The sequence below is a fragment of the Microplitis demolitor genome, chromosome 8 (genome assembly GCF_026212275.2).
Source record: "Microplitis demolitor isolate Queensland-Clemson2020A chromosome 8, iyMicDemo2.1a, whole genome shotgun sequence".
In the NCBI taxonomy this organism is placed as follows: domain Eukaryota; kingdom Metazoa; phylum Arthropoda; class Insecta; order Hymenoptera; family Braconidae; genus Microplitis; species Microplitis demolitor.
In genome coordinates this window covers 6875370-6947458 of record NC_068552.1, presented here as the reverse complement: position 1 = coordinate 6947458, position 72089 = coordinate 6875370, and the positions used below count along the sequence as shown (strand labels likewise).

At 35.9% G+C, this 72089-nt stretch overlaps 2 protein-coding genes across 2 annotated transcripts; both read right to left on the bottom strand.

The window, feature by feature from the left end:
- Positions 1 to 36318: 36318 nt before the first annotated feature.
- On the bottom strand, positions 36319 to 37107 carry LOC128668461 (uncharacterized). The gene has a single exon (XM_053741530.1). The coding sequence runs from the start codon at positions 37105 to 37107 to the stop codon at positions 36319 to 36321; it is 789 nt and encodes a 262-aa protein (XP_053597505.1).
- Positions 37108 to 40312: 3205 nt separating this feature from the next.
- On the bottom strand, positions 40313 to 40708 carry LOC103574290 (corepressor interacting with RBPJ 1-like). Its single transcript, XM_008553699.1, has one exon. It carries the CDS (start codon positions 40706 to 40708, stop codon positions 40313 to 40315), a length of 396 nt encoding a protein of 131 aa, XP_008551921.1.
- Between the last annotated feature and the right edge of the window lie 31381 nt (positions 40709 to 72089).

Genomic DNA, 72089 nt, shown 5'->3' with positions numbered 1-72089 from the left:
ACCATATATAGATATACACTAGGGTGTGCCATTTTGAGGTGACTTTTTTTATTCAACAAACAAACAGGCTGAAAACTCGAGGGAAAGTGAGAAAAGAAGCCTGTTAAAAGCGGAGCTCTTAATATTAATATTTAGAGAATATGAACTGGGGTATTTGAGTTGTTTTACCACAGCCAGTGGATCCTGTTATAATTAAAATGTCATGGCGATTGATCATTTGTAAAATTTCCGAACGATGATCATAAATAGGAAGATTTTTTTGATATGCTGTGTAATTAAAATCATCTCTTATGTTATCTTCAACTGGTGTAGCCGCAGCTTGTTGGCGGTTTTCATCAAAAAGCTATATAATATATTTTAATATCAATTTTTTAAAATTCTCAACAAAAAATTTTATATAACACATCATCATACTTAACTGAATGAAATTGGATTAGCTGTTATTTTAAATTTTATTGTAAAAAATTACTATAATTATAATTGCCCACCGCAACAATAATACATTAATTTATTTACTAATTATAAAAACAAGAACCTCCCTAGATAACAATCTTTTTTAAATTCTTGAGCAAGTCTGCTTTCAAGACCGATAGACGCTAGTGTTTTTTTCTACGTATATGTCCTGCTGCAGATACTTGTGACCAGATTTAAATTGCAAGCCTTACACAACAAATTTGTGCCAGATTATAGCTCGATTCTGGACGAAGACTATTGTTGAAAATAGTTGTGCATGGTTTGCTCAAGATCTGCTCAAGGCTTAAAATTGACCTTGAGCCTTGAGCAGATCTTGAGCAAGCCATGCGTAAGTACCAACTGTCAGTGTACTGGTGCAAGAAATGCGTCAGATACTTCTCATTGCACCGTGTTCAAGATATCTGTAATACTCTTGCGTACGATACCATGAGCAAGACATACACAAATCTTGACATAGGTTTCTTGATATACAATATTGCGAAAGACACATACGTAGAAAAAGACACTAGCAGCTAGGGGTCTTGCTCAAGATACTTACTCTAGAGCAGTGATCGGCAAAAAAAAAATTTTCTATTTCCATTACCCAATTTTTTGAAAAATTAAAAATTAACAAATAAATATTAATAATTCTTTTTACCAATTAGTAATTAGCCAGAAAATATTACTAATTTTCCGTAAAAATAAGTAATTAGCCAGAAATTATTACTAATTTTCCATTAAATTAAAAAAATAGCAAAAAAAATATGTCTATCGGTTGACCCTGAGGGCCAACCCTAAAACTTCCCGCTGTTTTCGAGCTCAAGGAGCTGAAGGAGCTCGAAAACATTGCTATGGATACATTTTCGGGTGCCGCGATCGGTTACCCTCAGACAAAATAATCTCGACAAAATAACCCCGACAAAATAACCTCGTAATAAAATATCCGAAAAAAAATAACCTAAAAAAATTACTCTGTTATAAAATAACCTGAACAACAATAACCTGAAAAAATTCACATAAATCTATAACGATAAAATTCATACTTGAAGGTTGTTGTTGTTCAGGTTGGTAGCACGATTTGTAGTTCGCGGATAAAATATCCCCGACAAAGTATTCGCGATAAAATATCCGAATACAAATTATCCGATAGACAAAATATGCCCGGACTAAATAATCAAGAGGCAAAAATTCCTGACAAAATATCCTGTTAATAAATATTATTTAGAAAAATATATTTTATGTGACAATATAATGAATGGTTTTCGATAAACGCGTACCGTACCAGTCCAAGCATATGTGTTGACCGATTTCCAAATTAATACCCTCCCAAAATCTGTGAAAAAAAGGTATAGTAAGATTTTAAGCATATGTGTTGATCTATTTTTAATATCAAACATTCAAATTTTTTACGTGAAAATATATTAAGCATTTCTGATAAAAGGGTACCGTACTATTTATAGAAAAAGTATTTATATTATACGATATATTGTCGGGGATATTTTATCTATCGAGTATTTAGTCCGGGGATATTTTGTGCATCAGGTAAAATGTATTCGGATATTTTGTCGCGGATATTTTGTCTTCGGGTAATAAGTGACGGTTCCGTCCAGGTTATTTTATAACAAAGTTATTTTTTTCAGGTTATTTTTCTTCAGGTTTTTTAGTTACGAGGTTATTTTGTTCTAGGTTATTTTGTCGGGGTTATTTTGTCGAGGTTATTTTGTCCGAGGGCAATTTGTTACGGAACCACATTTTCGAGCTCCTCGAGCTCGAAAATACTTTCGTATGCCATTGTTTTCGAAAAAATCGTTTTTTAGCATTTCTTTCTCCCACAATATCTCTTGAACTAATAAACCGATTTTGATCTTCGAGGTAGGAATCGACGCGTTCTATCAGATTCTAGAGCTGATGAAATTTTGAAAACGTTTGATTTAGTCGTTTCAAAGATATTCGTGAGGAATTGGATTGTAACATGCACCATTTTAGTGTATCTGCCCGAAAATAACCGACCAGATGAGTTCATGTATGCTGCTGCGTCAGTTACATACAATAACACTCGATTATTCTGTATTCCTTCTGGCCATAATATGTTCAATGATCTATTAACAAACTGTCGAATCATGTTTCCATTAGGACTAGAGGGAATTTCTTTACAATTAATCAACCTTGGGACTGATGGTCTGTCAACTAATAATGCTCCGATGATAGCATGCGTAACGCAGCGACCACTTGCATCGACTAATTCAGGGTGGCCACAAAGAAATGATTTCAAAATTCCCTGATATTTCCCGGTTTTCCAGTAAAGTTTTTCACATTTTTCCCTGATTTAGAAATTTTATTTGTATTATTTAGATATACAAAGTTTTTATTGTATTTCAATTTTAATAATTAAATTTGATAATTAAATCATGCGAGAAACCATAAAAAATGTCAATAAAATAAATTAATATTGCCTACTTTTGATTATTCGATGTTAAAAATGTATAAGTTAAAATATTTAATAAGAAATTTTATGATTTAAATAAATTCAAAATACACTGGTTACAAAAATTACGGGATATTAAAAAAATTTCAAGTTTTTTAGTAATTTTCAACAGTTTGTAACTCGTAGGTAAATGGTCGTACAATAAAAACAAAGAGCCAAACTGTAGCTTCAAGGGTCTAGTTTTCTGATCTGGGTCTTTAAATTTTTTTATTATGCACGGTTCCGGAGCAATAAAAAATCAATCATAATTATCGAAAAAAATTTATTGAATCTTTCTTGTAAGTAATTCCTATTATTATAATTGGCAATAAACAATCGTTGCAATTGTTAATCATTTACTTTATCGATTATCTGTTCATCCTATCCATATCCTATTTTACTGGTAAGATTCTTGAATAGTTTAACAAGAGTATTATTAAGTAAGTCATAAGTGATAATCTAATCAACTATAAGAAAGTAATTTATAAATACTAAACCGTGAGTTAAGTTGATAAGTTTTTAATATACGTTGCCGAGTTTGAATAAGTGCGGGTCCTTGCTTTGCAAGAATCCTAGCCCATTGCTCTGTCCCAGCAAAATAGAAATTTCGTAGAGGCCAGCTTAAACCAGGGTTCAACCCGCGAATTCTGGTAACTGCTGGTAAAAGTTGCAAGTATAAAAAGCGATTTGTCTCAGTGTGTACGTACGTATGAATGTAAATATCTGTAACTCTTGAACGGATGAACCGATTTTGAACGTCAAGGTGTCATTCGACGCGGCTTGTTAATATCAAAAACCGTGAAAAATTGAGCTTGATCGGTCAAGTGCGTACGAAAATATACCAAAAACAAAATTTTTTTTAAAATGTTTTTTTTTTTTAGGTAAATTTTAATGTGCTCAATAGATCGATTTTTACTAATTGTTAATTTTCCAAAATATTTTGCAATATTTTCTGGCTAATTACTAATTTAAAATCAAAATTAGTAATATTTTCAGTCTAAGTATTAATTTTTGAGTAAAATTAGTAATATTTCCAGTTTAATTATTAATATATGAAAAAAATTAGTAATTTTTTTTTGCTAATTACTTATTTTAGAAAAAATTAGCAATATTTTTTTGCTAATTTCTAATTTTTCGTAAAAATTAGTAATGTTATCGATATCGTTAACCAAAATATCGATACTGCCGATCACTGCTCCAGAAACTTGCTCAGACACGTGTTACTAGGGTCCGCTCAATTTTTATGAAAAAATAAAAAGTAACAAATTAATACCTTCTTACGTTGATCCTTGAATTCATCAATGTATTTTGATGGATACTTCTCGTCGATAGGTTCTACCCAGTTAGCTATAATAGATTTCTCGTGGTTTGTTTGTTCCATATCGTCATTTAGCTTGACTGCTGTGTGAAAAAAAAAGTGTGTGTGTCAGCTCCGACGCACGATTAGAGTTTAGAGGAGAGGTGCTGCAGTTGTAACAAGGGGCAATTGTAACGCTCAATGAAAAACTATTAAAAAAACTAAAAATTATTATTAATCTTTTTTTAACTTACTCAAAATAGTAAATTATTGATTAGATCAAAGTTTCAGTTATTAATCTTGTTCTGATATCAAAATATTGAGAATTGATGAACTTAATTTTGATTCGGCGGAATCAACCCCTTCACCTACCCTTACGCTACGGAAGTCTATATGACTACAGACGGTGACTTATACCCCCTCCAAAAATTATGAAAAAATTACTGAGACATTCTCTTTTTATGTAGAATATTTACACAATATTCCGACTCGGCGGAATCAACCCCTTCACCTACTCTTACGCTACGGAAGTCTATATGACTACAGACGGTGACTTATACCCCCTCCAAAAATTATGAAAAAATTACTGAGACTTTCTCTTTTTATGTAGAATATTTACACTTAATTTTGATTCGGCGGAATCAACCCCTTCACCTACCCTTACGCTGCGGAAGTCTATATGACTACAGACGGTGACTTATACCCCCTCCAAAAATTATCAAAAAATTACTGAGACTTTCTCTTTTTATGTAGAATATTTACACTTAATTTATTTACTTACTTAATATATTTATTATATTTATATATATTTATATATACTTAATATATTTATTTACTTATTTATCTGTAAACAATTTCGTTGCCTACTTATTTGAAGTGCATTTAGCTTCAAGTCGTCAATTCGTGTATTATATAACCGGGCAGCATTGGTACGACGTGAGAGTGTGGCTCTCTCGCTGTCCTTGTTGGTTTTTGGTCTTTCTCTCTCTCTCTCTCGTTACAGCCTGATTGCCGAGTTTGGCTGAGCTAGGCGTTAGACCACAGGGGATGATTCCACGCAGCAGGTGACCGTAAATTGGTCATGTGCGCATAATTAGGTAGGGGTCATCGGAGGTTGGGGCCTAAGACGACTAGATAAAAGAGGCGATTCAAGGGCAGGCAATCAATTTAAGTTCAAGATTTCAAGAGACACTCAAGTCGAAGCGCTGACACCCACAGCCTCGTCACTAGTTACTCGATTTTCTCGTTGTAGTAAAATTTCAACTAAAATTCTAAAATACATTTGTTCTTTTGTTATAAACTGGTTTATAAAACCAAATTTGCGTTAAGTTCAGTATCTAAGTGATTAGTGAGAGTGACCAGCATCAAGTTCCGGTCAGCCAGCAGCCCAAGAACTACCAGGATCAACGGCGGCAAAATCAAGGATGAACCGACGCCCGATTCCACTTGAACGTCGTGTACAACAAAATCCAGATAAGATTTAAAAATAAATTTACATTATATTTATATCTCTCTCTTCAACGAAAATTTAAAGTAGATGATTATTATTAAAATTTTCTCGTCTTCACATTTACTTATTTAATTATTTATTTAAAAGAATTTATTTTATATAAAGGGGAAATTTTGTACATATCTTGGGATTTGGTTAAATAAAATTATTTGTATATAATAATTAAATTAAGTCTCAAGGAAATTATTTTTCATCACCAGTGTCTTTAGAATAAGTTAATTTCAGCCGCGTGTCCGGTCAAAGCGAGTCGACCCATCTCTGAGATTTATTTCCCGCGTTCAGAACCAGCAACGACGTAATTAAAATTTATATTTATTATTAATAATTAATTATTTAGTCGGGAAATTATTTAACTGTGGTTCGTGGCTACTGGACACGAAGTAGCCAGGGCCCACCGTTATAATTAAGGACCACTGTTTCAATCAGAGTTTTTTTAAACGCGGTTTAATATTGCTAGCTTACCGATTTATTAATAATATATATACCAGCAATAGTTTTAAGACCCGAATGAAAAAAATCTCGGCTTGAAGAACTGGCTCTAAAAATTGCTTAATTCATATTTGTTATCAGATATCGTTTAGTTTAGGTTGGACAGACTCATTACGATATTGATAATGGATTTTTTTTTTCTGTAAAAAAGTAAAACTACTATTCATATTTCTAAGTATTTATTTCATCTGTGCTTGTAATTAAAATTATTATATATAATTACTATTAACACATTAGAAAAAATAAATAAAACACTTAAATTAGAATCTCAATTTGCAGATCAACATAACCTAAATAATGATGTGTACTTCCTACATGATTGTAAATAAATATATTTCATATCTTTGAATAATTTTATTGCCTACTTAAATGAAGTGCAGTCAGCTCAAGTTATTTTATGTGTTGGAAATCAATAAATTAATATTCGTTGTGAGAAAATAATTAAATAGTTTGGGTTAGACAGACACATTATAATGGATGATCAATGTTCATTCATTTTTTTTTCTGTAAAAAAGTTAAACAACTAGTATTATTTATAATTATTAATTTCATTCGTGGTTATTATTTAAATTATACTAATTGCTCATAATAAAAAATAATATAGGATTTAGAATTCGAATTTGCAAATCGACATAACCTTAATCATGATGTATATTGTTTATATGACTGTAAATAAATTTTGTTTACAAGATCCATTTATAAATTAATTATTATATTGAAGTTAGCCGACATCTAATAATTTTTGGATTTTCTTCTAGACGGTAAATTTGAAAGAAAAAAAAAAAATTGAAAAAATTGCACCTGTAGTTTTTAAAATTTTCTGAATATTCACGTTTTTAGTTTTCATTTCTTTGTAATTATTTTGTTGAAAAAAAAATCCGAAAATTTTTAGTTGTCTGCTAATTTCAGGATCATAAATTGATAATCATCAAACGCAATGTGAAAAATAATTAATTTTTTATAATAAACCTCTCTATGAAAAAAATGTTCTCATTGGAATTAGATCTATTTTTTTTATAAATATATTTAATCATCTAAATATAATTTCATTGTACACTTCTGTAAAATGCTTAAAAAATAATTTGTGTTGAAAATGAATTATTTAATGTTTTCCAAGTAGCGCAGAAATAGCTTTAAGATGATGTAAAGATTACTTTTAATAAGACAAGAAAAATTTTCTTTTGTCTCAAAGAAAAATTTTTTTTATATAAATAAGACATTTAGACGTTGATCCTAGGAGTCATGGGAAATTTGCGTTCTTTTCTTTTGTTTTAAAAAAGTCATTTTAATTTAAAAATCTTTTAGATGTCAATTATTTGTAATTTTCTTTTCGTCACCACTTGTGTCAAGATTTTAGGTAGATATTAGTTTTTTTCCGCGTGTCATTTTTGAATCTTTTGTCAACATTTTTGTGCCTTAATGACAGATCAAAAAACAGCCTCAATAATCAACTTGTGAAATTTTTATTCAGTGACAAAATAAAAAACAATTCATCAGTTATTGCAATAATATTTTATTCATAACAATTTCATAAAAATAAATTTTCGTAAAAATGTATGAAAACAAAACTATAAACATAATAAAGATATATTTTGTCGTAAATTTATTCTTAATTGTAATGTTAGGATTACTTTGAAATTGTTTTTTTTTCCTTATCTGCATTAACAGTTATTTTTTAAAATATTTCTTATTTTAAGCACATAACAAATATTATATTTTCAAATTAAAGAATGGCAACATTCTATTTTTTTCGTTAAAAAAAAAAATCCATAGAAAATTTAATTTTCTCATTAGTTTTGACGCTCAAGTTAATGATGATAAAACTTTTTAATTATTTTCAATTTTATATGAGACAAAAAGCTATCCTCGACAGTATATTATTAAATATCTTTTTTGTTTTACGTTAAAGCCATACTTAGACAGTGCTCCCCACTTTTAAAAAATTTTTAATGACTTTCAATTGTCATAACCATAAGCGTATCAAAATTTAATTAATTAATTACAAGAAATTCGAAACTTTAATTGAAAAAAGGGCAACATAGAAGAAATTTCGACGAGATATAGAATTTGAAATGTCACGGCTGCTACATTCAAAAATTTTTAATTTTTTTTCTCTCTCTTCCAAAATAAGTACACACTAAAACCTTCTGTACGTAAACCTTTTTATGTATAACGCCAACTTACTGACGCCAGAAGTCGTACCGGACAAATATACCTACCTGAGCGTTGTCAACGCTTTAGAATTAAGTCGTATTGTACTAATGGACCACGCGTATTTTATATCTTCTCTTTCTGGAAATTTCATCATTTTTACTTAATGTACTTTTGAAATTTATGTATCCGTTCCCATTTAACTAATCTAAGCATAGAAGCGGTGATATTCTTTGATTTTTCATCTTAAAATTATAGACCACCCAACTCATGCGCACCTGCATGTGATTCTTGGAAATTAGAGAAAGCTAATAGAAACCTCCAAATTTATGGTTTCCTACACGGGCATGCTCAGCGACAGAGTGGCGCCAGCCTACTTAATAGTCAAAATCTGTTTCCCAGGGATCACACGTGTGCATGGGCCTAGAACTTTCGAGCGAGTCCGCGTCCTCTCATGTGGGAAACTGGTTACCACCACTTTTCATATGCGAGGATCATATAAAAAGACCATGGACTTTAGCTCATCAGTTCTTTTGGGAATCAAACTCTGAACCTTACCGAACTCCGGACACTTGACGGTGTTCGTGGCTAGAGGATTGATATCCCGATTGAGCATTCGGTCACGTGAGCCCAGATCATTGGATCGGTCCTTGATCGTCGTAAGCACTCGTATAATCGGTATATTATTTTCTACTAGCTTCAGAAGCATAATCAACGCGATATTAGCGTATAGCATCCGATCACGTGAGCCCAGATCGTACGATTGGTCCTTGATCGTTGTAAGTCGTGAACTAATATCAACCGTTTAGCACCGGTACAGCATTGATTATCTTCATCTTATTATAATCCATTTAATTTCATTCATTTTATTATTTTTATATTGAAATATACCACGAGAAACGTGGAGAATCAAAGAATATTTTACCGCGATAAATGCGAAGATTTTAAAGAATATTTTACCGCGAAAAGGCGAAGAATTTGAATAATATTTAGAAATATTTTTTCCGCGAAAAATACGCGAAGATTTTATAAATTTATATTACCGCGAAGACGCGAAGAATTTGAATACATTGAAATTATTTTACCGCGAAAAGCGCGAAGACCTTCATTTTAATTTAACCTACAGAGATTTAAAAACGCATAAACATTGAAATTGATATAAATAAATAAATAATTCGATAAATTTAAAATCACATTAATTGACCGCAAGAACGCGTCGTGAATAAGTGTCCTGTGTAACTGCTGACAGTCTTGACACCTCACCAAAACCTGTTTAGGGTAAGTTTTTGAATATTGTAACCATTGTTTGGTATTTTTATTTTTATATACTCTGAAATAATTGTAACCCATATGCATGAAACATTTGCTTTTATATTTACTATTCTTAATATTGCCATTTGTAACCCCTTTTGTATTTTGAGAATATTGAGTCATTTAATAAATAAATACTCGTTAACATAAAACATTTGAAAAACATTATTTATCAGACAATTTTACTTTAACAACGAGATAATAGCTTCACGAGGCTTTTCGGCAACCCACCTTCCTTTATCCCTTATTTTACTACCTGTCTAGCCGCTCAGACCGATAGTTCACAGTAGGGGGTACACAATCTTACGTTTACCGCTCGACGTTTGATTGTGAAATTAGATCAGTCACATAATAAATTGGAAATCGTTTTGGGTTTTATCAATATTGTCTTCAACAATATTGTGTGGGCGCGAATTAAATATAAAATAGAATAAACTGAGCATTTGGTCACGTGAGCCCAGATCATAGGATCGGTCCTTGATCAATGTAAGTACCTTTTTATTCACTATACTTTATACGAATATCGTACCTACGCCCATCACGATCTCCAATCGTGACAGAAAAAAATTAATTACAGTTGATATCAATTGGAAGTTGAACGCAATTTGTTGAATAAATTTTAGTCTAAAAAATTCAAAAATTCGAATTATAAAATTGAAATGAAGATTTTACTGAATTTTATTTAACAAATTTTGATTAACATTCAATTGATATTAACTGTAAGTAATTTTTTGTGAATTCTATACTTCAGTGGAATTACTTCTTCGTTGTCCTTTTTTCATTAAAAGTTTTAATTTTTTTTTTTAATTAATTAATTAAATTTTAATACGATTATGACAGTTGAAAGTTATTACATGTTTTTAAAAAGTGGGGGATACTGTCTGAGAATATCCTTAAAGTCAAACGCTATTAAATAAACCTATTGAGATCATAAAAATTAATTTTAGGTTTTAACAAATACACAAAATTTAAGGACTTCTTGGAGCAAAAAATTTTTACTCATCCCAAGAAAATTTTTGTGTCATGAATTAAAGACAAAAATTTTCTTGAAGCGAGAAAAAAAGTATTTTGAGTCAAGAAAAAATTTTTTAGGGTGAGAAAATATTTCTTGCACCAAGAAATTTTTGCTTTCATTAAGTAATGCGAAATTTTTTATACCCCAGTAAATCCTTTTTTTTTTCTGTGCATATCTGCTTTTAGAAACTACTCTAATATGTACAGAACCCTATGGGGTATGATTTTTGAACCCCGAAAAATTGGCTTAATAACTTTTCTCATGTCATTATAAAATCGCCATGTACCGGATACACTTCGACAATACGCTATATAATGAAATTTGCAGTATCCAATCGCTCCAGCCAAACTAAAAATTAATAAAAAAATCAGTGTAAAAAATTCGTCAAATATATACATTAAATAGTGAAAATGTACGAATCGATAGCATAATTTCCTCTCTTCACCTAATAGTTTCTTTCATTTAAATTCAAACAACCTGGCAGTTCTTGTAATTGACAAAGTCTACCTTCTTTTTCCGATACCAGTTTTACATCCAGCTCGATATAAATATACTTATTCAGCGTTCTTATACAGGTCTGTTTTTTACAATTACAATTTTTATAAAACACATTGTAAGTTATACTATTAAAATTCAAAGCGTCTTGTAATAGTTAGTATCCATTATTAATTATAATGTTGAAATCGACAGTTAAAACAGGTACGGCCGTTTGATAATCTTCGCAATCCGGTGATGGGCACGAGAAATTTAGGAACGCACTTGGTTCATCAAGAAATAATTTTTGGAATAAATTGTTAATATTATCTTCACACGAAATAACGCGAGATATAATCGTTGTTGTATTATCTTCCATATTATTTTTTGTTTGTTTCACTTCATTTTTTTGATAAATGGGATATTATATAGAGAACCGTTTTTGATATATTTCTTTGTTTGCCCCCGAAGATAAAAACTCCGCTACAAATTTAAAAGTTGAGTTTTGGGAAGTATTTACAAAGTTATGAAATTGACTATTGTCTAAAGTTCCGTTGAAAATTAGTTGAATAATGCTATCAAACGGACATGTATTATAGGCAAACCATTGATTCTTCTCAAAGTAAACAGGGCCACTGTCATTACCATTTCTTAATAAATATTTTTCATCATCTTTTTTCGATTTTTTATTACCCTTTATTACAGAATTTTCTTCAGAATTCTTAGGTTTTACCAATTTATTAGCCAATTTTATTTCAGGATAATTTTTAAAATATTTACCTTCATTTACAATTTTTCTCGATTGTTTTTCAATTGCAGCATCTAAATTTATGTTACTCAATGGCGAACAAGTTTTAATGCAATAGCTGTGATCATTATTGATGGAATCATTAAGATTAAATGAAATTGAATTTCCTTTATTCTCATCATTTAAATCTAATTCCGTTTCTGAAATTTTATTAATATTGTCGTCATTAAAATTATTTAAATCAATCACATCGTGTTGATTCTTATTAATATCAGTTGGATGGGAGTCAAAATATGGCCAATCAAAGATATCATGCTTTGGGTCATTTCCTTGTCCCATCCAATTTTCGTTATATGTCTTTTCTGCAGCTTCAGCATCATTGTTGATCAAAGTATCAACTGACTTATCAATATTGTCATCAAAAAATTTAAGTAATTTGCTCTTAAAAATATTGACGCCACCGAGAATAATGTTCAGATGTTATTTAACAAAGATGTCAATTCTTGCAGAAAGAGAAATTACTTTACCTAATATGGTCTTTAAATCTTTAAAATCTTCTTCTATATATGAAGATGTGGCTCGTAAATTTGTGTATTTAATACACACTTTGGACCATAGAGGAAACTTCTTTACTTTATCAATCAACGAGTTTTTAAATTTCGGTAGATAAAAACAATTTAGATTTTTACCTGTGTATTTAATATTCAAAAGATAGGACGCAAGGTTATTTAGCCATGTTGTAATGGTGTTTGTCTCATTATTAAAATTATTGTTTATCTCACCATCGAAATTTATACTTATTTTCGCATCAAAGTTGATTGTTTCAATTTTTTCTTCAATAGTAGTCAAAAAATCTTTGGTTTTTTTATTAGTAATTAATTCTTCCAACTCAAATCGAGCTTCTAGTGGAGTTATCATTTCACCATAAAAATCAATCATTGAATCTTCATAATCGACATTACAGATAATTAAAATCAATACGAGAATTCGTTCAAAGCTCTGAAGATTATGGATTCTATCAGTAAGGCAATACAATATAAGTAAAATGATTTTACATTTTTGTCTATAACAGATTTCCAGCAGTCCCAACGACTCACCGAGTGAACAAAATGAGCCGTATCTAGTCGTATGTATGTTAGCGAATCAGTTGTAGTATTATTTTTAGCGTTATCGAAACATAAGTTGATATATTCCGACAGCGAGCGATTGTTGAAAGCTAAAGAGATGCCATTCAAAAGAGAGCGTGCTCCATCACAGACGACTTCTTTAGGATTATTAGCTTTTAGACGACGCCATTTTTGTAACCACAATTTAATTATATCAGTGTCATGCACCTCCAAAAGCATCTGATAAACTGCCTGAGATGTATGATTGAAATTAATCACTATTTGATATTTAAAAATGGCGCTAGTTTTTTCATTTTTGCTATCGATAAATTTTCGAACAACTCAACCAGTTGCATCAATACAGATCGATGAGTAATGCCTGTGTAGACGACGATATTCATGATAGCAATGTAACTGTGACGGTGTAACGTAAAATAAAGAAAAGGGTATATCGGCTATAAATATAATTGAATTGAAATAAACAGGATTTTGATTGATACGGATAATCGCTTTAATTAAATCTCGTCGATCTTCTGGTTTTACATTTAGATTTTCTTCAATTGGTATAAAGTGTTAGGATTAGGTAAAACAGGACACTGCGTATTACCAGGCATAATAGTTCTCTTGCTGCTTGGTTAAAGAATCTCTTTACACCTTTTTCTTTGACATCTTTTTAAATGACTTTTCGTCGCGGACCTTGAATCGGACGTTTACATTCCTCATGTTTTCCGAATCTGGTATCACGGCATTGAATGCGGATGATAACGGGACCATCTTTACCAGGGTCTTTCTCTATGAATCCAAAAAGAGGATTTTTACATTGCTTACTCTTGCAGTAGCCTATTACTATAGCATAGTAATTACCGTGCTCGTGAATTGCGCCTTTTTTTAATACAAACGCACACTTTAGCCGATATTGATTCCATAATTCAAAAGCAATGGTTTCTGTCCAAACTTTCGGTTGTATGTCAGGACATTTGCTATCTGTTTTTAGCATGGTATTCCACAAAGTTCTTGTTATCTCAAGGTCAAAGCAATCAAGGTCATTGCGTTCGTTAGCGTATAGCCTATTGAAATAATAATAATAATAATAATAATAATAATAATAATAATAATAATAATAATAATAATAATAATAATAATAATAATAATAATAATAATAATAATAATAATAATAATAATAATAATAATAATAATAATAATAATAATAATAATAATAATAATAATAATAATAATAATAATAATAATAATAATAATAATAATAATAATAATAATAATAATAATAATAATAATAATAATAATAATAATAATAATAATAATAATAATAATAATAATAATAATAATAATAATAATAATAATAATAATAATAATAATAATAATAATAATAATAATAATAATAATAATAATAATAATAATAATAATAATAATAATAATAATAATAATAATAATAATAATAATAATAATAATAATAATAATAATAATAATAATAATAATAATAATAATAATAATAATAATAATAATAATAATAATAATAATAATAATAATAATAATAATAATAATAATAATAATAATAATAATAATAATAATAATAATAATAATAATAATAATAATAATAATAATAATAATAATAATAATAATAATAATAATAATAATAATAATAATAATAATAATAATAATAATAATAATAATAATAATAATAATAATAATAATAATAATAATAATAATAATAATAATAATAATAATAATAATAATAATAATAATAATAATAATAATAATAATAATAATAATAATAATAATAATAATAATAATAATAATAATAATAATAATAATAATAATAATAATAATAATAATAATAATAATAATAATAATAATAATAATAATAATAATAATAATAATAATAATAATAATAATAATAATAATAATAATAATAATAATAATAATAATAATAATAATAATAATAATAATAATAATAATAATAATAATAATAATAATAATAATAATAATAATAATAATAATAATAATAATAATAATAATAATAATAATAATAATAATAATAATAATAATAATAATAATAATAATAATAATAATAATAATAATAATAATAATAATAATAATAATAATAATAATAATAATAATAATAATAATAATAATAATAATAATAATAATAATAATAATAATAATAATAATAATAATAATAATAATAATAATAATAATAATAATAATAATAATAATAATAATAATAATAATAATAATAATAATAATAATAATAATAATAATAATAATAATAATAATAATAATAATAATAATAATAATAATAATAATAATAATAATAATAATAATAATAATAATAATAATAATAATAATAATAATAATAATAATAATAATAATAATAATAATAATAATAATAATAATAATAATAATAATAATAATAATAATAATAATAATAATAATAATAATAATAATAATAATAATAATAATAATAATAATAATAATAATAATAATAATAATAATAATAATAATAATAATAATAATAATAATAATAATAATAATAATAATAATAATAATAATAATAATAATAATAATAATAATAATAATAATAATAATAATAATAATAATAATAATAATAATAATAATAATAATAATAATAATAATAATAATAATAATAATAATAATAATAATAATAATAATAATAATAATAATAATAATAATAATAATAATAATAATAATAATAATAATAATAATAATAATAATAATAATAATAATAATAATAATAATAATAATAATAATAATAATAATAATAATAATAATAATAATAATAATAATAATAATAATAATAATAATAATAACAACAATAGTAATAATAATAATAATAATAATAATAATCATCATCATCATCATCATTATTATTATTATTTTCTTAGATGACTTTAATTTACGATCAGACTTTTTTTTTTTGTGATAAAGGAATTACGGCTTTACTGATCTACTTAATCGACAATTATTATTAGAATCAAATTCAATTCACGTATAAATTATTACAAGTGGATCATTGATGTTTGAATACATAATTTTTAATGCGCACTGTGATACCATACTATACTTGAGTGGATTGTGATTATCCAAGATGTTAATTTTATAAATACGGTTTCGCCCCGAATATACTTGCTGGGCTCATCAGTAAAGTTGATGCAAGTATATTCTACTTTAGACCGCTTAAACACAGAGCGCATTAAAAATGATGCATTTCAGCATCAATAATCCACTTGTAATAACTCATACGTGAATTGAATTTGATTCTAATAATAATTGTCGATCAAGTAGATCAGTAAAGCCGTAATTCCTTTATCACAAAAAATTATTATTATTATTATTATTATTATTATTATACAATTAGTACAGTAATTATTTGTAGTAGTAGTAGTGGTAGTTGTTTTTTTTTTTTTTTCTAGAAAGACGAGTGAGGGAAAAATGCTGTTATGCACCGTAGAAGATAATACCCATACGGAAAGCATAAACTGTCCTCCATATGAGTATTGTCCTCCGTGTGCCGGACTCCTCCCCCAAAGAGTTTCACTTACGATGACAGTAAGCAATTACTGTATCTTTAGGGGCCCTACCGGCTAAGACCTCACTCTCTTTCTCTCCCATACCTAGCACTGCGGAACCGCGTGAGCATTACTTCACAGTACTAGGCATCCCCGCTGCTCTCGCAGCTACTCCGCCGTCTCTATTTCTTCCCTCTTCTTCTCCTTCAGGACCTCTTTCACAAACACTGTCATCGTCCTATAATTGTGTGCCGTCGTCAACATCCAAGGTATCACCAGGTCAGCAACATTTGGCACTTCTTTCTCGTTCTGAAAACGTAGCCGTATTTCAGACCAACGCCGACAGAAAAAGAAAGTGTGCTCGGCAAAATCGACAACGTTCGGACAGTATTGGCAATAAGGATCTGTTCGGATCCCCATGCGATACAAGTACTCATTAAACTATTCATGACCGGACAGAAATGGGGTGAGATAGTCATCTACCCCCCCCCCCCCCCCCCGCTTTCTTGTTATCCAATCACGGACTCGTTTAATAAGCCTGAATGTCGAACGTCCCGTTTCCGCAGATTCCCATCGCTCTTGCCAGAGTTTCAGGGTCTCCTCGCGTTCTCGAGCCTTTACACTCTTCAACGGTTTGTCCCCATCCCTACGGGCATCCCAGATGCGCTTCCTCTCGAACCCCAAAAAGTCGATCGGAATCACACCCGCGATAACCATAACGGCTGCTTCCGAAACCGCACGGTAAGCGCAAGCTACCCTCAGCGCGCCTCTTCGTTGCACGGATGCCAGTTGTCGACGATAACTTTCTACTTTTAGTGACTCACACCAGATTTCTGCTCCGTAGAGCATTATCGAGTAAAAGACGCTCATGAGAACTCGTCTACGGCTGCTTCTCGGTCCTCCTACGTTAGGCATCAACCGAGAAAGGCTTGCTACCAACGTCGTCGCTTTTCTAGCCGCACCGACAATCTGATCATGAAACGTAAGTTTCGTATCGATCGTCACTCCAAGGTATTTCAAAGAGCTTCCACTCTCGACGTGTTGATCCACGACGAGAGCCCGGAAAGGACTCGGAAACCACCTCTGGGCTGTGAGTACTATAACCACCGTTTTCGCTTTAGTTAATGCCATACCATGGTCATTTAGCCAGGTGTCCACTTTGGTCGCTACCAGGCTTGCTAATCTTTGTGCACTCTCGTAAGAGCGCGCAAGCATTAGCACCGCCACATCGTCAGCAAACCCCTCCAGTATCACCTCGCTCGGTAGATCTAGACGTAGAAGAGCGTCGTAAAGGATGATCCAGAGTTCTGGTCCTAAGACCGAACCCTGAGCCACTCCCCCAGTCAGCTTCTTCATCATCTCGCCAAAAGTAGTCTCATAGATCAAGAAACGATTACGTGAGTAATCATCTATGATCCGAATGAGATACTCGGACAGACCTAATTTCCGAAGCGCCCTCATTATATCTGGCCATCGTGTCGAATTAAATGCATTCTTGACATCGAATGTCATCAGAATGCATACTGGATGGGACCGATGGTTTCCCGTCCAAGCTCTTTTGGCAAATGAAAGCGCTTTAGAAATAGCACTGATTGTGCAGCGACCATGCCGAAAACCATGTTGGTTTTCTGCTAAGCCACTGGCTTTCGCCACTTCGATTCTCAGCCGATTTCGAATTAACGACTCGAAAATTTTTCCTGCAACGTTCAGCATGCAAAGTGGCCTGCAGGACGAAGGAGTGTAGGGCAGACCCTTTCCTTTGTCTAACAGGACTAACTTTTGCAGCCTCTATCTCGCAGGAAAAACTCCAGCCGAAATACACGAGTTGTAAGTACTCAGTAGCAGTTCTTTATGCTGAGGGACAAGAGCCTTATAGACCTCAACGGGGATACCGTCGGGGCCCGGGGCCCTGCCTCCCTTGAGACCTTGTACGACCCGGCGTAGTTCAGCTGCCGAGAAAAGCGGACACTCGTCATCGGGTATAGTCCAAACAGGACTGTCCCGATCTTCACGCTCTGGAAACAGGACATTAATTATCTCCTGCATCGCATCAGGTTCCATAGGAGATACTGGACTGCGACCCATGAATTTTCGAGTAACAATCTGGTAGTCAAGGCCCCAAAGATCATTATCTACTTCTTCGAAGACCGCCTTTCAGCATCTCCCTTTGCTTTCCTTGATCGCCATGACCAGTCGCTTTTTCGCCGCCTTATACTCTTTGTTTTTCTGCTGCCCAGTATCACGCTTTCGCGTCCTGAGTACTTGCCTCCGAAGACGTAAACACTCAGCCCTGAGAAGCGCAATCTCATCAGTCCACCAGTAAGCTGGCTTCCTGTGTGAGCTTGCGGAACGTCGAGGCATAGCAGCATCGCAGCCTGAGACGAGAGCCTTCATCGTACGGTCAACAATCATCTCCACATCTTCGCGCGTCTCAGCAGGCAGAGGAAGAAAAGCCTCGACGCTGTCAGAGACCGCTTTTTGTAAAGCACCCTCATTCAGCCCCGAAACCTTCCAAACCGCCCGCTTCATTGAACGCTGGTACACTATCGCAGGGTTTCCCCGTAGATCATGCACCGTATACGAGATGTATTGGTGATCGCTGGCCGTAAACTCCTCAAGAACGTCCCAGTCCAAGATCACAGCAGCTATCCGTTGAGTAGCAAATGTAAGATCTACAATAGACCCACGTGTACCAACTCTCCGGAAAGTTGCTGTGTTTCCCTTGTTCATAATAACAAGATCAAAACTTGCCATCATGTCCAAGAGCTCAGACCCACGCGTGTCAGTCCATTCCATCCCCTAATCGGTAGATTTCGCATTGAAATCACCACCTACCACGACTTCTCCCTCAAGATTGCGAATGACTATTTCGAGTTCATTCACTCTCCTTCGAAAGGCCGCAATAGGCTCATTGGGTGTGAAATAGCATGACACGAAGGTAATCGCTGGCGTAACTACCCATACAATACCATCCCTGGATCCACTATCTTTTACGGATACAGACCCCACGTCCGGAATCCAAATTGCCGCTGTGCCCGATGGGTCACAGAACCAATTTGGTCCGGACGCTGAATGGTATTGTTCTGAAACCAGAACAATATCCATTCTGCGGTCTGTTCTCCGTGCCAGAAGTAGATGGAGCGATGTTCTGCATCGTTGTAAGTTCACCTGCAGTACCTTAGCCATTTTTGTGGGAAGTGCACCGCCGCGAACCGATCACGTGATCCACAGATCGCCCGTCCCCTACCGCAACACAGAGGTGGCAGCGAGGTGGATTGGGGCACGTCTTGGCCTGATGGTCTACCTGGCCACAACGCCAGCAAAGAACCGAACGATCCTTTTTCGCCTTACACGACTGGTCGAATAACCATATTAATATGATTATTTTGTCATTATGTACAATTTTGTTTTAATTACTGTGTCTGTATTGTACAATATATTTCTTAGGCAAAAATTACTGCGGAATCAGGAACATTCACTGATTCAAATAAGCATATAATTAGATTTTAGGGTGCTGGACAAATAATAATGTATTTCATTTTTCACGATTGCAGATCGTGATGGGCGTAGGTATGATATTCGTATAAAATATAATGAATAAAAGGGTACTTACATTGATCAAGGACCGATCCTATGACCTGGGCTCACGTGACCAAACGCTCGGTTTATTCTATTTTATATTTAATTCGCGCCCACACAATATTGTTGAAGACCATATTAATAAAACCCAAAACGATTTCCAATTTATTATGTGACTGATCTAATTTCACAATCAAACATCGAGCGGTAAACGTAAGATTGTGTACCCCCTACTGTAAACTATCGGTCTGAGCGGCTAGACAGGTAGAAAAATAAGGGATGAAGGAAGGTGGGTTCCGAAAAGCCTCGTGAAGCTAGTATCTCATTGTTAAAGTAAAATTGTCTGTTAAATAATGTTTTCAAATATTTTATGTTAACGAGTATTTATTTGTTAAGGACTCAATATTCCCAAAATACAAAAGGATTACAAATGGCAATAAAAGTAAATGTTTCATGCATATGGTTTACAAATATTTCAGAGTATATTAAAATAAAGATAACAAACAATGGTTACAATGTTAAAAACTTACCCTAAACAGGTTTTGGTGAGGTGTCAGGACTGTCAGCAGTTACACAGGACACTTATTCACAACGCGTTCTCGCGGTCAATTAATGTGATTCTAATTTATCGAATTATTTATTTATTTAGTATACTTTGTTGTATCAATTTCAATGTTTATGCGTTGTAAATCTCTGTAGGTTAAATTAAAATGAAGGTCTTCGCGCTTCTCGCGGTAAAATAATTTCAATGTATTCGAATTCTTCGCATCTTCGCAGTGATATAAAATATAAATTTGTAAAATCTTCGCGCATTTTCGCGGTAAAAGTATTTCAAAATATTATTCAAATTCTTCGCTTTTTCGCGGCAAAATGTTGTTCGGAATCTTCGCATTTATCGCGGTAAAATATTCTTTGATTTTTCACGTTCCTTCTGGTATAATTCAATATAAAAATAAAAATGAAATTAAATGGATTAAAATAAGATGAAGATGATCAACGCTACCGGTGCTTCCGATCGATATTAGTTCACGACTTACAACGATCAAAGTCCGGTTCGTATGCCCAGCTACCGTTGACCGAATGGTGAAATTAATATCACGTCAATTATTCTCCCGAGACTAGTAGAAATGATATACCGATCATTCGAGTGCTTACGACGATCAAGGTCCGGTTCGTACGCCCAGCTACCGTTAACCGAATGCTCAATCGAGATATCAATCGTCTAGTCACGAACACCGTCAAGTGTCCGGACTTCAGTAAAATTCACAGTTTGATTCCGGAAAGAACTGTAGTGTCTAAAATACAACTCAGCAATTTTATTTTATTTTATATTTTTAGTTGTAAGATTTTAGTTTTTCGTTTAAACTTAAAGTTGTAAAACTAAGGATTAAGACGGCCATAAAGCAATAAAACAGTCGGACAGACTGTTACCAGATCTCGAAGTAATATCGAGTCCTTTAGTTATATCTCTTAAAATAAGTAAATACAGGAATATTGTAAAGAAAGAAATAGAAAAAACAGTACGAGGTATGAAGTATGAGTATGAGGGTGAGAAGGGGCAAACAGGCCCAATAGTATTAAGAATAGTTGTAATCTGGGAGTGTTAGATGAACTACCCTGAGGAGCAGACGTGCTCACCAATGTAACCTCGAGTTAAATAAATCATCTTGTTATTTCTCAATCCTATCTTCTCTCTCAACCTGCGATCTCTTATAAACCTTATAATCTTCCTATTAAACTATATTATACTACAGAACTGATGAGCTAAAGTCCATGGTCTTTTTATATGAAATCCTCACATATAAAAAGTGGTGGTAACCAGTTTCCCATACGAGAGGACTCGGACTCGCCTGAAAGTTCTAGGCCCATGCACACGTGTGATCTCTGGGAAACAGATTTTGACTATTAAGTAGGCTGATGACCTGGCGCCACTCTGTCGCCGAGCATGCCCGTGTAGGAAATCATAAATTTGGAGGTTTCCATTAGCTTTCTCTAATTTCCAAGAATCACATGCAGGTGCGCATGAGTTAGGCGGTCTATAATTTTAAGATAAAAAATCAAAGAAGACTACCGCTTCTATGCTTAGATTAGTTAAATGGGAACGGATACATAAATTTTAAAAGTGCGTTAAATAAAAATGATGAAATTTCCAGAAAGAGAAATATATAATACGCGTGGTCCATTAGTACAATACGACTTAATTGTAAAGCGTTGACAACGCTCAAGTAGGTATATTTGTCCGGTACGACTTCTGGCGTCAGTAAGTCGGCGTCATAAAAAAAAAGGTCTAAGTGCATGAGGTTTTTGGGTTCTCACGTATTAGGTGGACCGTTATGCGATCTACAGTACTGATGGTCACTCTGTTAATTATGATATATAAAAAAAAAAGACTGAAGGTCTATTCGGAACGCATCGTTTTGTGTTGCCGCCTGTGTCTTACTGTTTCTGACTATGTCGTCATAGTTCTTGAGAAAAAATAGTTTTCTTATGTACTTTTTCCTCTCAAGAGAAAAATAATATATATATATATATATATATATATATATATATATATATATATATATATATATATATATATATATATATATATGTATATATAAAAACAAATACTTTTATATTTTTACGACTTGTAAGGATACGAGTTGAACGTATTATCCGTGACACATTTATATGCTTATGATTATTTTGATGGGTTGACACATGCGCGTCAGCGCAACAGTTGGGATCAGTAAATTTATTTATTATGAATAAATTTACTAGTTTTGTGATTAAATCGTTGATTGATTTATCTTTAACGCATATTAACAATTATGAAAGATACAATTAGCCGTTTAACGTCAGGAACGGGCTAAATTACACGGGCCAAGTCGTGTATTTTGTTGTCATGTGCGAATATGTTAAATCGCGGAAACAATGTGCCAGTAATATGATTATTTAATAATGTTTATAGAATAAGAGTCGAAGAAGAGCAGGAGAGACAGATAAATCTAAACCAGCGCCAACCTTTCACTTTCTAATTCATCAATTATTCCCAAAATTTTATAGTTTTTTATTGCTTTAGCCTTGATACATTTCTAAGATTAAAGGCTTGAGCTCGCGTGCCGCCTAGACAAGTGAAAGGGCCTTCCATTAACCAAGTAGCCTTGGCTGATGAGACCCACCTTTCACTTTTAATCCAATTTTCCCGAATCTCGAACTTGTAAACAAACCTTGAAAAAAACTTTTATTGACCGTAAATTAATTCCCTCTAATTGGACTAATTATATAATAATTCCCTTCATCAATCAATAAGGTTAGGTCAAAACCCTACCATTTTTTAATTTATTTGTTTAAACAATTCCCCCTCTGGTTCAAAATTCGAATATATAAGCCCTCTGGATCAGATCATCCTCAGTCTAGTTCGAAGTCTAAGCTCTTGTGCTCACTCCGGCTCAAGCCGTAAAACAATACCTTGAATCTCTATAAACAATAGATAGGAGCTCGTGTCCGCTTGGCGATTCTATTAGCTTTGTTTTAGGAATTGCGAATTAAAGTAAAGTAACTATAAAGTATCTAAATTTTAAAGACGACATAAAGTTTGTGCATCATCGGCTGACACTACCGAAGATTAGGGGTAAGAAATACTCAGAATTTCTTAAATAATTCGTGTAAGAATCTTGGTATTATTTACATTAACTACATTTATAATTTCGTAACATCCTCTTTGTTTCTTTGGAGCCCTCATTATCAACTTAGATAATATTGACTTAGGTCGTAAGAACATGTTTTTCACGAGAAGCGTTCACTTTCCCACTGTTTTCTTTCAATTTTTAATCCCGGACCAACTCGCCACGCCCCCAGTCAATTACATGAGTTCCATTGTAATCGGTCACTTTGTCTTTGAAGTTATCGTTGTATGTTTTATTCTTAAAACTTCTAGTGGGTATATCTCCGGAGGAAAGTTTTATTTGATACGATAATTTCGGGAATCATTTTTGACATGAAATCGATAAAAAACTTCATTGCTATTTTTCTTATCTGAAAAAATCTAAAACTAATGGATTACATATTGTTTATCATTAAAACCTACATAACCACTATCTATAGACTATTTTGACGCTTTCAAAACAGATACTATTGTATTATAAAAATTTTTTTTTTTCAATTATAGTGCAAAAAAAACAGGAAACGTCATTAATATTCTCCCACAATGTTTTGTTGAATTTAATAAAATAATACATTATAAATTTTTTTTCGATTTCAGCTCTATTAGTTCCATGTAAAACAAGCTGAGTTCTGACCATCGGCCTTTGAATCCAGGCTTGCGTATAATATTTAATTATTTTTTACTTGGTAATATACATAATAATTGATTTTGAAATTTTATCAGTTTTTTCAAATGTTTGATGTCAGAAGCTGTGGTATTTTACAAAGATACGATATGATAGGAACAGCAAACTACTAAGTGAATTCAAAAATTTATGTTTATAACTTTATTATATAATGCTGCAAAATATTTCCAAGCATATTTTCTAAAATAAATATAACCATAAAGTATTGTTTTTTGTGTAATTGAATGCTATGTAACGTATTGACACCGAGATTATAGAGAAATATCGAAAAAGTAAATAAATCATCGAATTATGACAAAAGTTTCCATATTTGAGTACATCCGTCCTTGGAGTCATGGTTATAACGTATATTCTAAAAATCTTTAGTGGACAATTTTCCGAACAAAATTTTATTGCATACGAATATTTTTAAAAATAGTTCTGACATAAAATTGATAATCTTTAATTCTGATGACTATTAATTTTTACGCAAAAGCGATAGACAAGAACTGGAGTTTAGTAAGTTTTTTACGATCGAAAACGATATAACCACAATCTTTCACTTACTTCGATATTTCAAACGATGACACCACTATATCGATAGAGAAACACTCTCAATTTAATCTGCATTAAAAATTTTTAATTGTGAAATTAATAATTGTCAATTAATTATATGATTTTCTACGGTTGACGAATGAAAAATTTGGAAAATCCAAAAGTGCACGCCTCGAACGCTCATGTAACAATAAAATGAATGATTAATTTTTTTTTTAATTATAAAATTTTTTAATAAACATCTAGACATTTAAACATGTTACGTCCAGCTCAAAAGCTGAACATTATTATTTCTCTTTTTTTATTTTAAATTTATTTTACTTAAATTTATCCATTGAAAAAAAAAATACGTGGCGACCAGATTTTATTTTTTTTTAATAACCCTAGAGTGATAAGAAATAATGTAGTTGTAAAATGTTTAGAATTAGTAAATTTGTTTGCTCTGACGAACGTAGAAATCCTAGAGCAAACAACTAAATGCATTTTTTTATGACCCCTCGGGTCGCAATAGAATGAAGGCCCAAAGAACATCTGGAAACACTTTCCATAAAAATTAACAAAAATATTTTATCAACAAAAGTGTACTTAAAATATTTTAAAAGAAGAATCGAAAGTTTAACAATGACTCATTGTTAAATAAATAAATTAGACAAAGTATATAATCTTATAAGCCCTTATACTTTTAAGTGCATTTTTGTAGATAAAATTTTTTGTGTCCACGTAAACGTAAAACTGATACCTAAAGAAATGAATTTAATGACACGCGGTCCAGAATATTCAAATAAATAAGTAAATTAATAAAATTCAAATAAATGAAAGTTAAGAGAGTAAATATAAATTTTACATAAATAATTAAATAAATTAATAAAATTTAAAGAAGTAAAACTATGAGGAAAAAAAAATTATAAAGTTTTATATGAACAAATAAATTAATTAATAGAATTTACATAAGAAAAGATTCATGCAACAGATATAAATTATTTTTTAAATAAGTAAATAATTAAACCAATAAAATTAAAATAAATAAAATTTATATAAATAAATAAAAGTAAATATTCATAAGGAAAATTTATAAAATAGATATAAATTTCTATTATTATAAATAAAATACAATATTGTTATATATGTAATATTGTGCATGAGGGTGTATGTGTGTATGCTCCCACACATAGGCCTGCATCGGGGTGGGCTTTTACCACTTCCCTAACGGAAAATCCTAGGCAAAGGGAAAGGACCCAAAGGAATTGTGCTCCGATTTGACACAGTTTTCTCCCAAATAATAGACAAAATAGAACAAAGAAGACACATAAAAAGGGCCGCAAAATAAAAGAGAGGGAGAGTTTTTTTTTGAGTAGCAGTTTTCTCAGTCAGAGTTTTCAGTCTCAGTTCTCAGTCCTGGGTCAGTAAGGATGAGAAAATTCAAGTAGAAGTGTTCTCACACTTCTACACTAGTTCCGTACTAGTTATTTTATTTGCAAGTGTTTTCACACTTTATTTTATTAATTCTATCGCTATCGTTTAGTAAATATTGTTTCAGTTAGTGAATAATTAAATTAGAAATATCAAGCTTACGTCAAAACAAATTATAACCGCGATTAGTAGAGTACAGTAAACTCAGTGTACACCAGAAAAATACTCCAATCTCCACAACTTCAGGTACCGTAAACTTTATGTATGTAAAAAAATAGAAACATTTCCAACACACGGAAATATTATGAAGAACGTATTGTATTCAAAATTCTGTAGTCCTCTCTAGTATTTGAAATCAATTTAATTATAACCATTTTATTGTAAATTGGAGTCGGCGGACTAGCCACCTAATACTTTTAATATCAAGTTTATTGTATTTACATCATCAAAATTTCCAATTGTATAATATATAGTAGTCGAATTCGTATATTCAACATCTTTCATTTAAAAACCGACCTTCCAGATAATTACTCAGTGTGATCCTGGTCTATTGGTCGAAAGACTAGGGCCGAAAATAATAATTATAATAAATTGTCCAATATCAAAGTACAAGCTACTAGTTGGACATAACAAACAATTATCTGATGGTAAAGCGGAGCCTTATTATATCAGCAAAATTTGATGATAATCATATCTTATAATGATATTAGTATAATAAATCTTTATGTCTAGTTATACTTGTGGAGGAAAAAATGGTGAATTAAGTATTGGTAAACATAATCAGTTTTCAGTTTTTAATTAATAATAAATGAACGAGAAGGACTAGAGTAGTAATATTTTAAAGACTTCTATTCTACTAAAATCTGAGGCGATTAAAAAAAATGGACTGATTAACTGAATTTTTCGAGAGATATCTTACTCACACAGATAAATCACAATTGACGTCCAATTAATCTCATTTTAAATAATTTTTTTCTTATTATAGTGCAGCTGAATACAATTTTTCATGATATCTAAATTATTCTTCAGAATTTTCTCCAGTCATGGGTGTTTTTTTTCCATAGAGGTGATTTATAAAACCAGAAGAAATGATGAAAGGTAGAAAAATCCAGTTTTCCCAACGAGTCCATTATAGAGCACAACTCTCCGTATCGCGTCCGAGGCGTGCAAAATATACTGAAAAAAATATGTGTTTGATGCAAATGTTCAAATAACGATAGCCACAAACAGTTATGTATTGCATTAAACAAATTACCAAGTTGTGGAACTGAAACTTGGAAAGTAAACAATTTATAGCCTGGTAGGCTACATCATATTTTCATACATCTGTCCTCAAAATCATGGTCATATAATGCATAATAAAAATTTAGAGTCAACAAATTTTCGGAATAAAATTTCAATTTTATCGAATTATTGTTTATTCTAGTTCAAACATTCAATTAACAGTTACTTTTATGCGTGTTTACAATTTAATACATGTAAATAAATCCAAATACTCGATTAAATCACTTTTTCATCTTATAAATCGAACTAACCATAATCTGTCAGCGATTTTATGTTTTTACACAGGCACTACAATGAGAATCAAGCATCTATTTTTAATAATTGTTGGTAAGACACGGAAATAATTGTTTGAATAATTATTCTCTATGCTATTTAATTTAATGAAGCAATGCACTATTAATATGGAGTTTAAGAAATCACATCAAAAAGATGATTAATTTGCATTACCTGTCTTCGAAGTCAGACTTACTAATAATATTTATTCATTTCTTACATCATAATTTATTAAACTTACATCAAAATTTCACCTTCATTTAAAAGCTTGATGTCAGTCTACAGTATTCAACGAAAGATGGAATATCAAAAATAGTTAACTGTTATATGATTTGAAAAATTGGTATTTACCGATTTTCGTTTTGATCGTATAATTTTACACCATCATATAATTAACGAGAAAATGGCATTTGGTATGTCATACAAATTCTGAAGTAAATGCTACCACAGAATATGATGATTTTGACTATTTTTAAAATATTGAGTATAATATTTGTGTGGGCATCTGTATGGTTATGGGCGTTCCACGCCAAATCAGACACCATTTAGCTTTTGCATCTCGGATTTTTTTCATCTTTTAGTATAGGTTGAAAAAGGCCTTCATGATTTTCTTCAAATTTTTTCCTTCAACCGTTTTCGAGATATCAAATTTTGAAAAATATAAAGATTTTTTTTCAAATGCCTACAACTTCGCGAAAAGTAGTTTAGATAAAATTTTCATAGAGACAAAATATGTTTGTTTTTAGACATCTTTGTCGTAAAAAATAAAAAAATAAATTTTTGAACCACGCTACTATTGAAATTTTGAATTTTAAGTATAGATTGTCGATTTACGAAAAACACGTACTGATCGATTTTCCTCATAATTTTTCACAGCAAACTGTCACCTTTTCTACAACTTTTTCAGCTATGCTCATAATGGGATAACGATGAGATCTATTTCTTTTCGATTTTTTAAATTTTACATTCCAGTTTTTTTAAAGTCAAATGTGTAAAAAAAAATATCATGCTCAGGATTTACTATTAATAATTATCTGACACACAATTATCATCAAAGTTTTTAAATTTTATTTCCACAAAAAAATTATTAAACGTGTAAGGAAATAGATGTGAATTAATAAAAATTTTTCTGTGGAAATAAAATTTGAAAAATAAGTAAATCAAAAGTATTGATAATTTTTGTGGTAATATTACCTGCTTTTGTGTTAATATTTAGAAATAATTATTGTTCCAACTTTTTGTCAGTGGAAAAAATTTTCATAGATAAAACATGACCAGTAATTTGCTATGCTAATAAGGTAGAATATAATAAATATAACTGATAGAAATGTAATAAGTGTAACAGGTAATCGTTGCATTTTGAATTAATTACGGTCGGAATCGTCCGAGTAACATAAAAAAAATATGCATTCTAGACGTACTTTATCGAGATTTCGACGATCAAGTAAATATTTTGACTGTGTTATGTTCACCGCGTAAATTTGAATGATTTATCCGGGATTTCTCCCTTTGGTAGCGATAGAAAAATTTAGACGAGCGATTTGGAGGCTGCGGACAACAGTAAAGAATACGAGGAAGACTTTTCTTCTTATAATTTATTTTTATAGTGGTTCTTTCGAAAAGTAAGAGTCCAAAACGTCTCCGAAGAGATTGGTACTCTTGTGTTGAACTAGATATCTTATGGAAGAGTAGAATGTAAGACTTTTACCTACCTTTCAATGTTTCTTTCTTTTAGACACGGCAGCTTAGATCCCTCTAGAACGTTGCTGCTTACTCAGCTTCCTTCTGTAGGATTTGGTTGGATGAGCATGGCTGGGGTTATAGGATGTAAACTTATGTGCTACTCTCGAATGGAACGTGGGAGGTTGAACTTATGATCTTTGTCTTTTTATTGATGATTTAGCGACAATTCACTCGTACACTGAATTTTTTCACAAATTTTAAGTAATTGGTATTTTTAGAATATTTTTCCTTAACGGATACTTATAAGATTTTTAATTTATATTTGAATGCGTCCTTTTTACACACCCGAAAAGTGGTTTTATGCAAAAAATTACTCAGCCCGAGATGGAAGCGCACACACGTCATTAGCGTCACTATTTTAAACGGAGCGAAAGGTTTTATCAATCTTTGAGGATTTTTAATTGATAAAGAGGTCGATGATTGCTTTTTCAACGCTTAAGCAGATTCCTGCAATAACTGACTGCAAAAAGATGCTATTTTTCAATTGCCATCTTGATTTTTCGACGCCAAAGCGGATTCCTGCAATAAGGTTTATATAGAAAATATTAAAGATCCTCTTATTACCTTTTCAACGGCTAGGGCGGAATCCTGCTATTAGAGTGCACGAAATATCGACGTTTGAATATTCGCGGAACGTAAGTTTTATGAACTGACTTGCCGTGAGCTATGGGTGCTTAGGCTTTTTATTAACTTTGATTTGGCGATTGATGGGGGATTTCTAATTATTATACTTGGTGGAAGGTGACGACAGTTTATTAATTGTTCATTAAGCTTATTGCAGTTATCCTCCCACTATTCTTTTGTCGCATGAAAAGGTGGAAAAATCTGACGCTGCGTTTTCACGCGCTTTTAAACAGAAGAGCTCTGTAATAATTATTTTTCAATAATTATTAGAATAAAAAAAATTAATTGGACATAAAAATTCCCCAGAAAGTAAAAGGGTTGCCAAACTTTCTTGCTTCTGTATACATATGTCCCCTCTTTCCCAAAAAGCTTGCGATAACGCTTACAATTTAAAAATGTCCTCCAATTCTGAAATTATGTAAAAGATTATATAGTCATATTTATGGTATATTTTTTTTTATAGTATAAATTTATACTGTTTTCCCCTAAAATCTATGATTTATCCATCACCAAAATAATAATAATGCTTGAATGTAAAGATTACATGATATGATTACTTAAAATTAGGGTAACAATTATTATTATCGTTATCTCTCTGCATGCATGTGATGAATACATGCATGTATATGTATTCATCAGGTATGAAGAGTTTTTCAGAAAAATAAAGCATTCCGTTGTGGACAATAAGGTTAATCGTATCGATAAGTTGTTTGTAAAATGAGCGAATAAACTAATGGATCTGGTTTAGGCGAGGTTACTTAAACAATTAAAAAATTACACAGATTTTATTACCAAATAAATTATAGATTTATTTACACTGATTTACACCTTAAAATTATGAGAATTATATACAATAGCGAATGCGACTAGATAAATTTATACGCGATAGCGAATGCAACTCAGTTATTTTATTCACGTATAAAAATTGACACGTGGTCAGTAGCGGTTACTTCAATGATAATTAATTAACAATTAATTATCGTCACAAGAACAATTTATTTATTCTCAATAAATAGCAGCCTTGATGTACTGTCTAAGTATTGAGGATAATTTAGCGTAGCGATTTGATTTAGTTTCACACAAGTTAATAAGCGAAGCGGTTCAAGCACGAGGTTGCAAGTAGCAAAGACACGTTATAGAATGAAAAAAGATGGTAGCGTCGTTGAGTCGTCGAGAAGCTTGGTGTCGACGTGGCAGCCTTGCTGCATATAACGAATTTTCCTATTGGCTTAAAAGCGCGCCAAAAGGTAGCAGTTGATAGCGAGCTCTCTCATAGGCTGACGAATATAAAACGAATTTTGTGATTGGTCAGCTTGTAGCGGGTTCTCAGGACGTCTTGACTCGATCCTGAGTTAGAAATTGTATGTGCCGGGCCCAAATAGCGAGTGACCCGGCACTATTCTGACCTTCAGTCAGTAGCGAGCTCGGCTTCTTCCGAACCGAGCGGAAATGCACGAAGCTTGATTTAAATTAATCAAGCTCGTGACTGAACATTCTCCCCAGCGCTGGCGACTGTGTCGACTGGAATGTCTTCTGGATAGTGCACTGGTAGTACACACAGCTTAGCGATTGGTCGTACAAGTTCCGTGGTAGCGGTCTTCAGCGTGACTACTCGAGTCAGGCCATCTCTGCCTGGATGTAATGCGAGTACTCGAGCAAGGGGCCATTTCGATGGTGGGAATCTTTCATCAGTCAACAAGACTAATGAACCCACCTTGATGTTGTTTTGCGGATTATGCCATTTCGAAATAGATTGATGACGTTGCAGGTACTCTGATGACCATCTACTCCAAAATCTCTGGAACATTTGTTGTAATTGTTGCCAGCGTGACAACGCAGCTGAACTATTTTCCAGTAGCGAGGGCCCAGGTACAGCGATAAGCGGTTCACCGATGAGAAAATGTCTAGGAGTTAGAGCGGTTAAATCTGCAGGATCTTCAGATAGAGGAGCGATCGGTCTTGAATTTAACACAGCCTCAATCTGTGTTAAGACTGTAGCGAGTTGGTCGTAAGTCAATAGCGATTCACCAATAGTTCGTATGAGATGGAACTTAATTGACTTTACGGCTGCTTCCCACTTGCCACCAAAGTGAGGAGCGCTTGGTGGGTTGAACTTCCAGTCTTTGCCATCTGTAGCGAGTAAATACTAAAGTTCCTTTAGTTGCCTCGATCCTGCTGCGAATTCTTTCTTTAGCGTGGCATCTGCTCCTACAAAATTTGTACCACAGTCCGAGTATAGGATACTGCAGGCGCCTCTTCGACTAGTGAATCTTCTAAATGCTGCGACGAAAGCGTCAGTAGAGTAGTCGGTGACAATTTCAATGTGTATAGCGGACGTAGCGAGACATACAAACACAGCGATCCATCCTTTATAGGTTTTGGCACCTCGACCTTGGAAAGTCTTCAGTGTTACTGGCCCAGCGTAGTCTATTGCAGTGTGTAAGAATGCTTTAGATGGTCTTACACGAGCGGATGGCAATTGTCCCATTAATTGTTGTGCACGAACACCTCTATGTCTCGTGCACACGACGCAGCGAAGAATATGTGATCTGACTGGAACTCGACCACTTTCTATCCAGACAGATCTCCGTAGATCAGCGAGAGTCAATTGAGTTCCCCCATGGAGTGTTCTTTGATGCAAATGATCTATCAATAGCGTACTTAAGCGTGATGACCTTGGTAAAATGGCTGGATTTTTCTGTTCATCATCCAGCAGCGAATTCTTCAAGCGACCGCCGACTCTGAGTACTCCGTTGTAGTCGACGTATGGAATCAATTTAGCGAGATGATGATTTCGCTGTAGAGAATCAACATCTTTCAATAGCTTCAGCTCTTGCGAATAGTACTGACTTTGAGTATACTTGATCAGCAAAGTCTTAGCGAGTTCCAGGTCAACTGTAGAGAGTGGTGTGTCCAGTGAGGACTGTGGCACTTTTTTAAATTTAGCGATGGCACGAAGACAGATTCCAAGCGTGCGAAGTAATGGTGACAACTTAGAGAATTTTTCTAGTAGCGTGTATAGCGGGTGTGAATCTGCCTTGAAGATGGTAAAAACCAGACCTGGACGTTCTTCAAGATGTGATACCGTCTGCGTAGGGATAGCAAAAGATGGCCAGTTATCTTTTGATTGACTGAGCCACTTTGGTCCCGTCCACCATAGCGAATGCTGTTCTAGTTTGGCTGCTGTTAGACCTCTTGAAGCGCAGTCAGCTGGGTTAAGTTTCCCAGGAACAAAATCCCAGTTGACACTTGGTAGCGATTCTTGAATCTTGGTAACTCTGTTGCGAATGTAGACTTTCCATCTAGCTGGGTTGTTTCGTATCCACGTTAAGGATACAGCGGAGTCTGTCCACATGAAAACTGGAACGTTTTCAAGTTTCAAAACCTTCTTGACGTAGAGTACCAGTTGAGCGAGTAAGACAGCGGCATTGAGCTCCATTCTTGGTATAGTTATAGGCTTTAGTGGTGCAACTTGTGTTTTGGCACACACTAGCGAAATATTGGAACTTCCAGTAGCGTCAGTAACTTTTAGATAAACTACAGCAGCCATAGCGAGTTGTGAAGCGTCAGAGAATCCATGTAATTCGATTGATACACCATTTTTTACATGATTCCAGCGAGGTATCTGAATCTTCGAGATCTGATGTAGTTCATCTCGAAACAAATTCCATTCTTGAAGAAGCGACGGTGATAGCGTAGCATCCCAGTCAAAGTTCTGCAGCCAGAGCTTCTGCATGAACATCTTGGCTCTCACGATGATCGGCGCAAAGAAACCCAGTGGGTCAAACAAGCGAGCAATTTCAGATAAAATTGTGCGTTTAGTTGTTGGTGATGCTTCTGGAAGCGAATAGCCGAACTGGAATTTATCCTGTGTTGAATTCCAGGTTAGCCCGAGCACTTTTACTGTAGTATCCCCAAGCTCTCTTGGTGTATCTTCTTGGGTTTCACTTGGAGCGACTTGAGAGAGTAATTCAGTTGAATTACTTGCCCACTTGGCAAGCGGAAAACATCATGTGGCACACATATTTTTTGTGTCGAGAGCAACTTGGATTGCCTCAGCGAGTTCATCTGCACCTCCATAGATGTCATCAACATAGCGTGTGTTAGTTAGCGGTTCGACAGCCTTCGGAAATTTATTTCCTTCGTCTTCAGCGAGTTGTAAGAGTGCTCTTCCAGCGAGATATGGAGCCGATGTTGTTCCATAAGTAACAGTAGCGAGTGCAAATACTATTGGGATGTCATCTTCGTCAAACCAGAGTATGCACTGTAGATGATGATCTTCCTTGTCAACTGCAATTTGACGAAACATTTTTGTAACGTCAGTAGCAAAGAGATAGCGATGGCAGCGGATGCGAATAAGTACATCACTGATGTCAACTTGGATCTTTGGGCCCACATGAAGTATCTCGTTGACAGATACGCCAGATGTAGTTTTCCAGGACCCATTGAATAGCACCCTGAGCTTGGTGGTAGTGCTCTGCTCTTTCAGAACCCCATGATGAGGCAACAGGTAGCTGTTTGGTGGTAATTCCTTTACTTTCAGACGTTTCATGTGTCCCAAGTCTTCATATTCCTTCAGGAAGTCGAGGTACAACTTCTTGTAGACTAAATCAGCTTCCAATCGTTTGCGAAGACGTAGCAAAGCGTATTGTGCAACTCTGAGCGAATCACCCAGTTGACTTGGCGAAGATTTAAGCGGCAAGCGAACGACATATCGACCATCAGACTGTCTGTAGTGTGTATTGACAAAGTGTTGTTCACACTCTTCTTCTTCTTCAGTATAGCGTGTAGCGAATTCTGTCTGTGGCTCTTCTTGGTACCAAAACTTGCTTAACAAGTCTTGTAGTTGATCATCAACAGCGACATGATGACCATAAGCGGTCAATTTTGATGTAGCGGTGTCCACAGATCCATATATGATCCAGCCAAGCGATGTTGACTGAGCGATTGGGTCATTGTCACTTCCTTTTCGTATTTTAGCGTTGATTATATGTGCAGCTGGTGCTGCACCCAGAATGATGTCAATAGGTCGTGATGTCAAGAAGTCTGGATCAGCGAGTTGTAGCCCAGTTATATGCGGCCATTTCTTCTTTTTAGTTAGCGTAAATGACGGCAAGTTTACAGTCAATAGAGCAAGCACATGAGCTTGGATGGTAATAGAAGCGTTGTTGTGTAGCGAATGCAGCGTCATCTTGCATGACCCAAGCGAATGCCCAGCTGACACATTACCAATTCCACGTAATGGTACAGCTGCTTTACTGAGTTGAATATCCAGCTTCTTGATTAGCGAATGCGTCACGAAGGATAACTCCGATCCTTGATCAATAAGTACACGGGCTGTACATGTACTTCCTGTTAGCAAATTCAACTTAACAATAGCGGTAGCGAGTAAAACATTGAGCGAATGAGCTGGAAGCAGACTAAGTTAGCGAATTCAAACCAAAAGTTACCAAAATTGGAACTATTTGTTACCTGGGTCACCTACAGGAGCGTCCTGTGCTGGTTTAGCGGCAGCACCATCGTCAAGGTGCGTCGACGTGTGATGTGGCTGATTACAATGGCGGCACTTTTGTTTAGTTCTGCAATCAGCGTAGCGGTGGCGTCCCAAACAGTTGAAGCATAAGCGGTAATGCTGAACAATAGTTCTTTTGTTCAGTGGCGACGCCTTCTGGTAGCTGGGGCAAAAGAGAACGAAATGTTTCTCCTTGCAGATTGGGCACATGCCCGGTTCACTCGTACGGTCCTTGGGAGTGAAAGCGACGTAACTAGCGGAACCAGTAGATGTAGATGGCGTTGATGAGGTAGCGGATCGACTGTTTCCAAACTTAACTTGCTTGGCTGTAGAGGCTGACTTAGCGTAAGACTTAGGTGATGGTGGTTTTTCACTAGCACTCTTAGATTGTGTAGAGGTTATTTTGGCGCCAATCTCTGAGTTTTCCCACGCACAAACCTTGGCCTTGAGCATGTCGTGCAGCTGTTAGTAAGTGGGAAACTCATTGGATAACCCAAGCGAAGCCATCCATTCTACTCTCAAATCTGAAGGTAAACAGCGAATAGTCAAGCGAATTAAAAAGGGGTCCAACTCACCAATTGGAATTCCCAATGCAGCGATAGCGTCCAGCGATTTCTTGTTAGCGAGTAACAGTGCATCCAAATCAGCAGCAGAGTGTGAAGTTAGCGGTTGGCGATCCAGCAAATCATCGATATGCATATCGAGCAATCGACGTGGATTTGTGTAGCGAGTATTCAGCAACTCCCAAGCGGGTTGGAAAGCGTCATCTGTGATCTGGAGATTCGCGAGTAGTGCAGCGGCCTCACCTTTTACCTGCGTCTTCAGGTAATGCATCTTCTGAGACCCAGTTAGCGAATCTTCATTGATGACTAGTGACGTGAACAAGTCCTTGAACGAGTCCCACTCGTCATACGACCCTTGGAAAGTTGGCAGCTTGATTTGTGGCAAGTTAGACTTGTGCACTCCACCAAAGTAAGCGGTCTGATCATGATTAGCGGGCTGAACTTCATGAGCAGGTTCTGGAGCGGGTCTAGCAGCGCTGAGTCTCACTCTAAGAGAGGTATAAGCAACGTTAGCGGTTTCATAAGCGTTACCTGTATGATATTCGTTGGTAGTGATCTCAGGTACGTCTTCGTATAGCCTCTTGTGAGTCGAATTGAAGCGGTTCCACAAATCCGTCAGGATGGCGAGTTCAGCGTCAATGGCGGCGGCACTTTGGGTAGCGAGTACAGCGTCAGTCAAGCGGTTGGACATATTGCGCATCGTGTCGATGCGTTGCATTTGAAGAGCGATTTGAGCTTCGGCGTCATCTTGTTAATACGTGGCACACAAAATGGACGCGATGACGTGAAACTGACGCTAAGTTTTCGATCTTTTCTGTTTTAAAAGTCTTTTTACACCGGTGTGTAAAATAGATCACCCTGGGCAGCACTCTAGCAGTGCTCAGCAATGCCCACGGCACTTAGCGATTTCCACGACACAGAACTGACACTACACTTTTTTTCTCACAATTTTTTTTGATTTTTAATTTAAAATAATTTTTTAATTGTTTAAATTTCGCCAGATCCGGCTCGAAGGACCAAAATGTAAAATGAGCGAATAAACTAATGGATCTGGTTTAGGCGAGGTTACTAAAACAATTAAAAAATTACACAAATTTTATTACCAAATAAATTATAGATTTATTTACACTGATTTACACCTTAAAATTATGAGAATTATATACAATAGCGAATGCGACTAGATAAATTTATACGCGATAGCGAATGCAACTCAGTTATTTTATTCACGTATAAAAATTGACACGTGGTCAGTAGCGGTTACTTCAATGATAATTAATTAACAATTAATTATCGTCACAAGAACAATTTATTTATTCTCAATAAATAGCAGCCTTGATGTACTGTCTAAGTATTGAGGATAATTTAGCGTAGCGATTTGATTTAGTTTCACACAAATTAATAAGCGAAGCGGTTCAAGCACGAGGTTGCAAGTAGCAAAGACACGTTATAGAATGAAAAAAGATGGTAGCGTCGTTGAGTCGTCGAGAAGCTTGGTGTCGACGTGGCAGCCTTGCTGCATATAACGAATTTTCCTATTGGCTTAAAAGCGCGCCAAAAGGTAGCAGTTGATAGCGAGCTCTCTCATAGGCTGACCAATATAAAACGAATTTTGTGATCGGTCAGCTTGTAGCGGGTTCTCAGGACGTCTTGACACGATCCTGAGTTAGAAATTGTATGTGCCGGGCCCAAATAGCGAGTGACCCGGCACTATTCTGACCTTCAGTCAGTAGCGAGCTCGGCTTCTTCCGAACCGAGCGGAAATGCACGAAGCTTGATTTAAATTAATCAAGCTCGTGACTGAACATTGTTAATAATGTACATGAGATACATCAACGGAACAACAAAACTTTTACATGCACTAAATTTCTCAAAAAAAAAAAAAATAACCGTCAAATGAATAAAGCATTGGAAAATAATGTAGAAGATCTTTTATCTTCTTCACCACTATTAAAAAAAATTAAACGAGTATCAGGTTGATTTACTACAGTGGCAAGAAAACTTAAAATAAAATCTGTAGAAGAAACTGATGGTTCAGATAATTCCGGTGATGAAAGTTCTTATTTATCGAATACTAAGCAATCTGAAGGACCAGTAGACTTTAGTATCAATTTATCTTTATCACTTGAAAATAAAGAGAATATCAGCTATAAAATGGAAAAAAATCTTACAGTAAGCTCAGATGATTCGAAAATAAATTCCAGTACCGACTCAACATTAATAAAACAAAAAATTCCCTTCAGAGATCATTTAAGCCAAGTAAATATACCTTGTACACACCAGACTGACTTATCCGAATCAGAAGATAGTAACTTTGATCATTATAATCATCTCAATGTAAAAGATGTATGGGAAAAAAGGAACAAATCCATTCGAAGAGGTAAATATTTGCGATCATGTCCCGACATCGTGGCTCTCCATAAAACTACGGAAGACACTAATACTGTGCCGCTTCTAAAGAATGGTAGCATTGGCTCAGTCGTTTAGTCAAAGAATAAAAACATTCACGTCAAAAATACGTGTCCTTACGATTCTATCACTCAATCTTTACTTGTTGAATATCGAAACTGGCCTGATTATTATCAATATATTGACAATTTCACAGACAGTGAATTTTTCCGATTTTTGGAATAATTCAACTAATTAGGTGCAATAATAAAAAGATATAAAAAAAAAAAAAATTCTAAGTGAAATAAGCCCAATTGAAAAAGGCATATTAGACTGGAAATTTAACATATCCAGTCTTATGAAAGATTATTTGTTAATAGGTGCACTATCCTATATTGTCACTGAAAAATGTAACTCATGTAATAATGAATTCAGAACTGAATCAATTACTGTGGACTTGAATAATAAGCAATTCTATTTAAATGGCTTGAAAAGTCTTAAAAATGTCATTAATAAAAAATTGGAAATAGTAAATATTCGTAATAGATGTAAAAAAAATCAAATGTTGTGAGAAGCTCAGCTTGGTGATCATATGGTAACCATAGTCCAGTCAAAAAAGTTTTGAAGTCCAAATTTTGGATATTAAGTTTGCATTTTTGATATCAGTGAGATTTAACGATACAAAAACAAAGTGTAAAAGTTTTAGTGGCTTGTGGATGGAGAATGCCAGTACCTACTGGCTGTAGACTGCAACTCCAGTGTCCACGGGCTGTAGACCGGGAGCGCCAGTACTCACCGGCTGTAGCTGGGGAGCGAGTCCACTAGTCTTGTTGATGGAGCGCCAGTGCTCACTGGCTTGTAGACCGAGAACGCCAATACCCACAGGCTGTAGACTGTAGCCCCAGTATCCACTGGCTGTTAATCCCGGAATCGATCGCTGCGTGACCTATGTGTAACAGATGCCCCTACACCAGTACATTCTTTTTTTTTGCACGATCCATGGGGAAGACTGCTGGTTAATCCAAAAATGATATTTTCTCTTTTGAGAATAATATAACAAAAATGTAGTGCAGGAAATAGTTCACCACTACCAGTCAGTGCTTGCCACTCTACTCTCGTGGATCTATTTGTACCCCTGTCTCGCTACTCTCAGTTTGTTCAGTTTTATGTTTGCTTCTCTTGGTGGGCTTTTTCACTTTCCGAACAATATCCCCTTGGCCTGCTACCACTGCCTCGATGGTCTCGTTCACGTGTTTTTCTCTGTTCGGTGTTAGAGCTTTTTTCCCTTATTTCTTTGATGGTTGGGATGCTGTAGTCAGGAGTTTTGCCCTTCCTTCAGAACTCATCTGCGTAATTTTAGGTCGTCGTTTCTGAGTGAATGTTGGTCGAGGGTAGTCCAAAATATTGATCTCCGGTTTTTTATTTTTGGGCTGGATTTAGATTCGCTGTTCTTTGAGTTTATTTCGGTTAATTTTGACCGTCTTCAACTGGGGTTTCCCCATCTTTGGTACCTAAGGTACCTTTGAAGTTTCTTCTGGAGTGGGTGGGGTTACTTTTACCTTCTTACCCTTAGTCTTTGGTTCTTTCTTATTCGCCCCTTTATTGGTGACATCTTTGAGTGGTGACGATTTTGATCCTGGGGCCGATGATGATGTCGTTGATGACGACGAGTTCGATGACGACGACGACGATGACGAATACGACAACGATGATGAAGATGACTGGTATTTGCGAGCCCTCTTCTTGCGTTGACTATTTTTCATCTTAACTGACGAGTTCCTCCACTGTTGAAGTATGAACTGAGACTGACTGTTCCGCCGTTGAGTCCCCTCTTTTATGCTGTCTGTTGCATGCTGCCCCTTCCACTTCGGGTCGTGGCTTCTGATTGATATCCACTCTTTTCCCATCGGTGAGCGTGCACCAATCAGATGACTGTCGCCACTTCGCTGATTCAATCTTATGGTTGTCTTGTTCTAAAAGCTGATTTCATCGACCTCTGGTGGTTCTGATCTGAAGCACAAGTTTAAATTTTTTATGTGTGGGCGGTGTATATCGCCGGCTTCACCCTCGATGGTGAACATGACTTGGCTCAGTCTTTCAATTATTCTGTAGTTACCTGTATACTTTGCAGCTAGTTTAGCTGAAAATTGACCTACTGCACTTGATAAAAGATACTCGCGCTTCGCCACGATATCTCCTACTTTAGGGACCCATTCCCTTCGTCTTTTGTTATAATAAGTACAGTGCTTAGTGAATGCCTTTGCCAAATTCAGTCGTACTATCTCGTAAGCTTCCTGTAGCTGATTTACTCGGTGTTGTATGCCGTATGGTTCCTCCACTGTGTCTTCTGCCTCGAGTCTTGACCTCACTGTAGCTGGAAAGTCCAATTCACGACCGTAATTGAGGTATGCTGGAGTGAATTGAGTCGTTTCATGTTTTGCGGTAGTGTATGTGAAAGCGATCTCGTCTAGTTTATTGGACCATGACCTTTGTGTGTTGCTGATGAATTGGGCAATCATTGTCTTTACCACTCTATTTGTCCTCTCCACTGGATTGCATTATGGTGAGTATGGTGATGTTCTTATGTGTTGGGTCCCGAAACTCTGTAACGCATTAGTAAACAGATTGCTTGTGAATTGCGTACCGTTATCAGTTATAACTATCCGAGGTTTACCAAACCTTAATACTACTTTGCTCTTAAAAGCTTCGACTATAGGTCCTGTTGTCGCCTGTCTTAGTGGTTGCAGCTCGATCCACTTAGTGAACTTGTCCTGTATCACTAGTAGATAACTGAACCTTTTTGAAGATTTCGTGACTGGTCCGATGATGTTCATGGCCACTATCTCCCATGACCGTGTGGCGTTGATTGTTCCCATTTTTCCTGCAGGCTTCTGCTGTGGCGTCTTAAATTGTTGACAACTATCACAACCCAGTACATACCTTTTTATGTCTTGTTGCATACGGGACCAGTAGTATGAACGTGCAATTTTTGCTATGGTCTTTGTCACCCCTAGGTGTCCTGATGTGGCGTCATCATGGTGTTCTATAATTACTTCCTGTCTGAGACTATGTGGTACACATAGTTCCCATGCGTCTTGTCTCATTATAGTTGAGAGTGTGATGCATGTGTCTGTACAGGCGATCACCCCTGATCGCGAACGCTGGGTATTTTTCTGGCGCCTTCTTGACCTCTTGGACTAACCGCTGATACCATGGATCTAACTGCTTCAATTCCACTTCCAGTACTGTCTCTTGTAACGCCTCTTCTTCTTCTTCGGTTCCCTCCTGTGGTGCCCTTGACAGTGCATCTGCAACTTTATTGAGACTACCTTTCCTATAAATAATGTCAAAATCGAACTGTTGTAAGTATAGAGACCATCGTGCTAGCCTTCCCGCTGGGTTCTCAATGGACTTAAGCCACTTGAGTGATTGGTGATCAGTTACAACTCTGAACTGATAGCCCTCTAAGTAGTGACGCATCTTCCGGAGACCCCAATCCATAGCTAGGCACTCCTTTTCTGTCGTTGAGTAGTTGATCTCGTGTTTGTTTAAAGCTCGACTAGAGTACGCAATACGATATCTGGTGGCCCCTAAATCAATTAAAGCCACAATTATTTTACCTTCAATTTTAACATTAGTATATAAACGATCATCTGGTCTTTGGAAATAGTGGTTTCTGGTTTTTTCACATGCATCATCTATTGTTGGCTGGCTATTAGTGACTTCGTACAGTTCAATCGCAACATGTTTTGCTGACTCTGTGGTTCCTGTTGGCTCTGTACTGCTCGTGCCTGTAGATTGTTCTCAGCTGCCATTGGATGAAAGGTTCTGGTGCCCATGTGCTGTTGTTGTTGATGCTGCTGCTGGGGCCTGACAGTTGGTACAGCGTTCCTGCCGGCCCCTTGCCCGTTTCCCGCCCTTGGGCACGTGCAATCTTTTGAAAATACGTCCAGCTTCCCGCATCTGATACAAAACCTTTTCCATGGGTTCTGGCAATTGTGGCTGAAATGGCCCCTTTACCTGCAACGCCAGCATGACTCTCCTGGTACATAAGGTTGGTTGGGTTGACTTCCTTGTGACGTAGGACTGATGGGGCTGATCTCCTCGGGCTTCTTTTTCTGAATAGGCTTATATACAACATCTTGCATTAGGGTATTGTGTGTTTGCGATGGAGGTTTATAGGCTTTTTCCTGTGTTAAAACTCGTAGTCGTTTGTAAGTCTAATGAGATCTTGTACGTTGCTTACGTCGCTCCGCCTTATATAGTGTTGAGAATCTAGTTTTAAGTTATAATATAATCTATCTATCTTACTGTATTCACCCATTTGACCATAGCGTCTCATCATTGTTTGGAGCGCAGTAATGTACTCCCTGGTTTTTTATTTAGGCCCCTGGGTGTGATGTTTGATCTCTCCTTCCCACCTCACATTAATGTCTGCTGGTAAGTAGAACTTTTTCAGTTGGTCTACGAAGTCATCCCAACTTCTCCAGTTTGTTTTATTATTTCTGTACCATAGTAAAGCATTATCTTTTAGCAGTAGTGGAATGCACTTGAGGAGTTGGTCCTTTGGTAGCTGGTAACTGGTACTCATCTCTTCTATTCTTTCTGAAAACGTAAGCAGATCATTATTGCCGTCGAATGATGCGTTTCATCGCTTCACTTGATCTTTGACGTTGACCTCTTGCAGGTAGTACCCTGGTGGTCTAGTTGCCTGTGATGACTGATCTCTTCGTGGTCTTGGTCTTCTTCCTGGGTTCGGGTCAGGGTTAATCGCACGACCCTGTACTCTCTCCTGCTCCATCTGCATTTGCAGTCTAGTCAGTTGCGCCCTCAGTTTCTCAATTTGCGTATTTCGTTGTTGTTGTTCATATCCTAAAAGTTGCTCTCTCTCTCTCGGTCTTGCTCTAGTATTCGAGCTTGCTCCGTGAGACGTCTTTGTTCTACTTCTTCCGCTTCTCCAGCTAACTGCCGTTGTCGCTAAACCTCTCGTTCTGTAGCCTGCTGCTGTCGATCTGTTGTTCGTGACTGTTCCATAAGTCGTTGCATCGTCTCGAGTCTCGCTTCAAGTGCCTGTCTTTGTATTTTTTCTACCTCTCTTTGGCGTTACTCGTTGAGTAGCATTTCTCGTAACTCCTCGTAAGCAGTGACAACAGCTGGATGTTGTTCTGTTAATCGGTCTCTCGGTGTTGAGGTTCTCGAATCTAATTTACTACCTCTTCTGGAGAGGTCTTGTCTGCTTAGTCTACCCTCATTGTTTGACGCAGTTGGGGCTACGGTATTGCAGGCGCTGGTAGGCCCATTCTTTCTCGATCGGGGCTTTCTCTCGCTTGATCTCCTTGATAAAGCTCTACTAGAATTCAGGCTGTCCCCTGCTCGTTCATTGCGTAAAGCAATTCGCAGTAGTCGCCTCATGTCATCCTTCTTTGCTTTTGGGTCGAAGTGAATGAGTCTCTTTGTTAATTATTCACCCAACTTCTACTTGTTCAACACATATAGCCAGGTAATCTCTTTTTTCTGTGAATTATCCATTTTTTTTTACTGACAATTTATTTTCCAAGTAAACTTATACCTAGGTACCTTCTCTATCTGAGGGTTCTGGTTTCGACTGTCCCTGTTCAAGCGCCAATTTTATGTAACGTTTATATTTAATTAATTTTTAAATATAACTTGTTACTTGTACTTATGCCAAAATTTTTTTATATATTACGGAATTGCTCGCCGGTTCCAAGGTTCAGATTTTGGGATATCTTAAGTACTAGTACTAATTACTTTAAGAAAACCAGAACACTTAGATAAAGTAGAATAATTTTTATTTCAACAACTTAAAAACTGATACAATCTTGTAGTGAGTGAATTAATAGATATATTTTTTTTATTGCAAATTATAATTGTCTTGATGGGTCTTCTGCTCCATACTTCCTATTATTGATTGCAGCTCCCAATACGGCCCTAGTGTGTCGATGTCGTATAGTTGGAGCGTCAATGCTTGCGCCCCTGGCTTCTAAATGGAGCGCGCCAGTACCCACTGGCTGTTAGGAGAGAGAGAGTGTCCCATAGTGTGTAGCTGGAGCGCCAGTGCTCACTGGCTTGTGAATGGAGAGTGCCAGTACCTACTGGCTGTAGACTGCGACTCCAGTGTCCACGGGCTGTAGACCGGGAGCGCCAGTACTCACTGGCTTGTAGACCAAGAACGCTAGTACCCACTGGGTGTAGCTGTAGAGTGCCAGTACCCACTGGCTGTAGACTGTAGCCCCAGTATCCACTGGCTGTTAATCCCTGAATCGATCGCCGCGTGAACTATGTGTAACAGATGCCCCTACACCAGTACATTCGTTTTTGTTGCACGATCCATGGGGAAGACTGCTGGTTAATCCAAAAAAGATATTTCATCTTTCGAGAATAATATAACAAAAATTTGGTGCAGGAAATAGTTTACCACAAACAGTCAGTGCTTGCCACTCTGCTCTCGAGGTTTACTCGGTAGCAGTGGAGTGCGATCTACCGAAAACGTCCGTAGCTTTTGCTTTTAACACCTCTTCTCCAAGTGTCTGTATCAAAAAAACTTGCGCTCTCTAGCGGTGCACGCGGAATCATTCTACGCTCGCTTCTCCCTCCCGCCGAACTATCGATCGGTGAGCGTTGACTCTCGTTTTCTTCCCACTTTTTTCTTAGATAAAAAAAAAAATAACATTTCTCTATAATTATTTTTTTCTTTTTTTTTCGTTTAAAGAGAAGAGAGAAAAAACAAAAAACGGAGTAATTATTATTTTTTTTTCTTTTCGTTACAAAATAAAAAAATTTAAGGATGGAATTATAAGAGAAAATTACAGTCTTTGAAAACGTTCTTTGAAAATACTATTATTTCATACAATCAGTATATTAATTAAGAATTTTTCAATTTTCGTCGAAAAAAGAAACAGATCTAATTACTGTCTTAGAAATGGTGGAAATGTTCGATTTTTTAGAGTTTTTCAAATAGTTCTCTGTGCTATAAAAGTTTAAAAATTTCAATTTTTCTAACTTTTCTTGATTATAAGAGTTAGAAAAAAGTTCAAAATTTTCAAACTGTTCCAACGGTTCTCAACAGTACAGTCGAGTCGCGTTATAAGTCTGCTTAGTGTCTCTCTTATATTAACGCGAGTCTGGTTGAAAGAAAAAGATACAAGCCGGACTTTTAACGCGATTTGACTGTCAGGGTGGCCAAAAAGAAATGATTTCAAAATTCCCTGATATTTCCCGGATTTCCAGTAAAGTTTTTTACATTTTCCTCTGATTTAGAAATTCTATTTATGTCATTTAGATATTCAAAGTTTTTATTATATGTTCATTTCCAATAATTAAATTTGATAATTGAATCATGCAAGAAACCATAAAAAATGGCAATGTAATTAATTAATATTGCCTTTTTTTAATTATTCGATGTTAAAAATGTGTAAGGTAAAATAATTAATAAAAAATGTTATGATTCAAATAAATTTAAAACACACTGATTATAAACATTGAGGGATGCTAAAAAAAATTGAATGTTTTTTAGTAATTTTCAACAGTTTGTAACTCGGAGAAAAATGGTTTTACAACAAAAACAAAAAGGCAAACTGTAGGTTCGATTAGTTTTCTGATCTGGTCTTATAATTTTTTTATTGGGCATAGTTCCGGAGCAATCAAAAATCAATTATAATTATCAAAAAAAAATTTGTTGAAGCTCGAAGACTGTTTTGAAGATGCGCAAAAATTTAGTAAATTTATTTTTCGATAGTTTTTTTGGGATTATTTTGGAACAGCACACAATAAACAAATTTTAAGACCACATCAGAAAACTAGACACTTAAAACTACAATTTTCTTTTTTTTGTTTTTGTCGTACGACCACATCTTCGAGTTACAACCTGTTGAAAATTATTTAAAAATTCGAAATTTTTTTAATATCTCTTAATTTTTCAGGTTTGTGCCCACCCTGACTGTATGAAAGTTCGGAAATTTCGATTTCCGAGGAACTCCTTTCAAATTACAATATTGATGAGAACGATTGAAAAATATTTTGAAAAATCTTGACTACTATGGAAATTTGATGCGATTTATTATTATTTAAGAAATTTTTTGAGTAATAGAAAATTTCGAACTTTCTTCGATTATACATAATCATCAGAACTATTGAGCAATAAAATTTTTTTTTCTCTTTTTTGCGACTAAATTATAATTTCTTTCTATTTTCAAAAAGTTTAAAATAATTAAAATTTTCGAACTTTTTTTTATTTACACGGATCAATTGAAGTAAGTAAAAACGAGTTATCAAATATTATAAAAATATTTTTTTCAATATCTATATATTTATTTACAAATAATAAAATTAAAGTTTTTACAAAAATAATAATTTGTTTAAATTATTATGCAACTAAAATGAGCTTTTTTTAAATTCAATACTGATCAAAATCCATTTCCATTTCATAGATTGGAGCATTGAATTCTGCAATAAATTCATCCACTTCATCACATGGACTATTTACAGTGCTAACTTCTTCTTCATCTTTTTCTTCATTATCATCATTATTATTTATTTCATTAACATCTTCATTATCATCATCAGGTATTATCTGCGTGATTGATGCGTTATCGCAACTTTGACCATGGCAGCTTTTACAGAATTGGTTACATTTCAAACCACTTTTCCTACAACTACATCTAGCTGATGTACAGTTAGTTTTGCAACCACAAAAGACCTATAAATGGATTCATATGACAATTTGTAATTATTTTTAGAGTGATAAACGAAGTAATGATTATTAACTTAAGTTCACTTACTTTTTCAATTACTTTCGGAGGTGAAGGATCTAAAGTGGACATAATGGGCAGCATCATAAATAATATTTTTTTTCATCCCCATTCTTCGGGATTCAAATCATTTCCCAACCATACTTGAATTTGAAAATATACACGTTTTGTACGTTCACGCAATGCTGATTCTGTTGGTGGTAAAGAAGCTAATACGACTTCCTTTTTAAATGCAGCTGCTGGTGCTGTAAATTGTTTATATCTCAATTCGCTAATTTTCAATTTATCATCATTATTCTGACCACATAAATGTAATATTATTGTTTCGGCAACTTCATATAATTGATCAATGGAGCTATTACGCTCATAAAAAACTGATATTACTTGTTGTAATTCTGGTTTCTTCTTAGATAAGGATATGATACTTTTTGTTCCATTCTTAAAGATAGCGCTTGACGTGTCGCAACTAGCAAATGCATGTGCGAAAAGCATAATAGGCTTCAAATCTCGATTATTCTGTGTCTAATATATAATATTTGCATTTCTTTCGGGTGTTATTTTGTGAAAAAAAATGATTTCAGAATTTGAAGAAAGTGAAATTGATAAAATTAGCGAATCAACATCATTTCGAACAATCATGACAGGTTTATTATAAGTTTTTTTGTTTCAATTCTATAGCTGTTCTCACTATCAAAAGACCTGCATCTTCCTCGGAAACGCTACAATTTATATTGCAATTTTTTAAATAATTACTCAATAAGTCAACAAATTTTTCTTTGTTTGCAATATTTGAAAGAAATTTTGTTTGAGTTAATATTAATAATTTATCGGGTGAAATGTATAAATCTGCTACGATATCTCTCATAAGACTTTATCCCTGTTGTTTCTCTTGTATATCCATCAAAAATGACTGTAGCATTCGATCCAAAGTTTAAACAATAAAAGCATGAGAGAATTTCAATGTATTTTCTTCCATGAGGCCAAACTACATGATGTAATAACCATCCTCCATCAATTACATAAATTGAATGTGATCAGCGTTGGTAATTGCAAATATGGCTTGAAAATATTATATAATTCGGATTTAGTAGTTTTTTTCATTAATCCATTGTGACGAGGCAAAATCCTAGCCTCGGTTGCTAGTCATATTTTTAAAGATACTTTCATTTAACTAATCGACGTCGCGACAACCGAGAGGCACCGAGATACGTACGACTTAGTCGCACGGTCTCTCTTCGCAGAACCTCACTACCTGGTGGTGGGCGACACCTGCGAAATACTTCCCTGGAGGCGCAAAGCTCCACCTCAGGAGATCATAAGCCGACCCACTGGAACTGACGTTGGTCCAGTGCCCTGCAGTCCACCTTGCAGGGACATACGCGGCTGGCTCACTCATACAGGTGAGGCCAGTTCAGCCTATGTGGCGCCATCTCTGAGGGGGAAAACTCAGTACTTTGTATTCGATCGTTGATTGAGCGACTGAGTGTGGTATCGCTCCCACTGTTGCAGCCGCGTGGATACCCTAGCAATTCCCTAGGCGACGTGAGGTTGGTCAACTGCACAAAAGGAACCAGGGGACTCCTTTTTGGAGGGAAGTCACTCTTGGTTGATTCGCAACGCTGATCGGTTGGAAAAGTATTTCTTTTGTTTGATTATTTATAAAACGCAATAGTTCTTTTTTGAATAAAGTGCTACGTAATTTTAAACCTTACTCCGTGTCATCATTGTCGTAAAAGTACCTGTCCATTAGTCTAACGTAGAATAACCAGTACATTCAACGCTGTGTAACACGTGCCAAGTTAGTACTTCAGCGAAAGTAAAAAGGTAAGTCCGTATTCATTTATCTGCTCAATACCCATTGTCCATGACTACCTTGGTGAGGCCAACATGGTAGCCTAGTGGAAACAAAAGAATAAATTGCGTGGCCCAGCCCCTGAACGCTGCTTAGAAACCAGCGTAGTAAGTAGTCACCGAACGGATACCTGTCCTCGAGGTTAAATTGACCGAGGAGGAGGCATACCGTTTTAATGGCATCCCTTGTGGGGAACGATTGATGTTCCCTAAAATAAATGTGTAGTAATTATAGAGAAAAAAAAAAAAAAAAAAAAAAAAAAATTTTTTTTCTTTCTTTACGTATATTTCAAGAGCTAAATTACGAAGTAAATGCCCAAAAGTTGAATTTACGAAGCAATTAATTAATTATTAGCCACGTGGAATTTCTTAAAATCATCTTATTATAATCACTAACCCAGTCATATATTAATAACCTAGTAAGTCGTGACACCAAGAGTAAACAACGGGCTAGCATTCTTTTTTTGTGATGACAAGAGTTGTTTTGATCTGGTAAACCACATGGCTAGTCCGAGTTGGCTTCACCAGAAGTTATGTAGCCATCTATATGTTTCAAATGTAATTGTCTACCCTGTGTTTGTGAATTACCCGTAGGGAGTTACCCGCTGGGACTTTGAACTGTCGGTCGGTAATCACGAAAACTCGCCCTTCGCGCGGGAAGTTTAAACCTGTAGCTACATCGCTGAGTTGCTGGCCGAACCAGCAAGAGTGGGTTCGATCCCTACACTGTGAAGATTTTTATTTCTTTCTTTTTTTTTCCTTTTATTGCTCGGGATGGGTCACCACGCGACCGACGCGATATATATTTGTCGATTTTGTTTTTTTTTTGGGGTTTAAAATAAAGAATTTAAAATTCCTTTACCCCTTTAATCGGTTTTGCATTAAATAATAAAATTTTTCCTTATTTGACAAATTTCCGTTTTGAAAATTTTAAGTTTTGTCAAAATAAAAATTTTTTTTTTCCTTTCTTTCAAAATTTTTTTTTTGAAAAGTTTTTTTTGAAAATTAAGGATCCTTTTTAGAGTAGTTATTTTCAGTCACCAAACCCCGCCCATTGAGGAATTACAGTTTTTATTTATTTATTATTTATATTTTTTTTTTTTTTATATTTTTTTTGTGTGTGTTTTGTTGTATATCAAAATCCCTTTTTACAAGTCCGGGTGGCAAATCGCTAAGGACACTACCCTGGGTACCCCACGTGTGCATTGAAGTTTAGTACCCTCCCTAGGGACAGCCTACGCAGCCACGTCGCTTGGTAAGGCCGTCACCATGCAAAATCCGAATGATTCCTCGGGAGAATTTTTAGGATTCTCCGCTTCTGGAAGAGCCGTCCAGATCCCAGCACAAATACATGCGTCTGCTTCCCCGACGCCCGAGCTGAGGAACATCAATACTCGAGTTGCTGCAGCACTACGGAGGACACTAACCTCCCTCACGGCCCTCACTCCAGAGGCGCCAGGGACCCCACAACGGCCGCTTCCACGCCCGCGCCCCCGCACACCACAATCGATGAATTGGGACGCAATTGAACCCAACCCAGCGCTTAACTCCAGTGCGCAGTCGTCCCAATCGGATTACGTCGATCCCCGTCAGACCCCGCCCCCACGGAACGCAGGTAATAACAATGCTACGCAGACGAACCGTAGTATCGAACTGCTGTGGGAAGAATTCGACAACTATCGTCGGGACGCAGACTCAGCATTGGTTGAGTTGCGTAGAGAAACCAGAAGTCTCTCAGACCGTTTCAACCATATGGACGATCGATTAGAAAGCAACCACATGTAGAACCAGCGAAGTATGAGGCTCATCCTGGAAACGCTCCTCCAGACTACTCCTCAACCAACTCCTCAAGCACAACCCGGGGATCCGGGAGTAAATCCACTTGTCGTGGCCGTAAATCAGCTGGACGGAGGAGTACCACCTACGCCCATTCCCCACCCACGCGTGCAGTTCGCACCAGATCGTACCCCCCACGCGCAAAGTACCGCGCGTGATCACCAGAACGCGTCACGCAATCCTTTCTACACTTCAACAATACCCAATCCCCCGTTAACAAACCAAACACCCCTGGGAACCGCTTGGATGCCTCGAGAGATTCCCGCAAACTCCACGTACACGCTCCCCACGCACACAACTAGCAGAACCGCAGATGGACACTACGTGAACATTATCAAAATAGCCAGAGCTTGGAACTTAAAGTACCCATCGGGAAATCTAACTGCGCAAGACTTTTTACGGTCGATTAATCGGAAAATCGTGGCATTAAACTGGTCGGACCGGGAGGCACTGAGCGTCCTACCCGAACTTCTTGAGAAAGCAGCTGCAGACTTCTATGAGGCCGAGTATCAAAACTGGAAAAATTGGCCGGATTTCGAGACCGCTTTCCTAAGGTGGTTTGGCAAGAGGAGAGGTGACCCAGAAATCCACGCGGAAATCGCAGCGAGAAATCAGTTGCCAACAGAAACCGGTGTCGCATACGCAGCCCACATGCGAAAACTTTATGGCCAATTATCATCGAAAGTCCCCACGTACACTCAAATCGAAAGGATTCAAAGCGGGTTACACGAACGAACCTCTTTAAGGATGCAGTTTGGACTCATCCAAACATTCGAGGACCTAGTAGTTGAAATCAACCACGCAGAAGAAGTCAACGCGAAATATGACGCTCGGTTGACACGGGCAAACCCCAAATCACGGGAGAATCATTCACCACTCAACTACGCAGGAACTGTGGATTTGATAAACGCCAACGAAAAAGGAAGCAAAGCGGCGGCCAGGACAGCCAGCAACCTCGACGTCATCCAAAACAGTCGAGATAGCCCTGAAATGGGTAAAAGGAGGCAACAAAGTAGACCACGAAACCAGCGACGGAACAGTACCCCCAACGCTGAACAAATCGCGCTGCTCCAAGAGCAAATCATCACATTACAGAGGGAGATAGCAGCAGTGAAAGGGTCAAGGGATACGCAGAGCTATCCACAGGATCCGCAGCAAGACCGGTCCAACTTGGGACGACAACCGAAACCACCCCCTAGAATATCAAACCCAGAGATAGTCTGTTACAGATGTGGGACGCGTGGACACGTGTCTAGGGATTGCAAAAATACACCAAAAAACAACTCAGCCTCCCGGGAACCAAACTCGTCACCCAGGGACAGATCGGCGTAAGGACGAGTACGAACAGCGCTGGTACACTTCAACCCACCTCGTCATCCGTCAGTGAGCCCCTGTCAACCCACGTGGAAAACCTCAACCCCACCCAAACCAGTCCCAAAACCCCACCGCGCGGTAGTCTAAACTGGAAGCAACGGAACGAAAACCTGACTGGCCCAGACAAGCAATTTGATTCGGAATTCTTGGAGAATGTCCCAATACTTGCGATGTCGAACCCGGAGTCGAACGAATACGAGGACGAAGTAGAATACTTCGGGTCTGAGTGCGACTGGGATGATGAGAGTGATGGGGGGGAGGGGGAAGTGTCCTCTGAACATCACACTCTCACCCCAGTATCAGAACAAGTCCAACTCCTAGGCAGCTCAATCCGTGAACTAGAGGACCTCTGTTCATCGGGCACAATTGATAAAGGGGGGCCGGTAGAAACCAGATTCTACGTAGCAGCAAACGGTTTCGAACCAGCCCCAGAAACGGCCAAAGTCACGATCCAGATTACAATTGCGGGGTTTTGCCTCAACGGCATCATCGATACCGGTGCTGAAAGGACCTTCATGTCCTCAGGAGCATTCGAGCGAGTTAAAGACCACGTTGCGAAAACCCCGAAACCTGACTTGGTGTGTAGGGCTGGCGTGCGGCTGGCCGATACTCATACTGTATACCCTGAAGCCGGGGCGCCTTTCGTCATTAACGTCGACGACGGACAAGGCCCACAGTGGTTCACCATTTTCCCATCGCTTAGCTGCGACGTTATCATGGGAATGGATTTTTGCAGACACTGGAAGATAGTAATCGACACCCACCAGTCCACGTGGTACTCGGCCTACTCAGATGTCCGACATCCGATTAAGTGGAAAAGCTTCACCGACTCGCCCGCAGTACTTCGGTCCCTGTCAGAAAACGAGACCCAGAGGCTCGAACAATTTTTGGACGAGCAGTTCGCTCTCATGGACAAAATCGATGTGGGCCTCACCGATATCGTCTCCCACGAAATCAAACTGCTTGACGATGTCCCAGTCCGGGAGAAACCCCGAAGAAGGTCCTACGTCGTACAGAAAGCATTACATGAGGAGGTTAACCGCTTGCTTGAGAAAGGCTACATTCAACGTAGCAATAGCGCCTGGTCTTGTCAGCCGGTTATGGTAAAGAAGCAAGACGGATCGTGGCGTTTCTGCGTAGATTATACACCCGTGAACGACAAAACCGAGAAGCCAGCCTATCCGATTCCCTTCATGTCAGCGATTCTGGACGCTCTGAGGGAAGCAACGCTGATATCGACCATAGACTTGAAAGAAGCCTTCCACCAGGAGAAGATGGACCCGAAGAGCCAACCTCTCACCGCCTTCGCAGTTGAAGGAATGGGTCTGTTCGAATTCATCCGCATGCCGTATGGGTTAACCGGGGCACCTTCCACCTTCCAGAGACTGACGGATACACTTCGTAGTCGGTTGCTGCAGAAGTTGAACGACATTGACCGGGGAGAGCTCATTGAGAAAGTGTTCGCGTACCTAGATGACTGGATCATCATTTCCAGGACGTTAGATGAACACTTACTACTACTGAAATTGGTCTTCGAAATCTTCCGGGAAGCTAAGCTGTTAGTCAACCGCAAGAAGAGCCACTTCGGACAGACCAGAGTCCGTTTCCTCGGGTACCTAGTTGATGAAGAAGGAGTTCGACCCGACCCAGAAAAAATCGCACCCATCTTGAACTTCCCAAGACCAACTAACCGTAAAGAGCTGCGCAGGTTCAACGGTTGTGTAAATTGGTACCACCGACATTTGAAAGACGTGGCCAAGGTCCAAGGCCCGCTTAACAAGCTAACCAGCGTCAAAGTCCGCTTGAGATAGACGGAAGTGGAGGAGGCGGCTTTCCAAGACCTTAAACGAGCCCTGACCAACACACCGGTGCTGTCCATGCCGGACCCTACGTTGCCATTTATCCTTTACACTGACGCTTCTGACACTGGTTTAGGAGCCGTGTTGACCCAACAAGGACACGAGAAAGAACACCTGATTGCTCTGGACAGCAGACCCTTACGCGGTGCCGAAGTCAACTACACGACGACCGAGAAGGAGTGCCTCGCGGTAGTGTGGGCCGTTCGTAAGTTCAAGTGTTACCTCGAAGGGGTCCCGTATACCGTAGTGACCGACCACAGCGCCCTCAAGTGGCTGCGAACGTTGAAAGACGCAACAGGGAGAGTCGCCAGATGGGCAGCAGAGCTCTTACCTCAGAACATCACCATAGTACACAGGAAGGGGACCGAAAATGAGGCCCCTGACGCGTTATCCCGTCTTTACGAAGACCACTCTCCCGACGTCGTACCCGAACCAATCAGTCTCAGTGGGATGGAGTTCGCCACGTGGTATGATCGTAAGTTCGAAACGGTCCATAAACACCCTGAGTCGCTGCCGGACTGGAAGATTGTTGATGGCGCGCTCTACTATCGTAGGCCAGATTCACTCAAGGCTACGTTGGGAGATCAGAGTTAGTGGAAACTGGTAATCAAGAGCGACCAGGTCCTGGAAATCATTAAAACCCACCATGACGAGGCTTCTGCAGGTCATCTGGGGATAGAAAAAACCTATTACCGAATTTCGACGTCGTATTACTGGCCGGGCATGTTCGCCGACATCAAAGACTATGTACGCTCCTGCCCGACATGTCAGCTGGTGAAGTCTGACCAGTCAAAAGCCATTGGGTCCATGGGAAGACGCCCCCTCATCGGTCCTTGGGAGATTATATCCATTGACACCGTTGGCCCCTTTCCCCGGTCCAAGACGGGCAAAACTACCATCGTTGTTGTCGAGGACATGTTCACCCGCTACCTGGAGAGCTTCGCAGTGGCCAGTGGCACCGGTGCCAAAGTAGTCGACTGCCTACGTACAGTCTGTGCTCATTGGGTTACGCCACAAGCCATCGTTTGTGACAATGGAACTGAATTCCTCAATAAAGACATAAAATCTTTCACCTCTGAGAAGAAAATCACCCTGATTACCACCCCGATTTGCCACCTGCAAACCAACCCAGTAGAAAGAATAAATAGAAACTTGAAGACCCTCTTAGCCGCGTTTGTCGGCTCAGACCAACGAGACTGGGACGCGAACCTCCGGGAATTGCAATTCGCGTATAATACGTCTGTTCACTCATCGTTGGGAGTCTCCCCCGCGTATTTGAATCATGGGAGGGAGTTGTTAGCCGATGGCACTCGACGCCTAGAGACCGGCCCCGAGACAGTATCCGAACAAATTGAACGAGCCGGGAAGCTCATGGAGCTGAGGCATCTTGTAGAGAACCACATGGCCCGAGCCACTGACTCGCAAGCGAAACACTATAATAGTAACCGAGAAACCGCGTGGCGACAATTCGAGGTCGGGGATCTGGTATATTTTCCGAACCGACAATTGAGCAGGAAAGTCGACTCCTACAGCTCAAAATTGGCCCCTCGTTACCGCGGTCCCGTTTCCATTAAACGCGTGTTGTCACCGTTAGTGGTTGAACTCCACGCCGACAATGGTTCGTCCCTTGGTAAACACTTTATAAACGATTTAAAGCTCGTACGACGTTCGAAGCGAATTAACGCCTTAAAGACCCCTTTTTCAAATTCCAGCATGCTCCACGCGGTCAAGTTGACAGGGCCTGGACAGGCCTACCATCCGGCACCTCGCCGAGACGGTATGTTGGGCCGTGGGATCGTCCACGCCCCCATCTCCCGCCGACCTGGTCAGCCTGGGCCCGGTAATCCACCAGCGCCACGGCCGGCCCAACCTCAAGCTCCACCGCCACCGACGCCACCCCCAGCTCAACTGCTTCCTGCGCAGCCACCAGCCCCTGCCGGGCTTTCACAACACGAGCTAATGGTAGCTCAGCGGCGCCAGGCCTACAAGAATCGTCCGCGCCCGCCAGCCGTCCCAGGCTGCTTGAATTGTGGGGTTAGAGGACACCCTTGGAAGCGGTGCCCCCTACCCCGCCAACGTGACTTCTGCGAAGTTTGCCACGCTCCAGGGTTAACCACCTTGGATTGCCCATGGCCCCACGAGGACTACACCCGACTGGCTAGAGGGTTTTGTGTCTGTGCGACCCCCCTAGGCCAGTACAACAAAGACTACCCCAAGTGCGTCGAAAGTTTCTTGGACTCATAAGAGCCGAAACCGTACCACGTGGTCCATCTGGCCAAGTTTTTATCTTTATTCTCTTTCTTTTATATCCATATTTTTTTTTCTTTCATTTATATGCACTTTTATTAGTTAATAAGTCTTGCACCCTTTTGTAAGGAACTATGTTCCCCATTTGTTAATAAAAGTAAGCTTTTGATTTCTGCACCTCTACGCGACGAGTTGTTACTCAGTTAACCCTCACTCAACCCTGGCACGTCCGATGCCGGACATAGTTCGTAAGTTGTTTGACACGATCCTATCATCACCCAGGCTCCGTCCTTCCTTTTGTGTTTTTCCCCCTTGTGTTGTTTACCTTTTGTGTTTTCATTATCGATGTATATGTCTGTTGAGCAGTAAATAAGAGGACTACCAGCACCAAAACATTCCAGCTACGTGTCGCGAGGTAGTTTAGTTAAGGGAGGGAGGATGTGACGAGGCAAAATCCTAGCCTCGGTTGCTAGTCATATTTTTAAAGATACTTTCATTTAACTAATCGACGTCGCGACAACCGAGAGGCACCGAGATACGTACGACTTAGTCGCACGGTCTCTCTTCGCAGAACCTCACTACCTGGTGGTGGGCGACACCTGCGAAATACTTCCCTGGAGGCGCAAAGCTCCACCTCAGGAGATCATAAGCCGACCCACTGGAACTGACGTTGGTCCAGTGCCCTGCAGTCCACCTTGCAGGGACATACGCGGCTGGCTCACTCATACAGGTGAGGCCAGTTCAGCCTATGTGGCGCCATCTCTGAGGGGGAAAACTCAGTACTTTGTATTCGATCGTTGATTGAGCGACTGAGTGTGGTATCGCTCCCACTGTTGCAGCCGCGTGGATACCCTAGCAATTCCCTAGGCGACGTGAGGTTGGTCAACTGCACAAAAGGAACCAGGGGACTCCTTTTTGGAGGGAAGTCACTCTTGGTTGATTCGTAACGCTGATCGGTTGGAAAAGTATTTCTTTTGTTTGATTATTTATAAAACGCAATAGTTCTTTTTTGAATAAAGTGCTACGTAATTTTAAACCTTACTCCGTGTCATCATTGTCGTAAAAGTACCTGTCCATTAGTTTAACGTAGAATAACCAGTACATTCAACGCTGTGTAACACGTGCCAAGTTAGTACTTCAGCGAAAGTAAAAAGGTAAGTCCGTATTTATTTATCTGCTCAATACCCATTGTCCATGACTACCTTGGTGAGGCCAACATGGTAGCCTAGTGGAAACAAAAGAATAAATTGCGTGGCCCAGCCCCTGAACGCTGCTTAGAAACCAGCGTAGTAAGTAGTCACCGAACGGATACCTGTCCTCGAGGTTAAATTGACCGAGGAGGAGGCATACCGTTTTACCATGTTCGTCGAACAGACTGAAAGGAAAGGGTGACAATTCATAGCTTAAAACTTTCCTTGTCAATTCCTCATTACCATGGAAAAAAGCTGAAATTCTTTGAATTAACAAAAATGTATTTACAGCTACAAAATCATCCCCTATGTGCATACCATCTTTTGCTGCCGCTAGTATCTTGACTTTATACGCGTAAGAAAGTGAAACTTTATCAGCATCTTTATCAATCATTGTTGCCATACCTTTTAAACCTAATTCTACTGCCATATGACAGTTTGTTGTTGGCCTTCCAATTATATCAGTTAATAATAATAATAATGATGCTCGCATTTCAAATGGCTTTCGCTCATTTAGCCAAAATAGGAAGCTTTTTATTCCAATGTCATCATTAGTCATCCTACTCCTTGAAAAATCTACGTGTTGTTTACTGGTACAAGAGACACCATTACAATAATTTTCCAGGCATTCCATTATTTTAAATGCAGATGTCATTGCTATTAAATACTTAGTCACAACACTAGGGTCGACACCTCTGCCATACTTCAAATCCGTTCCAAAAAAACGATTCAACGTTGTTTCGATGTACATGTCATTCCAAACTCCGGCCCATGCTTTCTCAGACCTACGGATAGTAAAATAACCGTCTTTTGTAAATTCATCATAGTCTACAGGGTCTATCGTTAATTCCAGATCAGCGATTGATTCTAGGTAAATTTGAGTGCTTTTCGCGTATTGTTAATGACCAGAGGCATGAAAATATAGTAACATGTTTTTAGCACTTTGTAGATGAAGCTGCCGATTACCCAAGCGTTCTGCCTCAATGAATTGTAAGGCAATAGTAATGCTTTTGAAATACCGTATCCACAATTTCACTGTTGGACCATTTTTTTCCAATGTTTTTATTTGATTTTCAAACTTTTTGCACATCTACAATTAATGGTTGCTCATTATAATCAGCAAGAAGTGGGGGGTTGGAATCCCAATCCTTAAAATATTCATTTATGAAATTTCGAAATTCATTACTTGGATTGAGACTTTTGCTAATCAGAAAACCAAGTGCTGTGAAACTCATAATATAGGCTCTTAATGCTGTTGAATATGCATGACCTACTAACATTCGATTCACTGATTCAGCTGCATAGAGAGTTGACCATAAATCTTCAATACCACTTCCAGTCATAATATATCCAATTGATCCGAAATATGACGTATGAAAACGTTCCAAACGAACGACTACATTTTTTAATTCTTCACTCTGACTTTCTTGAACGATTGAAAGAGCTTTTGCGTATAATGGCTGATCATAAGTAACAAAACATGTTTCCCTGTTGGACATACGAGTTTCCTTTGCTGCGTAATGTAATGAAGTATTCAACGTTGTTAAATTTGATGGTGGTCCATTGATAAATGGCAAACAAACCATCTCTGACATTAAATATGGAACAGGCGTTGATAGCACTTCCATAAAACCTTTCCCAGTCGGGACTTTAGGAATTTTAGAGAAACGGCCCATAAGTATGCAGAATATTATGTGGGTAATAATGACAATTTTCCGAGATTAAGTCGCTCGGTTGAAACAAATTTTATTGATCCTAAAGCTTTAACGTTAAAAATACCATATGACACGTATTATGTCCACCGCTTTAATTTGAATTAAATATCCGGGATTTCTCACTTTGGTAGCGATAGAAAAATTTAGACGAACGATTTGGAGGTTGCGGACAACGTTAAAGAATACGAGGAAAGGGTATCTTCCTATAATTTATTATTTATGGTGGATCTTTTGCAAAGTAAGAACCCAAACGTCTCCGAAGAGACTGGTGATCTTGTGTTAAACCCGTTATCTTATGAAAGAATAGAACGTAAATCTTTCACCTACCTTTCGATGTTTCTTTCTTTCTAGTCACGGCAGGTTAGATCCCTCCAGAACGTTGCAGCTCACTTAGCTTCCTCCTGTAGGATTTGGTTGGATGGGCGCGGCTGGGGTTGTAGGATGTAAACTTATGTGCTACTCTCGAATGAAACTTAGAAGGCTGAACTTATAATTTTTGGCTTTTTATTACTGAATTAGCTACAATTCACTTGTACACTGGATCATGTACACAAATTTTGAACAATTGATATTTTTAGAATATTTATTATTTACGGATATTTTTATAAGATTTTTATTTTATGTTTAATGCGTCCTTTTTACACACCCGAAAAGTGATTTTATGCGCAAAATAACACAGCCCGAGATGAAACCGCAAATTCACGTGATTTGCGTCACTATTTCAATCGGACCGGAAGTTTCTATTAATCTTTGAGGATTTTTAATAGATAAAGAGGTCGATTATTGCCTTTTCAACGCCTAAGCGGAATCCTGCAATAATTGACCGCAAAAAGTTGTCAATTTTCGAATGCTTTATTGATTATTCAACGCCGAAGCGGATTCCTGCAATAAGATTTAAATAGAAAATATTAAAGATCCTCCTATTGACTTTCCAACGCATGGGGCGGAATCCTGCAATAAGAGTGCACGAAAATTCGACGTTCGAATATTCGCAGACCGTAAGTTAGAAGAACCGACTAGCCCAGAGCTATAGGTGTTCAGGCTTTTTATTAACTTTGATTTGGCGATTGATGGGGGATTTCTAATTATTATACTTGGTGGAAGGTGACGACAGTTTATTAATTGTTCATTAAGCTTATTGCAGTTATCCTCCCACTATTCTCTTGTCGCATGAAAAGGTGGAAAAATCTGACGCTGCGTTTTCACGCGCTTTTAAACAGAAGACCTCTGTAATAATTATTTTTCAATAATTATTAGAATAAAAAAAATTAATTGGACATAACAATCCCCCAGAAAGTAAGAGGGTTGCAAAACTCTCTTGCTTTCCTAAACATATGTCCCCTCTTTTATAAAAGCTTGCGATAACGCTTACAATTCTAAAAAGTCTTACAGCTAGGAGATTATATAATTTTATGAAATATAGAAGATTAATTTTTTTCTGATCTTTCTAAATATATGTATATATATATGTATATCTATAAATATATATATGTCCAGTGTATTCTTCCGGGACACTTTTCGGCCTTTTTTCGAGCGTTCGTATTCTTTGGGGACATTTTGAGAGTTTAGGGACAGGTCTCATAAAAATTATATGTGTAATAGTATGTTCGAGGACATTTGTATACATCAGGGACATATATATTTCAGGTACTGTCCTCAAATTTTCTATATACTTTTTTCTGATAGAACTTTATATAAGTGAAATTTGTAATCGCCAATAAGACTGGAAATTTCGTTCAGGGACTGGTTTCAAAATTTGTATAGTTCAAAATATAAACTTATGTGTATATTTTGAGGTCTGTACTCAAATTTTACATGTACATTTTTAGTAGTAGGTGACAGTTTATTGTACAGTTCTTTATCAATATGGTCCGTCAAATCTTGTTTACTATTGTAATTTTCAATCTTTAATCTCTCAATTTCTCCTGCTCTCCGGGGATTGAAAATTTGAACAGAAATGAGAGTACACTGCGTTAGAAGTTTCCATGCCTCAAAGTTAAATTCATCTTCTAAAATAGCTAAGCATGTAGCAGATTCTTTGATTAAATAATCATACAATAATTTAATATCTTCCTTTGACGGAAGAACAACTTTTTTCAATCGTTTGTTGTTGGTTAGATCTTCTTGAGCTTTTTTATTAATCATCACAGGGACATCTTCTTGCCACAATAGTAAAAAGTCTTCAGCCAATTTCTTGCTCTGCTCATCTTGAATTTTAATACACTCAGTCCGGAATTTTTTGCAACATTTAGTAATTAGAGTAACTAAATTTTGAGCTACGGCGGGAGTTTTGAAGCTCATCGTAGCGTTGTCCCAGTTAGCTACAGCTCTTAAACTCTTTATAACTAACTCAAAATTTTGTGGTTTAAAAATTTCTTGGAAGTCTGAGATTTTATCATTGTGTGAAATTATTTCCAATTTTAAACGTCCCAATAAACGGAGCTGTGCTCTTATCATGTCGTGTTGATGATTTAAAGTGTATTTCTCAGTTAATTTATTAGCAAATTTTATGAGCAGTTCATCATACCGAATTGATCTTGAAATATCATCATCTCGCAGAACCGGAAACACATGATTGCGTAATTTATCATTTGCTAATGCATGAATATAGCCCGTTACGCGGCGGCCAGAGATGAGGATATCGCGAGCTACTTTATTACGATCTTCTTGACAGTTACTCACGTGAAATCGAATAGTTTGTTGAGGGAAAAAACCTTTGCACAATTTGCAGCAGGTATAATCTTCTGAGGTATTAGTTGAGTTATCTTGACGTCGTCTTGGAAGTATTAATATACCTGTATTGTATGATTTAACAGTGTTGTGGAGATAGTCGCCTTTTTTACGAATGGCATCGATAATTTTCAAACGTTGCCGATGTCCTTTTGGAAGAAAAATAAATTTCCTGACTTCAGTTTCTTTTTTATGCTTGAGCATTAAATGACGTGAAAACTTACTTTGCAATGTCTTGCAATAAACACAAAAATGTTGTTTAGTTTTTATTTTAGTATCAGGATTTATATAGTTAATATCCGGAACCTCTACATCTCGTATGTCAAATGAACTTTGCTTCAAAGGTGAAATTTCCTTCTTTTGAGCCGTACTTTTTACTGGTATTTGAATAGAAGTATCCTTTGTAGAATTTAATGGATCGTAGGTTAAATCTTTATCATTATCAGTATTATCAGTAGCGTCACTTACACTGTTCAAAGTATTACAAGTCGAGTTTTTAACTTCATGGGTACCACTGATAACATTATTGTCTTCAGTTACATTATTTGATGTATGACAAGTCGAATTTTTTAATTCATGGGTACTACTAACATCATCGTCTTCAGTTACATTATTTGACGTATAACAAGTCGCCTTTTTAAAGTCATCAGTACTATTAATCTCGTTATTATTAGAGTCTTCGTTTGGATGACGCTCGACATGCTTAGTTGAAACATCCATTTCAACATAATGAAGATTGTTGTCTTGTTGAGAATTAACATTGTTGTCTTTAGAAGATTCGTCTGGATTTGGCCAATCAGATCCTAAGCTGTCCAATTTGTCTGTAAAACCACTAGGCGGGGCACTATCTATAAAGCTGTCTCGATCATTGCGTACAGAAATACTCGACACTTCTAAATTAGTCGCGATAGCAGGTGAAGAGCTTATTGGCGTAGAAAACCCGATGTTATTTTTCTCAGAATTTTGTGTGGCATTCGTTGATTGAAAACTAATGTCATTTGATTGGCTTACTTCCTCGGTATTTGAGTCTTCTTCACATACATGCAACCCTAAAGGGAAGAAATTGAAATATTAATTTTAAAAAAAATTACAAAAACAGTAATGGTAAACAATTTTATTCGAATTTGATCTTATACGCCCTTAAAGTTTTCGTAACCAAGTATTCAATTATAATAATAGAAATGTTTCTTTCTTTTATCAACAATCAACTGGCAATTCTTAAAGACGTGAATAATAATCACTACAACAATTTTAGAATAGTTTACGGAAAACAAATAATATAATTTGTACCTGCTGCATTCAACGAATTCGTGGAAGTTAATTCACCTTTATTTTGAAGAGCAATTATATCTGAAGAATGCATGTTTGATAACGGATCATTTTCATTGATTAAATCCAAGTGACCAAAATCTTCGGATATTTTTGGTTTTTTAGTCTTCAAATCTTTGTTTATTTTTCTGAACTCTAAATCAAAAAAATATAAATAATAAGTTTCGGAAAAATTTATAGAAAAAACTCCTGTAACCATTTTATAATATTTTTTCCCCAAATACTCTATTCGCTATGTAAGAGTATGAAAAAAAGAAAAAAAAATTTAATACTTAAAGCTTGGAAAATTAAACTATCAAAATTAGATAAATAATTATTTTTTTCATTCGAGTATTTCTTAATGACAACCCAATTAATTAATCATATAAATTTAGAAACTTGAAAACATTTATTTTTATACTTTTTAACCAAAAATTCAAGTTAGCACTAAAAAAAATTGTTTTTTGAGTTGAAATGGTTCCCGGATACCAATAGGTCATTTAATCATCTACGAGCATATATAATCTACAACACACTATCTATAGATGAAATAACATAGCATATAACGAACTTAACAATTCGTTGGCAGTTGTCAAAGATATATATATTTATAAGACGATACACTAAAAATGAATAAATTAATTTATACCTTCTTCATTCAATGACTCAGCGGGACGTTTATTTCCTATAGAACGAACAATCTTCTGATCTAAAGAGTCTACATTAAGCAATTCGATTTTTCTGTTAGTTAATTTCAAATCACAAATAACTGGGAGTTTTCTCGATTTCAGAGTCGTCAAATCTCCATTCATTACATTAGGCTCTAAATAGTAGAAAATAATTGATTAATTTCGGTAACGTTAAAACATATACTCTAGTAAACCATCATATATTTTGATACATTTATATACATTGGGGATGAATATATATTTCCGGTACTGTCCTCAAATTTTCTCTGTCCTTTTTTCTGGTAGAATTTTAAATCTGTGAGTTTCATAATTATCGATAGAACTCGAGATCTTTCAAGAAACGGTTTTAGAATTTGCGTAGTTCAAAATCTAAACATGATGATATTCTACGATCTGTACTCTAATTTTACATGCCCTTTTCTAGAATGATCCTCAATATTTAGAAATAAATAAATTTAAGTTTAGAGAACTGTCCCGAGAATTAAGATATATTCAGTTCAGGGACATCCCTCAAAATTTGAAATATTCACGTGTAAATTTTAAGGAACGTTCAGAGAATATATGCATATAATTTGAGTACAAATCTGTAAATATATACATATATATATATATATATATATATATATATATATATATATATATATATATATATATATATTGTGACATTTCAAATTGCACTACATAATTCGACGCCGACACGTGGTCACTTTCCTTGTTAAGTCGCAAGTTTATTGTTTATTCCTACAGCTATATTTTTTTTGTAACGTAAGGTTAAGCTATTTTGACAGTTGCAGTACATTTACTTGGCCGATCCCGACGTTCGAATAATTCTCCCGCGTGAATTAAAAGTATTAATTCGTCCAGTTGGCAGCGGGGTACGAGAAAGATTCGAGACTCGCAAAATTAGTCCTAGTTATAATAGTATAAGGTAGTTAAGTTGGTCTTATTAGCTGTAAGATAGGTACTCGTTTGCTGGTCACCAGAGCCCAAGAGGAAATGGCTGAGTCGCGGACCGTCATCTCACGGCCCGAGGAGTTAGCAGCTGGCCCCAGCCGAGGGACGACTTCTGGAAATTACCGCTAGCGGAAATGTCCGAATTTGACAGCGGATCGTGATTTCGCCTGCCGAACGAACAACATCTTCGAACAGCGTAGTTAATTGACACGAACAGCTAGAGCAACGGATTTCACAGCAGATAGTAGCATGTAGCGAGTAATTACCCGGAAAACCGGAGTGACTTCGACGTGACCGACCGTCTCAGTGGAAGTGGAAACTGACCGGTACACTGGATATGACTGTCGGGTTGAGGCCTTATCGACGCGCCGCCAAGTGAGGAAGCCCGGAACTAAAGGCGGGAACCGGAGAAGAAAAACAGACGACGCCATTCTGGATCGTACCTCGAATTAACTGACACGTGCTTTACTGTAATATAAATTGCTTGTGAACAATCTTTTAAGATAAAGAGTATAAATTGCTTGTGAACAATCTTTTGAGATAAAGAGTACGAAAATTGCTTGTAATTAATTCGTGATAAAGATTCCGACTTCGGAAAGTAAATTCGGGTTGTGACGATTAATCCTGGTCATCACACCAGGACTGCAGTCCGAGTTAATTGTTGGGAGGAGTTTCCGAATCTTGCGGAGGTATTCTGACGTCGTTACCGGCCAGCCAATTAACCTCATTGACCACGTGGAGCCGAGAGTATTCAGGACTTCAAGATCATCGACCGGTGAGCGAGTCTACTAAACTTGTTTCGAGGGATAACTCGAGTTGAAGCCGAAGAGTGGTGTAACTCCACAGATTTAAATCTTATAGTGGGTCAGGCGTTCACAACTCGACTTATCCCGCTGGTACAATTGTTCTGTTGTCTTTTGAAATTTGATATGATTACTTGTGAATTACCTTATTGGATAGTTGTTTACCGCGCATTGCGAGTCTCGTTATTTGCCGTTCCGATTCTTTGTATTCTGAGTATTATAACCGTTATCAGCCTAGTAGTTAAGTAAACATTTGGACGTTAATTAACGTAGTAATCCGAGTTACCGACGGGTGTTAAGTCAAGGGAATTGACATCACTTGGCCGCTAAGTTGCGAATCGCGGGATACCCGGAGTTTACGTGTTGTTACAATAATTATTTCGAGTCATTAGAATAAATAGCATAAGTCAGTACGTTGTGATATTATAATTTGTAGTTGTTTACATTATATCGAGTCACTTGCCGAACCCGGCTAGATTACCATAAGGATTGACTAGTATGTCGAGTCAGTCGAGCAATACTACAGAACTTTAATTGTCATCGATTTGTTACATTAATTTACTTGCTGTTAAATATACTATAGAATTTGTCTAGTTGACTGTAAGTTATTTGACGATAATTGTAAGTGCCTACCCTATTCCCGATCCGCCACCCTGAGCCGCCTGCGTCCGAGTATCGAATTCGGTGATTGAGACATCACCTGGCGCCCAACAACTGCAGCAGCCGAATCAGGTACGTCAACGAGATTGTGCGGGAATAGTTCGACTGACGGATTCCAGTCGAGCTAATCTTCGGTCACAATATATATATATATATATGTACTACATTTTTTTCCTTAAGGACTATTCAAAATGAAAGTGTACCAAAATTGAAAACAAATGGAATTTATTTCGTTCAAAACTTTGAAAAAAAAAAAAATAATAATTTTCTTATTTCAATATTCATTGGTAACTAATCCAAGGAATAAGCCTCAGGTTCAGATGGTTTTCGGGTACTAAAAGATCATGTAACCATCTGCACGACTATATAATACCTGCAGCTCGGTATCAACATCTGTCATAAGATAATTCACGATGTACTTAATACATAATCAGTGAATTGAAAAGACATGAATATTTATCACAGCAACTAATATAAGATGGTTCACTAAAAATAAGTGAATTGCTTTTTACCTTCTGCTTTGAATGAATCAGTGGGGCGTGTTTTATCTCCAGTATAAACAGCAACCTTATTTGCAGCAGGAGCTTTCGGTAGCTCATTTTTTTTGTCATCAACTACTTGCGAATGATCATTGTGTTTGAATTTTTGTAGTTTTTCGGTCTTCAGATCTTTATTTTTTATTCTTGAGCCTGAATAATAAAAAATAAACGATTAATTTCAAAAAAATTTATGAAGATATTCCAGTAAACCATCTTATAATATATTTTTTTTCTCAAGTCTCCAATCAATATGTAGAAAAATCAAAATAAAAAGAAAATTTCGTTCAAAGCTTAAATAATTAAATACTCAATTGGCGTGCCCAACTGCTTTCACTGGTTTGCTCGGTGCAAGCCCAAGAAACTTCGAAAGTCAACGGGATTTTTATATGACATACTTATATAAAAAAATCATTTGCCACCCGAGTGATAAATCAATTGTCATATATCTATCAATATTAAAAATCAATTAGTCAAACACGGGATATTATTTAGCAAATTAATTATTTGTGAACATCAATGACTTGATAAAGGTGATTAATGATAATGTTTTCTCCAATTTTATAAAAATATTCAAAAAAACAATCATATTAATCAATAAATTGATTTCCAATATTTAAATTGACGGCCAGATTGTCCCAGTATTAATTGGCTCACCTTTGAAAAGCTCGAGTCAGCAGCCGAACGCGCCAAGAATAAGATAAAAAAAATTTTTTAATCGAGGACTTGTCGAAAATAACAGTAGTAATTAAGCAAAGAAATTTAGAAAAATTAAAAATGTATTTCTTTTTTATACTTTTAATTTAAAAATTTAGAGGTAAATATTTAAAAAATCAAGTCTCAAGTTTTGTTGGTTTCTGAGCACTAGAATATTGCATGACTATTTTCACAACTGTATGATACCTGTAGCTCGGTATCTGCACGTGTGAGAAGGTAATTCACGATGTACTTAATAGATAATCAGCGAATCGTAAAGATATGAGTATTCATGGCAGAGGCAACTAGAAGGTTCACTGAACACAAATTCACAATAAGACTTGAAATATTTTCTGAGGACTGGTTAAAAAGTTTATGGAGTTTATGTAAACATATGTATATATTTTGGAATCTGTACTCAAAATTTAAATGTACATTTTCAGAATAGTCCTCAAAATTTGTAGATACTTATGTACAAATTTCGAAGACGGTTCTGAAAATATTTGTATATAATTTAAGTACTAACAAGTGAATATGGACGTATACAATATTTAGTCCTTAAATATTTTATGAATCTTTTAACTGAATCACAAATTTAAATAAGTGAAATTCCTTTTATTTGAAATTTTGATTAAAAAAAATAATTACTTTATTTTAATACTCGTCACCAATTACGAAATCAAATTGATCTTAAAAATTCATAATTTAGAAAATAATCATTTGCATGTTTTTAAATCGAGAAAGTTCTAGTAAATATTTAAAAAAACAAGTCTCAAGTTTTGTTGGTTTCCGAGTACTAGAAGATCGCATAACTACTTGCACACCTATATAATACCTGCAACTCGGTATCTACATATTTTATAAGACCATTCACGACGTACATAATAAATAATCAGCGAATCAAAAAGACATGCGTATTTATCGCAGCAAATAATATAAGATGGTTTACTAAAAATGAGTAAATTCCTTTGTACCTTCTGCTTTGAATGAGTCAGTAGGACGTTTTTTATCGCCAGTATAAACAGCAGTCTTATTTGAAGCAGGAGCTTCTGGTAGCTCATTTTTTTTGTCATCAACTAATTGCGATTGATCGGTGTGTTTGAATTTTTTTAGTTTCTTGGTCTTCAGATCTATGTTTTTTATTTTTGATGCTGAATAATAAAAAACAGATGATTAATTTTAAAAAAAGTAGTTAGGATATTCCAGTAAACCATCTGATGTTTTTTTTTTCTCGAACCTCCAATTACTATGTCGAAGAATCAAAATAAAACGAAAAAAAAGTTCTGTTTGAAGCTAAAAAATTAAAGTCAAAATGAGTTGAATAAAAATTATTTTTATCTGAGTACTTGTAGATGATAACGCGAATAATTCTTCAAATAAACTTAAGAAATTAAAGACATTCATATTTATGCTTTTTGACAAAAAAATTTAACAATTAACAATAAGAATAAAAAATTTTTTTGAAGTTTAGAAATACAAAACAGTTAAATAGGGTTTTTTTAAAATTTTTTTTTTTGCCGATGATAATGACAGAAAATTGATATGAAAAAAATTCAAGTGATTGAAAATACGTTTTTTAATAATTTTAAATAAAAAATTATCTCGTTACTAGCAAAAAAATTATTTCTCAAATTCTGACTGTCCCAAATACCATAAAGCCGTATCCACAACAATCAGTTAGCAATTTTTCAAGATACAGTTATTTATAACAGCGATCTTAATAAGATGGTTTACTGAGAATAATTTAATTGATTTTTACCTGTTTTTTTTTTGATATATTATTGGCACATTTTTTTTGGGTATCATTAGCATCCTTAACAGAAGAGTTAATGTCAGGTGGTTCCATCTCTTGATTTAATAATTTTTCTTTTGCATCAATCAAAAATGATTCCGTACCTACAATTTGTTTGGCAAAAAAAAGTTTTTCAAAATGAGAATAGTTTATTTTTTTTTATTAGATTTTTCATAGATAAATAAAATAATGTTTTATAAAGAGGTTATTAGTTCGTCGATAGCATTCAATCAAAGATTTAATTTTCCATCTTAATGTATAGAGTACATTTATACTTGTGTAGAACTTAACTAATCAGTAACTTCTCAAAGAAAACAAATATAACAAAACAAAATTAAATGGAAAAAACATTTTTTCTTGACTTGTAACAGGTTCTTATTGCTTAAAAGTTGATAATAATTTTTTATTATTACCTGACGTGTCGAGAATGCAAGCGCTATACATGGATCCACCACTGTAACGAACACTACATTTCTTCCCCTCAATCAATCGCACTCGTTTTGTTGAAAGTACACTGTACTCCCCATTATCAAATTTCACCAAAGAAAACATCTAGGAATAAATACAATCATTAGTTTTAATATAACTAATATTATTAACTGCTTAAGTCTTAAATATCAAATAATTATATTTTGCAATTGGTATAAATAAATTTTTAATTGATAATTTTGAATGATTTAATTATTTAAGACGGACCTAAAAATAGTAATAATACCGAAAACAGCAGACATTTTTTTATTTCTTCAAAAATTAGTTATGATATTTTAAAAAATTTACTCAACACCATGCCCACAAAAATTTAAAAACTTTTTTATATAGTTGAAATAAAAATCTTTTTAAGAATCTAAAGTTAGAAGACAATAAAAATTTTGGGATTTTTTTGAACAAGTAAATACAAAAAAAAAAAAAAGAAAGAAAAAAAATATGCACATGTAGAAAATAAGAAAAACTTCAGGTGCAATTCTTCGAAATTCTTTTTTCTTTTTATAATTTTTGTTTTTAAACAAAATTCAAAAATTATTAGACGTCGATTAACTTCAGCATCATAATCTTTTTACATATGCAATTTTTAATTAAAATTTTTAAAAATTATAAAATGTCTAATACTTTTAGTGTCTCATAATTATTAGATGCACGCACTAAATTTATCAAATACATATTTAAGTAAAAACAAAAATTATAAAAACTATGTATTTTTAATTATTATGCAAAAAATAATTAAGAAAAATAAAAATTTAACATACCTTGAAAACATCCGTACTGGATCACTGTTAGATTCTAACTGAACTGCACTGAGCGATCATCTTTTGTCTTACTTAAAACATATATGTATCATTTTGAACTAAAATTTAGTCAACAGCCAATACACTCACATCAACACTAATCCATAGCAGAGCGCGTCGTTACGCACAGCACTAACACTAATACATTTTAGAACATGATGTGTACGAACTTAAACGAAATTTTATATGAGTGCAACAAGGAAGGAACCTTTTGACTTGAGAGAAAAAAAAAATAGATATTTTCTTTGTCTCCTATCAACAATCTCATATTTAATACTATATACTCAATTAACAAAATCTTAAGACAAACTTTATATTCCAACATCTTGGAGATTGTTTTAGTCCATATAAACTTCTAGAGAGCTTGCATACAAGATTTGCTGGTTCAATTTTGAAACCTTCTGGCTGTTCCATGAATATAGTTTCCTCGAGCTTACCGTTCAAAAAGGCTGTTTTAACATCGAATTGCATTATTTCAAGATTCTCACGAGCACACAGTGCAAGAATAACTCGTATAGATTCATATCGAACAACCGGAGCAAAGGTTTCAAAATAATCAACACCCTCTTGTTGGGAAAAACCTTTTGCTACCAGTCTCGCTTTATACCTGATCACATGGCCATCACTTCCAGTTTTTAGGGCAAATACCCATCTGCAGCCTATTGCTCGATGACCTGATGGTAGTTCTTGCAATTCCCAAGTTCCATTTTCACGAAGTGCTGACATCTCTTCTTCCATAGCTTGCTTCCATTTTTCACACTCTGGTGATAAGAGAACTTCCTTGTAGTTGTTTGGAACAATATCTGCTGTATATGCTACTGGATTGCCATATAAGTCTGGTTGGTTCAACGTGAGTCTGTTTCTTAGTCTTTCTCTATACTCTTGATTTGGCTGTTCTCGGTTTTCATCTTCCATCTCATGTTGAGGTATCTGTCTTCCATCTTTTTCTTCGATCTCACCTGGTTGGTTTTCTTCGTCTAACTCACGTTGAGGCCCT

Excerpts from the sequence above, each read along its gene's own strand:
- LOC128668461 (XM_053741530.1), bottom strand. The coding sequence starts at position 37,107 with ATGTCCAACCGCTTGACTGACGCTGTACTCGCTACCCAAAGTGCCGCC.
- LOC103574290 (XM_008553699.1), bottom strand. The coding sequence starts at position 40,708 with ATGGGAAAAGAGTGGATATCAATCAGAAGCCACGACCCGAAGTGGAAG.